Below are 59,394 nucleotides of genomic sequence, written 5' to 3'. Positions count from 1 at the left end.
TCTTGCATCTGGTGCTGGTTGGCTTGCTGCGAACTATCCCTTCCCACATCCCAACTCAGCGTCTGCCTGAGGCCCAGCTCTGCCTGCCAAATTTTAGGGTGATAATAGGACATTGGCCCTCGGCAGCCCTGATGGGAGCCCAACATCTGGAGACAGGAACCAGCCTCCAGACTTACCTAGTTTTATGAGACTTCACTCAAATTCCTTGCCCAGCCATTGGAGACCATGACTTGGGCTGGTTTTCTTCTCCCCCTCTGACTGGTACTCAGGTGACCCACGACTGCCGTCCATGCATTTCCTCTCTGTGCAAACCCTCTCATGGTGCTGCCAACCATCCCTTCACTACTGCTCTCTATCCTCCTGACATCTCCCCTCAGTAACTAAGTCATTTTCTTTTTCTTTATAGTCACTCCTGAGGGAAACTGAGACATAGAGCAATTCCACTGTGTGGTATCCAGAGAACTCAGATTGGACTGGGTCCTGAACCCACCGGGCTGATGCATGTCCCCTGTCTTTAGTCCTCTGATGTGTCCTCCCGAGCTGGGAGCTCAGAGCTGTGCTTTGGGAAGGTTGGAGATGGTGTGTGCACCCGAACCCCTCCTCTGTCGCTCAGCTAACCCCTTGGCTGGATAGCTCTCTCTGGTATCAGCCAGTGGCATAGGCTGAGCTCCAAAGTAGAAAAGGGTTCTTCTCTTTGACCTGAGGCCCACTTTTCCCACAATTAACATCACAAGACATGGGATCGAGGGAGTCTGGGTCCACTTTCCAGAGCTCAGAAGCTGAGTGGCTAACCACAAATCACCAGTGTTCAGAAGGTTAGGAAGTACGGGGACAGGTAGAGAGAATCCTGCATCCTTGCCTTGGGGATAATGTCCGGTGGCTCAGTTGGTGATGGGACGGACGGGGAAAGACACTTTTACAGCTGTAGGCACACTCGCTTCCCGGGACTGGAAGACGGGAACCTTGAAATCCATCTTCTCTTCTTCTTGCCTTCTCCCCTGCCACTGGCCTTTTTAAAGAGCTGGTAGTTTTAAAGTTCATCGAAGCCTAAGAAAAGATCACCTACTAGTGCGAGGCCCTGGGTCACCCAGCCAGGGAATGGCACCACCCAGGCCTCTGCTGGTAGCTCTCTTGCCCAAGCTCTTCCTAGTCAGATGGAGTCTGGAAGTCTCCAGAGAAGTGCAGGGTGCAGCAGGCCTTAAAGGCATGGTCCCCCTAGAGGCGCCAGCGCCAGGATTGTGCATTTGTATATGTTGGATTTGTTACTAGATGGGGCACTTCCTCTGGGGCAGGAAGCCTTGATTTCCTGTGCTGGGGGTGGCGGGTGTGCGGGTGTGCGGGTAGGGACTAGGAGTGGGGGCCCACTGGGCCATCCCTGATGTTGTTTGGAATCACAGACAGGCAGAGCTTTTCACTCCAGGCTGCTCCCTAACCCAGGGGAGGCAGGAAGGAGAGTGCTGGCTGGGAGGCCCAGGCTGAGGCTGGAGAAGGCTGTGAGTGCCAGAGATGGGGGTGAGGGGTGGGGGCAGTAACACAGCAGGAAGCTTGGGGAGCAGGTGACCCTGCCGGGTATTGTGTGCCTTATAATATTTTTCCCTTGTTTCTTGTGGTAACGTTCCGTGGGGGCCTTGGGCTGCAGGAAGGTGCTCCAGACAGCGCTTTCCTTAGTGGCCCACATACTGGGAGCCCCCCATATAGCTACTCTACCTTTTGGCTCTGTAGGACCAGGGCCGGGATCCAGACAAGTGGCTTGACTCAAGCACTGGTCTTGGGGGGAGAGCACTGAATAGAAGCCCCAAGTATCTCTTGGCGGGTAAGGGGCAAGGGACAAGGGGAGAGAAGTCGGCTGGATTTGGTGAAGGCTCCAAGCAGATTAAGACACACACCCTTGGCCTCTGCCCTCCTCCTCTCGCTCTTTCTCTCTGCTGCCCTCCTCCAGTCATTCAGGTGGGGGTGGACACCGAGGGGTTGGGGTGGCAGAGGCAGGAGGGATGTTTTTTCATCAGTAGAGCATAGCTCCTTTGGTTCTGGACTTGCTCCCAGAGGCAAACTAATCCCGGCTAGCATCTGTTTAGTGTGAGCCTCCAATGTGATATGTGTGTATGCACTGGGTGTGGTGCGGGTTGTCTGTGTTTGCCCAGGGCTGTGTATGTCGATGTGGTGGTTCTGTGGCAATCTGTGATCCATGTGCTGGCTCGGTTGGGTGTTTGGGGGTCTGTACACATGTGGCACAGATGTGTGTCTTTCTGTGTCATGTGCACCTCTGTAAGTTATGGCCTCTGTGTGAGGTGTACAAAGCCTACAGACAGGTTTTAGGGGATGGGTACCTATGTAGGAGTTGCTTTTTCTTTTCCATAGGTGTCCAGATATTGGCCTGTAGAGCACTGTCCGTGGTTTTTTTTTCCTTTTTTTTTTTTTTTTTTTTTTTTTTTTTTTTGTTTTTTTTTTTTTTTTTTTTTTGTTTGTTTTGTTTGTTTTGGTTTGGTTGGTTTTGGTTTTCGAGACAGGGTTTTCTTCTCTTGTAGTCCTGGCTGTCCTGGACTCACTCTGTAGACCAGGCTGGCCTTGAACTCACAGAGACCCACCTGCCTCTGCCTCCCAAGTGCTGGGATTAAAGGTGTGTGCCACCATGTCCAGCCCCTTTATTTATTTGCCTGTTTGTTTGTTTGTTTGCTTGCTTGTTTGTTCGTTTGAGACAGGGTTTCTCTGTGTAGTCCTGGCCGTCCAGGAGCTCACAATGTGTAGACCAGGCTGGCCTCCATTCAGAGATCCACCTGCCTCTGCCCCTAGTGCTGGAGTTAAAGGCATGCGCCACCATGTCTGGTATCCTGTCCTGGACTTTAAATACCAGTTACCAGACCAGTTGCTTCAGGATCCTGTGATGAACATGTTAAAAATATTACCAGGCCCTATTCTCATCATCTGTCAGAGTTTGCAGCCGTGGGGAGAGGAACCCTGAATTTTCACTTGCATGGTGGGTGATTTTGGTGCCCAAGCCTGGGCCAACCTTTTGTTTATTTCTGTGGAGGGAGACAGACTTGCAGAAGGTGTATGGTGTGTCTGAGGTCCCGGAGGGCTATTGAGAGAACTGATTCAAACACAATGCATTGCCTTGAAGACTGGTTCAGGATTCAGTGTGGGTACCTGTGTGTACATTCAGGCCTGGCATGGTGAAGGGGACCAGGTAGGGCCAGCTGGTGTAGATGCCGCCTCAGACTGGCATCGACTTTTCTTTTGATGCTCCAACCTTTCTGGCCTTGTTCTTGCTATCCATCCTCCTTGGAATCCTCGAGAACCACACTGCAGCCAGGGAGCCCCATTTACCAAGCTGCTCGCTGAGCAGTTCATCCCGTTGTTGCAGACTTGCAGAGCTCTGTGGCATGCCCTGGACGCAGAGGTGCGGTGAGCACAGAGGTACACGTCTGACCTCGGTGTGCTACCACTCTCCTGGAGAACAAGAAAGCATGGGCAGGGGATGAGACGAATACTTTTCATACACGGTGATTAGCTCTAACGAAGGAAATGAACTGGGTGCAGCAAGACACAGCAAGGTGGGACTTCCTTAGACAGGGTGGCCATGGGAGGGCTGCGTGACACTGACACCTTTTCTCACTGCCAGACTAGAAGTCCCGGAGCTTGCAAAGCAGCTAGGCTTGGAAGCTCCCTGGACCCAGGTGAGGGATCTGGACGGAGCTCTAGCTGAGGGCTGAAGCGGACCTGCCAGCCTGGTGAACTGCAGAATCTTGTGTCCTCATGCAGTCCCCCACTGCTGCTGTCACCGCAGGTTGAGAGGGACAGAGTTGCAGGGAACAGCCAAATAGGGCTGAGATTAAGGTTAAGAACATGGCAGACTGTTGGGGTTCTCCTAAGCACCGCCCATTCCTGACCCTCCTGTTCTACTTCCCTCTTACCTCAGTCCCCTCTCTACCTTCCCAACTTGGAGAACCACTGTGCCAGGTTCCTCCCCTCTGGGCGTAGCTGGCTGCCTCCGTGGCCACTGGGATCTATTTATTTAGCTCAGGGTCACCAGGGAAGGGGGAGGGGAGGGGGTGGGTCAAGGCTCAGAGAAGACCTGGGTCATGGGAGATAATAGAACCAGAAATAAGGGCAGGGCCCGAGGGGGCAGAACTCATAAGAAGCTGCCCAGCATGGCCCAGTGGAGAAGAGGTGTGTGGGGAAGGCCTGAGCTTAGAAGGCTCTCTCTCTCTGTGCCCTTATCGTCTGCTCCCCCAAGCTGGATGCCTCTCAGACCAGAGGGGCAGAGAGGGGTCTGGTTCAAGCCACCTGCTCTACTTCCGCCGAAAGGAAGTTCCCCCTTGGGTCCACCTGCAGGCCTGCCCCTACACTGGTCTTTCAGGAGGTTAATCTTAACAGCAGCAGTTTGGGCCTTCAGATCTCTTCTCCTCCCTCTCCTCAGTAGAGGTTTTTTGTTTTTTTTTTTTTTTTCTGGAAGACCCAGAGCTTTCCACTGGCACAAGACAGTGTGGCCCTGAGGGATTGGAGGAGCCTCTAAGGAAGAGAGGAGGTCTGCTTCCCTCCCCTTTGCCACTACATCTTTTTTTGTTTGTTTGTTTTTGTTCCTCCTCTTGTCAGGCCCTTCCAGTGCCTTCATCCCTTGGCCCTCCTCCCAGTCTTTTCCTGCCCCAGCTGCAGGTTCCTATTGGAAGTCAGAAAGTGGAGGGGGCAGTTCAGACTTAGTGTCCCCCACCCTATCTCCCCAGGCCACTTCCCTCTCTCCTCATATTGCCATGCTGGAATGGGGAAACTCTGGTGGTCCGGAAACCCTCAGCTTCATAAGCTGGGAATAACCAGGAAACTGCCATTGCCCTTGCCTTCAGTATAGCTCTCCTCCGAGCTGGATTCAAGGAGCCCACTCCTCTTTCCTACAAGTAGCCCAGAAGACTGGTTCCTCTTCTGCAGCCTTCGGGATGGCAGAGAGGAGCGGGGCTGGGAGGTACAGGTTCGGAAAGAGTCGGGGTGGGGGAATTCGGAGACTTTGGGCTGTAACCGACTTGTTTTGCTTGCCCCACAAACCTGCACGTCCGGGGCATCCGCTGCGCCCTCCGGGGCCTTCAGGTTGTAGAAGCGCTCTCAGAATGACAGACTGGTGCCACCGGGTTGGGGCAAGGTGGGGGTGGGGGTGAAGGGGGGAGCCCCAGGCAAGGGGGAGCTGGAGGGTTAAAAATAGCAGCAGTCGGGTTTCGGTTAGCAAATGTGGAGGCGGGGAGCTGGAGGAGCGGCAAGCGGGGCTGTGCTTCCCCTGGGTCCCGGAGTGAGTCACCGTGGAGCGTTGGTGAGGCAGCACCCTCACTCTGCCGCCGCTGCTGCCTGCTCTGCTAGGGCAGCACGCAGGGAACCCGAGGCTCAGAGAGACATGACTCTGGGCCAGAAGGGTTGTGGAAAATGGGGTGGACCTGGGTTTGACGCTAGTGGAGTAGCTGTGGGTGCTTGTGTGAGGATACTGAGGCTGGCTATTCTCATCTGGGAGTGTAAAGCATCCCCAAAATGTTAGTTAGTTCACTTCCAGTGCCAGTGGCAAAACTCAGCCAAGTAGGGAGGTCTGGGCTGACTCTTTCTCCAGCAGCAAACTAAATTTTGGGCACCTTCTTCCCTGGGACTGTTTCCTTATCACTAATGTGAAAATCATAATGTTTGCAATCTCACAGGGTTGCTATAGAGATTAAAGGAGATGGTGTAAGTGACTTATGCCATGTCTGGCAGGAAACCAGTGCAACGCTGAATACTCATCTTTATTATTGATATTATTGTTCATATTTTTGAAGGTCAGGAACAGAGAATGTTGGAGACATGACAGAACCGGGGCCCAGCCCCAGTTCACAGAAAAACCCAGGCCAAATTGCCTGCTCTCGATTCCTCCACCCCTGTGAGCCTGGAACAGCAGTCACAGGTGGGCCCCTTGTTCACACTCCTTTCCCAGAGAAGCAGGGTGGGGGTGGGGTACCCCCAGGCTTCACAGCCAGCTGGCTGGTCAAAGGGATTGCTATGCCATCCTGGGCAGACAGCCCCTGATGCCTTCCTATGTGGAACACCTTGCCAACATCTGCTGTTGGTGACCTTTCTCTTAGCTCCTCCCTGGCAGCCCTTAGAGGGGGGGTGGTGAAGCAGCACGAAGGTGCGCAGGTCAGTGACATCAGCAGTATTCCCAGCGTGGCTGGCCCTGGAAGAGCCATGAGACAATGGCTTTCAGGAAATATCATTATTCAGCTGACAGGCATTCCGTAAGTAAGGCCTGGCCTTGCCTAGCCTGGGCTAGGCTCTTAGCGTGAGTCAAGAGAGCCAGAAGCTCCCTGCCCCCCCACCCCCAGCATGCAGATAGCATGGGTTCCCTCTGGGTGTGTGGGTGGGGTCCAAGAATATGGGGGAGTCCTTGAAAGCCCTATACCCTAGTTCTCCTGAGACCCTTGGTCATGTGTGTTCACTTTGCTCTGGGATGCACACGTGCATGTTGCGTGTACGATGAGCTGTTTACTTGCAAAGCGCTTCTGCAGAAACAGACAAGGCAGGGCAGCAGTGTCAGTGGAAAACAAAATATCATACTGCAGAGCCCCTACCGTGAGAGGGACCCTGGGGCCTCGGCACATGCCTTCCCATGTGCTTTCCAACGTGCCCCTTTAAAGGGCTGGTCTTTTTGTTTGTTTTTGCTAAAAATGAGACTGCACTAACTCAGTCCCGCGATCTCTACCTTCCTGCACCCTCATCTCCTCTAGTTCTCATTTGGCTAGAAATTGTCCTTGATGTCGCTTGTTCAAACTAGTTGCTCGGGGACCATACATCCGGCTGTTGAATTCCCTGAAGGCTAAGTAAGCACCTTAGCTGGATTTCTGGTCTGGAGACCGTCTTTGGTAGGTGTCAAGGCCAGTCCTGGCTGCAGAAGGAAATGGGAGCACCCGGAGAATCTGTGCGATAGACTTCTGCTGTTTTCCAGAAATAACTGGCAAAAGGAGGAGGAGGAGGAGGAGGAGGCGGAGGCTGCGGCATGACTGGATTTGGGGATGTCTGGGGTATTTGCTGTCATTAATATTAATGTGGCATCTCAGTGAGTGCCAGCATTCATAGCGTGTTGCTATTCACAGACTCCAGATGCCTCCCATTTGCTTGGTTTGTACTAAGTGCCCACCCCTAGGCCAGTGGGCAGACGAGGTCTGTGGCCAATGCCCTCCACCTTCCCCAAACCTAGGGCTACTTTGCCTGCTCCGAATGTGGCGTTCTCCTCTCTGCACTCGTGGGTGCCTCCACTCTCCACCTGCCCGAAGTCGGCCATGTCCTTCCAGGGGAATTTATTCTGAGTACCAGTCTTAGGGTGACTTGCCTCTGGTTATGCAACTGGCATTCTCTACAAGACTTGACAATTTCCAGAGTGCTCTGATGGCACGTGACCCTCCAAGGCAGCCCTGGGAGGTCTGCTTGTTTAGTTATACCCTGCTGGAGGAGCTTACAGGAAGCCAATAAATGGTAAAATGCACATTCAAGAAACTGGGGAAATATAAGATGAATAAGGAAGTGGAGCCCAGCCTCCTGGAGACAAAGGCATGCGAGGGACTCAGGCAGAGACGGCCTGTTTTGTTATGTGGTATGTTTTGGATAGAGTATCTCATGCTTTGTGGAAACATGCCAACACTCAGGTTACTCTACTGTGCGTCGCTTGGTGGCCTTGCTTTGCCGTCTATTAGGAGGTGGTGTCCGTGCCAGTGGACATGAGCTTAGGTCCTGGAAACCCAAGGAAGTTTCTTTTCTCCCTCCCTCTCCAGGCTCCTCTCCTTTCTCTTTTGCACTCTCTCCTTTCTCCTTCTCTTCTCTGTCTTCTGTGGCACTGGGGCATAAGTCCGGGACCTGTCTCATGTTAGACAAACTGTCTATGGCTAAGCCACACTGCCCTTTGTTTCAACCACTTCAAGCCCCAGTTTCCTTTGTGGCAGCACCGACTCCGTAAGGCTGTGGTAGGAATCCATGCCAGCACTATCATATGCCTGTCGGTCATCATTGGTGTTATTAACTAATGGTTACAATAGTATGCTAAATAGCCGGGATTTTTTTTTCTCTTGCCATCTCAGGAACAGGCTGGGAGACCTTTGGGTGGATCAGATGGAAGGTGCAAAGGGAGGGGCTTCTCCAAGTGCGCACAAGCAAGCCGCAGGGAGAGGCAGAACTTAGGAGCAAGCAAGAGAGGGGTACGCAGGTATGCCCAACCCAATACCCCCTCAAAGGGGTGGTGACTGCACTTCCCTGTTTGGGCAAGCAGTGAGAAAGGCTGCCTGGGATTGGCTGCTGGGTGAAGCACCCACCAGGAGAAGAGAAACAAGCAGAGGCTGACAGCCCTAAGCGGGCAGCCTCCCACATTCCAGATAGGGCCTCAAATCTTGCCTGCTGAGGATGTTTTTCCTTGTGATAGAAAAAGATAGTGGCTAGACTTGTAGTGGACTTCCAATAAGATTGGAGCCACTGGAGCAGGGAGTTGTGGGTGATGATAGAACTTACGTGCCTTAGGGCTTCCATGTTTAGAAATACCAGGGCCGTTTGGAATGACTAGGAAGCCTGTCTTCTCAGGAATTCTTTAGGTGGACAGGGCAGTGCAGAGCAGGCCAGGCTGCAAGGCGAGTTCCTGGAGCTAGGAAGTGGTGGCAGGCCAGAGAGCCACCCCGAGGAGGTAACTGTGTCCTTGTTCCACAGAGAAGAGTTCAGGAGTGGTCCAGAGGCCCCAGGAGGTTATAGGGGCCACAGGGTCTCGCTGTTCTCTAGCAGGGAGCGGCAAGGCTCCTGAGAGTGCCATGTTTGTAGATGAATGGCCTGGGACCCCTGTCTCAAGATGAGAGAGGCCACCAGAGGTGGGAATAAAGAGCTGGGTAGGTCACAAGAGAGTCAGAGGGGGACACTTTGCCACTCCTGGGAAGCTAGAGCTGCTTTTGCCATGGTTATATCTACTTCCTGTTTGATTAATTTCAAATAGGGGGGGGGGCGGGGGTGAGGCAAGCTGGCTCAGGCTACCGCTGTGTGGGGCTGTTACAACAGCCGCATGTGGGATTCCCAGAAAGAGACTCCAAACCGGACATCCTGTGGCTGCAAAATACCCAGGTGTCAAGAGCTAAAAATAACTGCCCTAGCGCTCCAGCCACCCAGAGGTGGAGGGGAAAGGGCCTGTCCACTGTGCTGGGGTGGGCGGGAGGCAGCCTGAAGCCTGCACTAAACAGCCCTCAGAGGATCTCTGGGTGCCGTGCCAGCAATCTCCCTCTCCCATCCCCTCGCAGCTGACCCCAGACTGTGTAGGCGCACATCCAAGCTGCCCACCTGCCAGCTGAACCTGGGTCTACAAAAACCTGTGCAGCTTGTCGGGCCTCCCGCGCCAGAGAGGTTATAGAAGGGCTTGGTAGCGTCTAGAGCAGCGCTTCTCAACCTGTGGGTCTTGACCCCCCCCCCCCCCGCCAGAGGTCGCTTAAGAGCATCGCAAAACACAGATATCTACATTACGATTCATAGCAGTAGCAGGATTTACAGTTATAATTAGCAATGAAAATAATTTTATGCTTGGGGGTCACCACATGAGGGACTGTGTTAAAGGGCCACAGCGTTAGAAAGGTTGAGAACCTTTGTTCTAGAGAGAAGATGCAGGAGACTGCCACTGAGCAGAAAAATGGAGCAGATGCCCCTCTGAGCCCCTAAACCTGTGACCAGCAGTCCTGTTACTTCAGGTGACTCTTTGGGGCTGCCTTCATGGGTACCCACAGGTAAATGAGCAGCCTCTGGCCTCTGGCCTGTATAGGGCTGGGATAGCCTCTGGCCTGTATAGGGCTGGGATAGCCTCTGGCCTGTATAGGGCTGGGATAGCCTCTGGCCTGTATAGGGCTGGGATAGCCTCTGGCCTGTATAGGGCTGGGATAGCCTCTGGCCTGTATAGGCTGGGATAGCCTCTGGCCTGTATAGGGCTGGGATAGCCTCTGGCCTGTATAGGCTGGGATAGCCTCTGGCCTGTATAGGCTGGGATAGCCTCGGGCCTGTATAGGGCTGGGATAGCCTCTGGCCTGTATAGGGCTGGGATAGCCTCTGGCCTGTATAGGGCTGGGATAGCCTCTGGCCTGTATAGGGCTGGGATAGCCTCTGGCCTGTATAGGGCTGGGATAGCCTCTGGCCTGTATAGGGCTGGGATAGCCTCTGGCCTGTATAGGGCTGGGATAGCCTCTGGCCTGTATAGGCTGGGATAGCCTCTGGCCTGTATAGGGCTGGGATAGCCTCTGGTACACTCTGAAGAGCTTCCTTTGCCTTGTGTTTGCCAGCCTCGAGGTGTGTACTAGTTGAGAGCAGGAGTCAAGAGCCATCATGCTATGTGACCTCAGGTTGTGTTGTTGTTGTTGTTGTTGTTGTAAGCTTTATTTATTATATATACAGTGTTCTGCCTGTGTGTAATCCTGCACACCACAAGAGGGCACCAGATCTCATCATAGATGGTTGTGAGCCACCATGTGGTTGCTGGGAATTGAACTCAGGACCTCTGGAAGAGTAGTCAGTGCTCTTAACCTCTGAGCCATCTCTCCAGCCCTGTTTTTGTTGTTGTTTTTGTTTTTATTAATTTTATGCTACATGTGCCCAAGTGTGTGTATGTGCACAGTGAGTGTACAGGAACTCATGGATGTCAGAGGACACATGGGATCCCCTGGCACTGGTATTATAGACAGTGGTGAGCTGCCATGTGGGTGCTAGGAACCGAACCTGGGCCCTCTGCAAGAGCAAAATGTGCTTTTAACTGTTGAGCCATCTCTTCAGCCCCTAACCGCAGGTTATTAAGTACTACTGGGTCTTATTCTACATAGTAGAGATTAAAGACAGTAACCCCATGGGCTTGTTACAAGTATCGGGTACATTAGCAGATGAAAGGCACTTGGAGCAACTAACTAGTACTAGCGCACAGTAGTTTGGGTGGGAGGGAACAGGAAGTCACTGTTTTTGGGAAGCGTAGGGAGAACTGATGGAGCTGGGGTTATAGAGAAGACAAATGCCTGTGGTTGAGGAGGGACGGTGCACCAGGACCCGATGCTGAGTTTCTAGTGTCGGAACGAGGGCTCCTCCTCAGTCAGGGCTTACAGGAATAATGGGCAGCCATGACGGTGCATGGCCCGTGGCAGCTGGCCTCTCTTCAGTTGAAGCTCGGCTAGGTGTCATCATGTGTCTGTCTCTCCCCACCTGGCCTCCTAGCCAAAGTCTTTAATGCTACAGACCCTCACTCCCGGTATAGGCTTCCTTGAGAGCCACTGTCTGTCCCCTGGGCTCGAAGTAAATCTGAGCGTGAAACAGTTTGAAGCTAAAAACATGAAGGGTTTTTTGGGGGGTGGGGTGGGGAGGGGTGGGAGGATACAAGAAGCTGTTAAAAAGGTCTGATTTGAGGAAAATTTTAAGGAGTGCTTATGAGTATGTAGCATGCATGCATATGCATATCTCCTGAGGCTGGAGTTGCAGGCAGGTGGGAGCTGCCATGTGGATGGTGGGAATTGAACCCGGGTCTCTTAGAGGAGCAGCCAGGGCTCTTAACAACAGAGCCATCTCTCCAGCTCGCATTGAACTTTTTAAAGTAACTGTAAGTAGTATATGTTTATAAAAATTATTTATTTCTTAGATTATAATATAAAGGGTAGAAATACATTTTTTAAAATTACGTGTACATGCAGGTGTGTGTGTGCTTGTGTGTATATTCCTGTGTGTATACATATGCAGGTGTATGTATGTGTGTTGATATGTGTGTACACATGCAGGTGTGTGTGTGTACACATGTGGTATATGAGTGTGTTGTGTGTTCATGTGCGTGGGTGCACATGCATGTAGAGGCCAGGGGCCAACCTCAGGTGTCATTTCTCGAAAGACATCCATCTTGTTAGAGACATGGTCTGTCACTAGGGCTTGGAGCCACTTAGTGCAAAACTGTCTGCCCAGTGAATCCCAGGTGCCTCTCTCTACCTCCCTGGTGCTGAATTGTAAATTTATGCCACTATACCCAGTTGGCTTTTTTTTTTTTTTTTAATGTGTGTATGAATGTTTGGTTTGAATGTCTGTGTTACCATGTGTGATTTTTGTTTTTATTTTATGTGCATGTGTACCAAGCAGTAAAATGTCCTCCAGAGGTCAGAAGAGGGTGTCTGAGCCCCTTAAACAATTACAATTGCCAGTAGATTGAAAGCCCCTTCTGACTGGTGGGATTGAACCCAGGTCCTCTGGAAGTGCAGCCAGTGCTCTTATCCATGGAGCCATCCCATCAGCCCGTTCACCCAGCATGTATGTGGATGCTGGAGATTCAACTTGGAGCATCCTGCTTCAACAGCACAAACACTTTACCAACCAAGCTAGTGCCGAGCCACTGAAAGATGTTATAAAGCCAGGTACGTTCTTTTAGTTTGAGGCTAGCTAGGGGCCCAGTCAGACCTCCAAGGATTGATTCCCCTGCTTTAGCTTCAGTTTGCTTGAGGGCTGTTTGAAACAGGAAACTGGGCTCTGACTGGCTCTTCAGCCAGCAGCCTCTGGAGGGTCAGCACCTTTTGTTTGGAATCACTGCTCGCACTCGCATCGCTGCTTAGACCCTGCTGGTTATGAACTGCCGCCCTCCTCACACCTCCCTCTGCATGAGAGCACTGGCCTGAGCAACCTCTGATGCTCCAGAGGCTTCTAGGGTCCCTAGGTTCAGTCAGATGCCTGGAAGAAGAACCCTCTTTCCATAGCTCTCACAGGCCTCAGGGGCCTGACAACCATGACATTCCTTCTCCTTGTTTTACTCTGAGGGCGTCCCCCATCACCCCCCCTCCTCCCCCCCCCCCACCCGCTTGCCTCCTCTCCCAGTCCTCACAAGGAGTCAGCCTTTGTTTTCTTCTCCTGTCAGGCTACAGACTCTGAGGCTGCAACCTGGGGTGTGGGGACCCAGACCTTGGCCTCCTGCCTTTGTCTGCTTTCCCCTCACAGCTGAGGCCTGGGCCTTCCCACAGCTTCCTTCCTAGCTAATATCCAGGGACCAAGGAGCTGAAAGTAGCCTGGGCCTGGGCTTCTTGCCCCCTTGTGGGACAGATGAGGTCAAAGCTAGGGCCTGAGGCAGTGGATGTGAGGCCCAGAAACTCGGCTTCTCCAGGAGCCCCAGGGTGGAACCCCACAACGTTCGTGTCTAGTCTGGAGATTGCTGAGGGCTGCGATGTGCCCACTGGGATGTGCCTATCTGGCTGAGGAAGGGAACTTGGTACATCCAGGTTCCCCACACTGGGTGAAGTGCTTAAGCCTGATTGCAGATGCCTCCAAAAAGGGTAGAAATGGGGGGGAGGGTAAGCCAGGCTCCTAAAGAGAGCCCCCAGACCCAACCAAGAGCCATGTGAAGGACTCAGCCCTGGACACTGTTCTTATTGGTCCTTGGATCATTCTCTCCTTGTTTTCCTGAGGTCTGACCTTGAGCAAGTGATAGCCACCCTCTGAGAAAGGGAGTGAGCTTAAGAACTGGGGTGCAGGACATTTCCTTTTCTCTTTTCAGCTCAACCCTCATCAAGGCACCACGAGGTGCCTCCCCTCTTCACGCAGAGAGCTAGTCCCAGGTGTTTTGAACCCCAGAGCACTTAACAGGGAGCTAGGGAGTAAAGATTACTATTCTATAAAGTGCTTTTGGACTCAGCCTCTTTGCCAGTGTGCATGTGCACACATCCATGTGGCTCTCTGAACAGAGTTTATGTCATAGGTCACCGCCACAAACTCCCTTCCAGACGTCGCAACAAACCACAAGGCCCAAGGTTATTAGTTTTTCTCCCATCTACAGTGCATAGTGCCCAGAACCGTGATTAGCAGGGGTATGAGGCGTGGAAGGCCTTACCCTGAAGGCAAGGTCAGAGGGGGCATGCGAGTGGATTCCCAGGATGCTGGGCACTCTGGGCCTGACAAGAGTATTCAAGTTTGGTTTCTGTTGCTGTGATAAACACCATGACCAAAAGCAACTTGGGGAGAGGAAAGGATTTACGTGGCTAACCCTTCCACGTCATAGTGCATCCACGGTGAGGGAAGTCAGGGAAGTAAGTCAAGCAGGAACCACGGAGCAGTGCTGCTTACCGGCTTCTCTCTCCGGAACCCAAGAACCACCTGCCTGGGATAGCCCAGCTCTCCTCCATCAATTAGCAATAAAAGAAAAAGAGAGAAGAAAAGCCTCACAGACATGCCCATGGGCCAGTCTGATGGAGGTGATTCTTTAGCTGAGGTGCCATCTTTAAAAACAACAACCCAGAATGCAAGGTTGCTTCTGGAATAGGTGCTCCCTAGGGAATCACAAACTTTGAGAAATATTTATTTGCATTTTAGGCAGGAAGTCATGAGAGGATCATTGCGTGTGTGGTTCTTCAATTATCAATAGGGCCCACCATATATGCCTTAGAAGGTGTCGCTGCAGATGACACTGGCTGATAAACACTGCCGCCAATACCGTAACTAATGTTATGCTGAGGTGTGGGACGCTAAGTACACGAGAGGTGAGGAGAGCAGGGCAAGATGAGCCCCACACCGACATGGGCTTGGGCAGACTTCCAAAGGTGGTCGAATTAATGAGTAGGGCCACATGTCCATATGGAACTGTGTACCGAGGCACAGGTGCTAATCCATGACAGGCCATTAGTTTTGAGTGTCTTCCACCTATAGCTGCCTGCTATGTACAGGTCCAGAAAGCGGCCTTCTGCACTTGGTCCAAGGAGCATGCCCACTAAATGCCGCCTGTAGAAAATCCCCCGTGTCCTTGCCTTCTAGGGAGGCCCTGCAGTCCCTTGTCCCTAAGCTGGGATGGTGGGAAGGTGTGGACAAGTGGTGTACTTCCCCTCCCGGGCTGCTTTCATCTTTCTGTTGCCAACCAGCCTGAGGTCCCCTTGAGGTTTTGCGGGTTCTCTGTGGGCTTAGAAGCCTGGGAGAGGTGGCTCTTTCAATGGACACACTTTCTAGCTCAGGTGGTCTCGGAAAGAGGCGTAAGGCTTAGTGGGTCTCTTTTCTTGAGCAGTCAAGGTGTCAAGACACAGAATGAGGGGCAGTTGGAGGGGAGGCCCTACGCTGGGGTCCTTGGGATATGTTTCCCCACCATTTCACAGCTCCTTCCAGATCTCCCAGGAGCCACAGCCCAGGAGCCACTGTGAAGACTCATTCCTGCTCTGTGACATTTCCTGTAGGCTTCTCCAGGCCTGCTCTCCCCAGCTCTCTCCTGACCTCCCCGGCCACAGACTCCCACTTCTGGCCCCACTGCACTTCCTAACCTGATTTTCCCCCTTGGGTTGTTGGGAGCGTGCTTTGGCTGCCCAGGGAAGATGGTATCTGTCCCCATCAGGGAGGGCTGAGGGCACTGGTGGGTGAGCTGGGGCCTCCTTAAGTTCTTGTTACGCACCGTGCCCAAGTAGCTGAGTCACTTAGGAGCTGGCTGCAGATCCTACTCTACCGGCCTGGAGTGGCAGGGAGCTTGCCTCCCTCAGGACCGGTAGCCCTCCTCCCTCGGGCCCACAGACACACCCTTACCCCTCTGCTTCCTACAGATGGAACCCAGGTAAACCTGGTTGCCTGCTGCCCCCAGTCTTCCTGGCACAGGTAAAAGTCAGGCTTGGGAGAGACTGGCTGGTGGGGATGAGGGGTGGAAACACCTGGGAAAGGTGAGAGGCAAGAGACCTGAGGGTTTGACGAAGTGGGGTGGGGGGGGGGGGCGGGTTAGCTGGACCTGCGAGTTGGAAGCTGGGGGTTCCAGGGGACGGACAAAGTTGGGTCTCCAGAAGAATAAGAACAGGAGAGGCTTCTTTGGATCCCATCAGGAAAAGGGAAGCCGGATGCCATGCTTGGCCTGGGTGGGTACAGTACAGTGCAAAAGAAAAGGAGGGATTTAATGTTTATACCCAGGCCCCTGCCCGAGTCAGGCACCAGGTGAGATGTGTCCTCGTTTTCAAGTCATTCCGTCCTCATATGGGCCCCACAGGGGAGGAAGGATATTTCTCGTTGGTAAGGTGACCTTGTCTGCTGCCACTTACTCTTCCGGGGAGACTGGGTTGCAGTGCGCTCACTTCCTGTTGCTGCCCAGATTTAGAATGTGCCCATGGAGCTGGGTCTAGAATGGAGGTCAGAGGCGGCCAAGTATGTGGTGATTCCATGTAGCAGGGAGAACCGCAAGGCCAGGGAATCCTTGTCTTAGCTCAGCCGTCCCAAAGCTTGGGAAGACAGGACACCCACGAGGGGGGAAAACGGTACCAACATGTGACCTCTGCTAAACGAGAGAATCCTGACTCATGAGTTGACCATATCACCCCAAAATGCTAATGAACGTATCCCCATGAAGCCACTGAGGAGAAAGAGCAGCATTTCCCCTATGGTCCTGTGTTTATTGAGTGCCTATCTTACTCTTTTTGTTGTTGTTGTTTTGGTTTTTAACGAGACAGGGTTTCTCTGTGTAGCCTTGCCTGTCCTGGACTCACTTTGTAGACCAGGCTGGCCTCGAACTCACAGTGATCGATCTGCCTGCCTCTGCCTCCCGAGTGCTGGGATTAAAGGCGTGCAGGTAGTATCCTAAGTCCTGGGATGATGAGCAAAGCCCAAGCGGTGGCGCTCAACCCAGGCCTTGCTATCAGTGGACTGCTTACTATGCTGTGGGCAGCCGGCATGGAGTCCAGGAGGAAGGGGTGCTGCACGGGGGTCTGCATCCAGCTGGGCTTTGAGCAGTAGGTGGGGTTTGGAAATGTATGGATGAGGACAGCATTGGGCAGGGGACATTGTGAGCCAAAAACTAGATGGGCAAAGTGTGCCCAGTTTGTTGTGGGATAAAGGCACTGTCTGAGTGGATCTTTGTTTGGATGGAGGAGACCAAGTTGAGGTGGGTGGTGTTCATGGGGAAATGCCTGAAGGAGGCCACTCCAGGGGACTCTTCCCACCCCTGTACCCTGTCATGGGGCTACCCTGTAGAACCCCCCACCAAATGCTAAGTCACTCAGACAAGCATTCCCAAAGTTCTGAACAGAGTCCCTTCTCTGCTCCCGGCATCCTTTTGCGCTGACGGTGGTGATGCTGAGACTGAAGGATGGTGGGGCTGTTAGGCAGCCTCTCCCAGCTTGCTGTGACTGAGGCTGCACGCCCCGAGGTATGGGGCCTCCAGCTGGGTTTTCCTAAGCCCTGCAACGTCCAGGGAGAGACCTCAGGAAGCCGGTAGACCAGGGCTAGGGAAGACTGAGGCTTCCCATGGGTGAATTATATGTTGCCATTGGAAGCCCGTACTCAGAATGATTTCTTGGGTAGCCATGTGAACAGGGTTGAGAGCATGAAGTCTGGGCCCCGTTTACTGTGAATTGCATTCAGATGCACAGTCGCTCTCTCAGATTGCTTAGTAACTGGAGGGCCACAGCAGGCCGGGCTGGACTCCTCTCTCGTGTCCGTTTTAAAGCCAGTGTTGGAGTGACAACCTCCTGCAAGCTCTTTCCTTGCCCAGTGGGAACCCCTTCAGGGGAGGCGATTTCCTCAGTGTTGGTGGGGAAGTGGAGCCTTAGCCTCCACGGGACTGGACACTGTCCTCACCTTGCTGGGTGGCTCTAGGCAGTTCTGCCTTACACTGGGAGCTCACTCACCTCATCCGTGATAAAGGACAGAAATAATTAGCAGCCAGGGCAGGTGGGCTGGGAGTTGCATGGGTTTTGTTGCATGCGTGCACCACGGATGCTAAGGTTATGATTCTTATGGTGGCATCAGGCCACAGGCTGCTTTTCCAGATGTTCCCATTGGTGGTACTTTGCCTGGGATCTTCCCATTTCCCATCAGTGCCAGACCCCAAGGATAGGTGCGGCTGCTCTGTGAGGGGAAAGCCTGAAGAAGGCCTCTGTGGGGAGTTTTCACCTCTCTTGTATTTTTATCCCTTCCCTTTCCTAGGACCGCTCTCCTGACACACACACACACCCCACCACCATACACACACATACACACACATGTGCATACACACACACGCGCGCGCGCACACACACACACATACACACATGCAGACACACATACATGCATACACACGCACACACATACACACATAACACACATGCATACACACATGCACACACATAGCACATACACACAGATGCATACACACACGCAGACACACATACACACACAGCGCACACACACGCACACACATAACACGCACACACACACACACACACTCTGCAGCAACTCCACCTCCCAGCATCTCAGTCCCTTACTGCTTAGCCCATCCTGGCCAGCTGGCTCTGCTGGCACAGCCCCTGGTCTGCTGGTGTGCTATAAATAGCTCCTGCACCCACGGCCTTGGCAAGGTGCTCCTGGCGTGGGTACAGAGGACACTGGAGAAGAGGCAGCTGAGCCTGCTGTCCCTGCCAGACCAGGCCCACAGCTGGCTCGAATGGGAAGCAGGAGCCTGTATCACAAGTTCATGGGCCTTGGGAGCTGAGGAGCCTGCCCTGAGAACAGGATTCAATGGGCCCTAGGTGGCTAGCCATGGCTGACTGTGAGTTCTAGGCACCATTTCTGTATCTCAGAATGGCACAGAGCATGCGAACAAGAGAGTGGCAGCTGAGGGTCTGTGAGGCCCGTGAGATTAGGGGCTGAGCCAACTGAGCCTGTTTCCCTGCCTGATCTCTCCCACACTGAGACAGGCTGACCTCATTCCTAAGGCAAGCAAGGTATAGAGCCTAGAACTGCATCGCTGTCATTAAACCCGTCACCTTAGCCCCAAGCCAACGGAGAAGCATTCTAGCGGGAAGAGACCGTGCTTAACTGTCAGATGACTCGTTCTAGCCATCAGCAGTCTGTAGTCTGTAGACCTCCTTTCTCACAGGTAGAATGGAACCCAATATCCACCTGTAGCTCACCGATTGGTTTACATGAGGAAAAGACCCCCTGAGGATATTTTGACTGATCTTCAATCAGCCCCAGGGGGTTCAGTAGTCTGTGACCAAGTTCCTGCAGACTAGTCTGACTCCTCTGTGTGTCCCCAGGCTGCCCTGCCCTCCAGCCAGACACGCCAGGCTTTCAGCCCCAGCCCATGGACCTGCGAGTGGGACAGCGGCCCACAGCGGAGCCCCCACCAGAGCCTGCACTGCTGGCCCTGCAGCGCCCTCAGCGCCTGCACCGCCATCTCTTCCTAGCAAGCCTGCAACAGCAACAGCGCTCAGCTGAGCCCATGAGGGTAAAGACAGAGCTCCCTAGACTCCCTCCTTCCCCCTCCCCCCCCCCAGACCCTAGCTCTGCTCTTTACTCCTGCCCGTCCTGAGCTGCCAGCTCTGTCCACAGCTCTCAATGGACTCGCCAATGCCTGAGCTGCAGGGAGGACCGCAGGAACAAGAACTCCGACAACTTCTCAATAAAGACAAGAGCAAACGAAGTAAGGGTGGATCTGGGAGGGAGGAGTGGGAGGGTCACCATTTCCTGAGATGCCCTCTGTTTACCTGGTTCTGCCTGTGAGCAGAGGTGGATATGAGGGTGACTCACAGGAGGGCTGGGGCCTCAGGTGTAGCTAGCTCTCTCGCCTGAGGAGTCTCTGAGACACCATGTACTGAAAGTGTGGCCTAAGCAGTGGGCAGAGAACATACCCAGGAGGCTGCTTAGCCACCCATTGCCAGCCTTCCCATTTCCCTGCCTCTGCAGGTGCCGTAGCCAGCAGTGTGGTCAAGCAAAAGCTGGCTGAGGTGATCCTGAAGAAACAGCAGGCAGCCCTTGAGAGAACGGTCCATCCCAGCAGCCCCAGTATCCCCTACAGGTAACTTGCTGTCCTTCAGGTCCTCTCAGAGCCCCCTCTTCCCTACATACTCACCTGTGATATGGCCCCTCTGCTCCCCAACACCTATCACCTATTTCTTACTATATACCGAAACATAGTCTCCCAAGTCCCCTCAACCAGTACCTGCCCTCCTCTCCCCTTTAGTTTTCTCCCTGCACCTCACCCCTTCACACGCACAGAATCCCTGGTTCCTAGAAAAGGCTCCTGCACTGTCTCCCAGGGACCCTAAGCTCCAAGGCGTGGGCTTTATACTTGGGGCAGGACACCGTCATTAGCGTGGGTAACCCACTACTGCCACCTGGAGACGACTCCTGTCCTGCTGGTTCCCTACTGCCCAGCCCTCTTGGTGGATGCTTCCCTGGCAGGTGTCCTGGGGAAGGCACCTGTGCAAAGTGAGATTTCAGGGCCTTTGGGCATCCCAGGCCTCTGAAGTAGCCTTGGCACTCACCCCGCAGAACTCTTGAACCCTTGGACACCGAAGGTGCTGCCCGCTCTGTGCTTAGCAGCTTCCTGCCTCCTGTCCCCAGCCTGCCCACTGAACCCCCGGAACACTTTCCCCTGCGTAAAACGGGTGAGCTGGGCAAATCGAGACCCCTGAGGGGAGTAGAGATAGTTGGCACACTGGTTTTTAGGGGGTTTGTTTGTTTGTGTTTGCCTTTTCTCTCTTTAAGCTAGAAGTGGCTGGGAGGGAAGTTAACGCGCACAGAAGAGGCAGGGCAGGGTGGCGCAGGCAGGTGGAGCTCTGTGAGTTTGAGGCCACCTTGGTCTACGTAGTGAGACCCTGTCTCAAAAAAACGCAAAAAGTAGAGAAAAGAGAAGGTTAGCCGGCGTAGTGACATTAGTAGTAGTGACACTAGTAGCGGTGGAGTGACACTAGTTCCTCCTCAGTGTCTGAGCCCAACCTGAAGCTACGCTATAAGCCTAAGAAATCCCTGGAGAGGCGGAAGAATCCGCTGCTCAGAAAGGAGAGTGCCCCGCCCAGCCTTCGGAGGAGGCCCGCAGAGACGCTTGGAGGTAAGAGCCAGCGAGACCCGTGGAGTTGCTTTTCTAATCCGTGTGTTGTCCCTTCTTTGGGCCATGTTCCACCCAGAGGGAAGTTCCCTTGTGGGTCTGCTACGTGGTGCATCCCACACACCTGCCTGCGAAAGGGCCCATTGAGGCTAAAACATAACCCTGCGGGATGGGGGTGGGGGCTTCGTGAAAACGACTGCTCGGAGCCGCTGCCGGCCAGTGGTGGTCCAGTAGCTTTCTGTTCCTCTAGGGAGAAAGCAGAAATACATCCCAGAAAGGGAGGAGCTGTGGCTGGGAGTCCTGCGCAGGCTCAGTCACTCCTGACCCCTGACTGTGCCTTCTTGCTTCCCTCTCCCCTCAGATTCCTCCCCCAGTAGTAGCAGTACACCTGCCTCGGGGTGCAGCTCCCCCAATGACAGCGAGCACGGCCCCAACCCTGCCCTGGGCTCAGAGGTAAGTCCTTGTTGGGAAATGGCCTCTCCTGGGGCTGTTCTGAGTCTTGGCCTTTTTCCAGCACGTAGCCTGGCCTGAGGCTTTCAGGGCCTGGGCAGTCCTTAGCAGGGCTTGTCGGGTGTTCTGGGGGGACTGCGGGACTGCGTTACCAGGGGTAGAGTTCCAGGGCTGGTGACCCGTCACCCTGCTCCCATGGCAGGCGCTCTTGGGCCAGCGGCTGCGGCTGCAGGAGACTTCTCTGGCCCCGTTCGCTTTGCCGACAGTGTCCTTGCTGCCCGCAATCACACTGGGGCTGCCTGCCCCTGCCAGGGTGAGTGGCTGGGGCACCCTGCCCCCACTCCGTGCTTCTCCGGCCTCTGTGTCTGTGTCCTAATGCCTCACCTTTTCCTTCCTCTCCTGGGATCCTCTCAAACTCTGACTCGTTACCTTTCTTTCAGGCTGATGGTGACCGCAGGACCCATTCGACTTTGGGCCCTCGGGGTCCTGTCCTGGGGAACCCCCATGCTCCTCTCTTCCTGCACCATGGTCTGGAGCCAGAGGCTACAGGCACCTTACCCTCTCGCCTGCAGCCCATTCTCCTGCTCGACCCCTCCGTCTCTCATGCCCCACTGTGGAATGGTGAGTCTTGCTACTACCTCTCCCAGAATGCCCAGGATTTGTGTCCCTGCCAACGGGCCAAGCTCTGGGGAAGCCCCACCTTCCAGTACCTCACTGTCTCTATCTCCTTGCCAAGCCCTGCCTCCATGCTGCCTCCGAGTCCCTGTCTCTTTCTGTGCGTCTCTTCCTCCCCCGCCCCCCGCCAGGGTTGGTTCCTCACATTCATCCCATTCTTTCTAGTGCCTGGGCTTGGACCCCTGCCCTTCCACTTTGCCCAGCCCTTACTGACCACCGAGCGGCTCTCTGGGTCAGGCCTCCACCGGCCACTTAACCGGACCCGCTCAGAACCCCTGCCCCCCAGCGCCACTGCCTCCCCTCTCCTGGGCCCCCTGCAGCCCCGCCAGGATCGGCTCAAACCTCATGTCCAACTGATCAAGGTGAGGGGAGCCAGGGTAGGGGAGGTGCTAAGGGCCTCACTGAGCCCCCTGTGGACGGAAAGAAGGGCACTTAGGAGGAAGAAAAGGCCTGGAGGGCGAGAAGATATGGCTGTTGGAGACCCAGCAAGCTGAGTGGAGCCTGACCCAACCTGCTGCCTGCCACCCACCCTCCTCTCTGTCCTGCTCTTCAGCCAGCCATCTCCACTCCCCAGAGGCCTGCCAAGCCCAGTGAGAAGCCCCGACTGCGGCAGATACCCTCAGCTGAGGACCTAGAGACAGATGGTGGAGGAATGGGACCTGTGGTGAACGGCAGCCTGGAGCACAGGGAGTCAGGCCTCGGGCCTCCTGAGAGCAGAGGCCCCGGTTCTCTGCAGCAGCACCAACAGGTAGGTATAGGGCACTGAAGACAGTTCAGTCAGAAAGCTTGGGGCTTGGCACAGAATGGGGAAGGGAAGGAGATACGAAGACCCACACCAAGGTGCAGATGCACACATGCCCCTTTGCGTGTGTGTGTGTGTGTGTGTGTGTGTGTGTGTGTGTGCGCGCGCGCGCAAGCACTTGCTCCCTCTCCCTCAAGAAGAACCTGTTCCCGCTTCTTGGCCTATCACAGAGCCACCCATCACACTCCCACCTTTACACAAAAACTGGGACAGCCGCAGACCACTGGGCTTTAGATGAATAGCACGGGGGGGGGGGTCAAGGCAGTGGTCATTTGCCAGGACTACTACAGCAGGAACCACACACACAGGTGCCTTGAAAAGCAGGTATTGAACACCATGAAGCACTGAAGGCTGAAAGGGCCAAGTCAAGGTGTGTGTGTGTCGGGTGGGGACGAGAGGGGTGTGTTCTGAGAGCTGTGAAGGAAGGAGCATCTGTAGGCCTCCACTCGTGGGTCCTTTTTACAAGGACAGCAAACGTTTTCAATGAAGGCTTAACTGTAAAGACCCTTTCTCCAAAGGCAGGGGAGCTTAGGACGTTACGAATTGGGAAACAGGATTCCACCAGCACGCTGACAGTCCATACACATGTAGTGTCTCAGGGAGGTCCTCCTCTGGTTAGCACAGTCCTGAGAGATATGATCCCACTCAGGGTAGACTCAGAGCCCAAGGTTATTCCTGTGAAATTGGGCCATCAGTCTGGGTGCAGGTCCTCAGGGAGCTCAGAGGAGCCTATCGGGAGGGTAAGAGCAGGTAGCCAGATTGAGAGACTGGAGACTGTGGCCGTGTCTTCCCTCAGGTGCCACTCTGGGAGCAGCAGCACCTAGCTGGACAGCTCTCTCAGGGAAGGCCCAGGGAGTCCGCGCTGCTACCTCTGGCCCAGGTCGGACACCGGCCCCTGTCCAGAACCCAGTCTTCCCCAGCGGCACCTGTCTCCCTGCTGAGCCCAGAGCCTACCTGTCAGACCCAAGCCCTCAACAGCTCAGAGAGGCCCGCCACAGGTAAGACCACAGAGGGACTGTCTGTTGGGGATGCAGCAGGGAGTGGCTGGGGCATGAATCTGTGTCTGTGAGCTGCCTTTCAGGACACTTCCAGAGGCCACAGAGCATTACCTTAATTTTGTTTTGAGCTCCGTGGTACCCACGAAGCAGCTGAGGATGTCACGATTCAGGAAACCTAAATTAACAGTGACTAGCTTATGGTTAAATGACAAAACTGGCACTCGGACCAAGACAGGAATTTCAATCTCCTACCATGATCAACCCTTTTAAAACAAAAAATTTTAAAGCCAAAAACATTATGTAGGATTGCTGTGCTTGTTTAAAAACAAACAAACAAACAAACAAAAACCTCAAGAGCATTTCAAGCATTGTCAGAAATACAGAAAAAAAAAAAATAAAATCACCTAAAGGTCCTGAGTTCGATTCCCAGAAACCACATGGTGGCGTACAACCATCTATAATGGAATCTGGTGCCCTCTTCTGGCCTGCAGGTGTACATGCAGGCAGAACACTGTATACATAATAAATAAATCTTAAAAAAAAAAAAAAAAAGAATCATCAAGCCCGGCGTGATGGTACACACACACCTGTAACTCCAGCACTTGGGAGGCAGAGGCAGAATTGCTGGGATTTCGAGGCCAGTCTGATCTACGTACGAAGTGAGACCAGGACAGCCAAGGCTATAAGGAAAAACCCTGTCTCGAAACACCGAAAAACAAACAAACAAAAAGCCCACCAAGTATCTTATTGCCCTAAACTCTGCTGTGCTGCATTCTAGGTTTTAGTTACCCGTTGTCTAAAGTCACAAACACGTCAGCTGTACTTTGCACCCTGCTTGATTGAGTCCTTGTTAATTTTTTTGACAGTGCTAGTAATTGAACTTAGATTCCTGCTTATGCTGGGCAACTGTCTTGTCTCTAAGCTACTACTTCTAGCTCTGCGTTCTGCTTTGTTAGCCAGCATATGTATACACACACACACACATATATACATATACATATATATGTGTATATATATGTACATACACACATACACATACCTACATATGTGTATGTGAATCCTTGAAACCGAGACTCTCATATTTTATCATAGTTTTTTACTTGTAACTTTTTGAGACAGTCTGTCCCTCCCAGGCTACCTTTGGGCTTATAGCAGTTTTTCTCTTAGATTCCCAAGTGCTGAGACTACAGGTGAAAATCTCCATGCCCAGCTCAGGTCTCATTTTAATTCTTATTAGTCGGCCGTCTAATCAGTTTTAGTTGTAATTTTCATTTCTACCCGCCTCCCCGCCTTGTTCTGCTTTATTTTTAAGACAAGGTCTCTCTCTATAGCCCTGGCTTTCCTGGAACTCCCTCTGTAGACCAGGCTGGTCTTGAACTCACAGAGATCTGTCTGCCTCTGCCTCCCCAGTGCTGGGATCAGAGCCACCACCACCAGGCTCGTCTTTGTTAGTTTTTGAGATAGACTTTCACTATGAAGTCCTGGGTGGTCTGGGACTCAGAAAGATCCTCTGCCTTCCAAGTCCTGGAATTAAAGGTGTGCACACCACACCTGGTCTTTCATTTTCTTATGTGTAAGTCTTCCATTTGGGATGATCTCTCCAGGGTCCCTTGTAAGGAGTCGCATTCCTGGGTCAGACAGTGTGAGCATTTTGAAAGTCCCTGGTGAGCTGAGATGTGTAGACAGTGACCCTCCCACCAATGGTGTGTATGTATAAGGCCTGCTTCTGGTGACTTCTCTCGGGGCAGGCTGAAATACAGTTCTTTAGTACCCCAGGGGGTTGATTCTGGGACCCCAGCTTCACCTTATAAACATATCAAAACCACAGATGCTCAAGTTGTTCATGTAAAACAGCAATGTGTTTATGTTTAACCTATGCATATATTTCCACATATTTAAATCACCCCTATTTTGCTTTTAATACTAATACAATGTAGGTGTTATGTAAACAGTCTCCATATATTTGCATATTGTTTTCAAGGTAAAATAGTTTTCTGAGTGGCTTCCATGTGCAGTTGGGGGACTGACCACATGGCCAGTGACAGTGGGTGTCTGTCTATCCCTCATCGAGTCTTTAGGTTTCCCTGGAATTGTTTTTCCACTGTGTGCTGGGAGCTTGTGACACCCAGAGGCAGGTGTCCAGTGTTAGATCGCTTTGAATTTACAACATGAACTCTCAAGGGCATAGGAGATGTGTTGGACCTTGTGAGGAGCAAGGGCACCCAGGAGGCCATGCACAGCAATGTTGTGGGCACTGCCCTGGTGTGTACATCGGGCAATCTGAGGCATTTGGGCATGTCCATAGGGAAACAGGGCTAGCTTTCCACAGAGAGGCTGGAAAGGGAATTCAGTCATGCGTGGCGGCAGCAAGCGATGCGGGTGCATGCCCGGCTCTGTGGGTGTGGGCTGTTCTCCATCTGTAGACATGGTGGCAGTCTCCCTGGCGTTCGAGCCCTGCTGACCTTCGCTTCCTGCAGGCCTGGTCTATGACTCCGTGATGCTGAAGCACCAGTGTTCCTGTGGAGACAACAGTAAACACCCGGAGCACGCGGGTCGCATCCAGAGCATCTGGTCCCGGCTGCAGGAGCGGGGTCTCCGCAGCCAGTGTGAGGTGAGGAGGTTGGGGGGGGGGGCGGGATGTGCAACGGAAGGGGAGGGGCGAGAGGTCTTAGGGTCAGCAAGGCATGAGAGAGTGGGTGGTCTGGTGGTGGCCGGAGGGGCAGGGGTGAGGAGCAAGGTTTAGGAGCCATGTGGGTCCTTCCTCAGTGTCTCCGAGGCCGGAAGGCTTCTCTAGAGGAGCTGCAGTCGGTCCACTGTGAAAGGCACGTGCTCCTCTATGGCACCAACCCACTCAGCCGGCTCAAACTGGATAACGGGAAGCTGACAGGTAAAGGAGGGAGACACATGGTGGTGTCTGGCCCTGAATCACCCTCAGGTTGCCCATCTCACCTACTTCTGTGCTCTTAGCCCAGCTGAAGTTCCTCCAGCATCCTAGATCTCCCCATGCCAGTTTGCAACCCTGGTCCCCACTCCTACCCCAACAGCCCACACCCATCTTTCCCTTTCTTGCCTCTTCCTCCGTACTTAACTCCTCTTAGGGCTTCCGTGTTCCTCACTCACATGACCTGGGCCTCTCCCCCACAGGACTCCTGGCACAGCGGACGTTTGTGATGCTCCCCTGCGGTGGGGTTGGGGTAAGTATGCCCAGAGATCTCAAGTGGGCATTGCCAAGGGCTTTCAGCCTTCCGTCCGGGTTCTCTTGGCCCATTCCCACCCCTCTTGCCACTTGTACCATGTGGTTCAGCAACTCTGGGTTAGGGCAGGGCCTTTATGCTCTTATAGCTGGAAGCTCCTTGAGGTAGCCGGACCCGAGTCCTGCTAATGTGCCTCATGCTTAGAAGGTATTTAGTAGAGGTTGAATTGAGGCTCAAGGCAGGGTCACAGGAGGGCTTGAGACTGTGGCCCCTTTGTAAGACCCCCAGTGGTCAAGGCTTGGCCATTCCACACAGGCTCCGAGGAGTTACCCTCTCTTAGGCCACTCGAGATGTTCCCTCCTGACATCCAGACCTTGGGCTGCCTAGTGGAGGACTGTGGCGGTACCGCCCACGCACTTAGAGGTTTAGGACTTCCTACCTAGGACGCAGTCTTCCTTCAGCTTTACTGACTCCCTCACCTGTTCTCTCTGCTGCCTCTGGCATGGCCCTCCTTGCCTCAAAAGGTCCCTGTCATGGTGCCAGGCAAGGCGTGTGGAGATGAGATGGAGACTGAGTGCAGGAGGGCAAGCGGGAGCTGTCAAGGGGGCTGTTGGGGAGCCACTCACTGCCCTGTTCACAACTCCCCATTTCTTGCCACTTTCTGGTTTTTCCAACTGTTGTTGCTTCTGTTTTCTCCTCCCTCCTCTCCCTCTCTGTCCTTTCTCTCTCTCTCTCTCCAGCCTCTTGCGACTCTTTCTGCCTTGCTCGTCTCTCTCGGTCCGCCTCGCTCTTCCCATCTCCCCATCATGCCCCCCGGCCCCTCCCTAGCCTTGAGGCCCAGGGACTGGGTTTGGGGGGCCTCCCAGCCTGGGCTAGGGGCCCTGAGTGGAAGACAGTGGTGCAGACGGCCCCTCCAGCTCCGACCATCCCGCAGGGCCTGAGCAGAGTCAGCTGGGGCTTAAAACCCCCTCCCGGCCCAAACCCCAATCCCGCCCAGGTAACGCCATGCCCCCTCCCCTGACTGGGGAGGCAGAGTGCTGGCCACACACGAGCTGGTGTTGGGACTTACTGGGAAGAAGTGCTGCTGGGACTGGGGACACAGGAGGCCTTGCCTTTGGGCGGTGGGGCACTGGGGAGGCAGCTTTGTCTGCCCAGCTCCCTGCCCCTGGGGTCCTGGCCATGGGGTGGGTACTGCCTCACTGGGCCCTGACTCCCGTGGACAGCCTAGGATGATGCGGTCCCTGACCCTGGCCCCACAGGTGGATACTGACACCATCTGGAACGAGTTGCATTCCTCCAATGCAGCCCGCTGGGCCGCGGGCAGTGTCACTGACCTTGCCTTCAAAGTAGCATCCCGAGAGCTAAAGGTAGGAAGTTTAGATCAAAGGCTGGTAAGCTACAAAGTTGGTGCCAGGGTGGTGGAAGTGGGCCCAGATGCCAAACGTAAGACATCTCATTCCTTGTGACTATTACTGTCATACTTTGAAAGGGAAATCAGGGCTGGAACCAAGGTGACGTTTGACCCCCTAGGCTCATGTCTCTTAAGTAGTCAAGCCACTGGGCACAGGAGTGTTGGTGTTTTAGACAGTCCTGGCGGTCCCAGATCACTCAAGACCTGTTTTGTGGGTGCATTGTGGCCTCAACATCCTCAAATGCCGTTGTATTTTATTTATTTATTTATATTTAATTTTTTTCTTTTATCTATTTTTATTTTATGTGGTTTTGCCTGCATGTATATCTGAGTGAGGGTGTCAGATTTCCTAGAACTGGAGTTATAGAGAGTTGTGAGCTGCCATGTGGGTTCTGAGAATTGAACACAGGTTCTTAACTGCTGAGCCATTTCTCCAGCCCCATCATGGCCTTTTTTTTTTTTTTTTTTTTTTAAGACAGGGTTTTTCTGTGTAGCCTTGGCTGTCCTGGACTCCCTTTGACTGGCTTTGTACTCACAGAAATCCTCCTGCCTCTGCCTCCAGAGTGCTGGGATTACCGGCATGCCCCACCGTGCCTGGCAATCGTGGCCATTTTTTTTGATACCATAGGTCCACTGGCTCCTTTTAGGGATGGGATCCTGCCTGTTAAATTAGGGCTGTGTTCATCGCTCTAGGACAGAGGCCTTGTGGTGATATTCCTGAAACACACAGCCCCATTGTCTGAGAGCTTGTAGCCCAAGGCAGGAACTATGCCCTTGGTATCACAAGGGCTTGGCAGCTGTAACCACTCACCCCAATTTTAAAACCCAAGCTCTACCATTTGCAGCCACGTAACTGGGGTTGTTGATTCACCTAGGTTTGCTCTCTCATCTCTACACTGAGGTTGATGATAATGTTTGTGCTCTAGGGATGCTGTGAGGAGAAGATGCAACATGTATAAAGTAGCCAGCACAGGGCCAGGCACGTGGTCTCATCTAATAGTCAATAGTTTTCAGTGTGATTACAGCCAGGGCCTACCAGGGACGGGTACCCTGTTCAAGTGCAGCCTAAAAGCCATGGCAACAGCCTTGAGGACGAGGTCTGGGCATGCTGGCTTTCACGCCTTTCACTCCTTAGAGGAAGGAAGAAGGGGCTGGGATGAGAAGCAGGCTCAGGCAGATGTGGACTGAGGGATGGCTACTTGACTGACAGGTGCTTCCCCCCCACCCCCCACCCCCCGTTTCAGAACGGTTTTGCTGTGGTGCGGCCCCCAGGACACCATGCGGATCATTCTACAGCCATGTAAGGTGTTGGGGAGGTGGGCCTGTGTGGTACGAGGTGGGGCCAGGCTGCCAGAGCCCTCCTGTTGGCAGAGGAGTACGGGGATGGGCTGGCAGGACCCTCTCTTCTTCCTCTAGGGGCTTCTGCTTCTTCAACTCCGTGGCCATCGCCTGCCGACAGCTACAACAACAAGGCAAGGCGAGCAAGATCCTCATTGTTGACTGGGTAGGTCCTGGTACCTAGAGTCATCAGACCCAGGGCTGCAGGCAGAACCCTGAGCAGGTCCTGGCACCTAGAGTCATCAGACCCAGGGCTGCAGGCAGAACCCTGAGCAGGTCCTGGTACCTAGAGTCATCAGACCCAGGGCTGCAGGCAGAACCCTGAGCAGGTCCTGGCACCTAGAGTCATCAGACCCAGGGCTGCAGGCAGAACCCTGAGCAGGTCCTGGCACCTAGAGTCATCAGACCCAGGGCTGCAGGCAGAACCCTGAGCAGGTCCTGGCACCTAGAGTCATCAGACCCAGGGCTGCAGGCAGAACCCTGAGCCTGTCATCAGAGATGATGCTTCGTGTCTGAGTTTGGCATTAGCCTCTACCTTATGAATATTTGAGTGAAAGTGGTACCCACATAATAGAAGTGCCAGGAGGCCAAGAAAAGGTGGTGTGTGGGAAGCTGCAGGTGTGCGTAGTCAGGTGTGCAGGGAGTGGGGATTCTTTAACCTTTGTTGCTGCTTTTTGCGCAGAGCAAGCCAATTCCACCCTGTAGCCATAACAGTAATGTCTGCTAGCATCGGTGTCCTCAGTCACATCTTGGACAGTAGCGGCTTTCTCTCTGTCCTGAACGAAGCCCATTCCACAGATGAGGAAAGCACCTACGGAGATTACTATCTTGACTAGTCACTTACCTCATGAGACATGAGACCAAGACAGGAGCCCTGGGCCACTTAGCTCTGACGTGCACGAGTCTAACTACCAGGCCGTGTCTCGTCTGCAGGGACAGATGTAAAGGGGACATTTCTAAGCAGACATTGAGAACAGTGAGGGAGCTTTTTGCATTTGAACCCTACACGTGTGTGGTCTTGTGAGGGGAGGGCAGAGCCCAGCACTTCATAGAGGACTGGGTCTGGGTCAGGTTAAGCTTAATCACTAACCACATACTCATGACCTTGTGTAAGGTGCAGTGGGAAAAGTTTATTTATACACACACACACACACACGTACTTTTATATAGAGAGATTCTTTCCTAGGTATGGTGGCCCAAGCCTTTAATCTCAGTACTTGGGAGGCAGAGGCAGGTGGGTCTCTGTGAATGCAAGGGCAGCCTGGTCTACACAGTGAGTCCCAGGCTAGCCAAGCCTACATAATGAGACCCTGCCACAAGACAGGAAGAGTCTGTCCATTGTGGAACTGGGAGATCTCTGCCAAACAGTAGGTTCCTTGTGCTAACTCGTCATGCGATCCTAGAAACTGCAGTTTCCTGCCGTCTAGGATCCCGGTGCTCACAATGGTTCCTGACTTTGAGGTGGATCCTTTGCTCTATCTTTCTGCTTCCGGATTTTCCCTAATCCACTGCCCGTTACATTGTACAGGATGTTCACCATGGCAACGGCACGCAGCAAACTTTCTACCAGGACCCCAGTGTGCTGTACATCTCCCTGCATCGCCATGACGATGGCAACTTCTTCCCAGGCAGTGGGGCTGTGGATGAGGTAACTGCTCTCGCTGAGTCAGCGTCTCCCTGCCCACTCCTCTCCCCCGCCGCCCCGCCCCCACGCCCTCCCTCTCTCTGCCCACGTCTTGTGTGACTCTGAGCAAGTGCTTATCCTGCTGGTCCTTGGCTTCTGAAGACGGTGGATGAGCTCGGGACTCGGTTCTCCTCATGCCTTCCTTGCATCTTGTTTTCCAGGTGGGGACTGGCAGAGGCGAAGGCTTCAACATCAACGTGGCTTGGGCTGGGGGCTTGGATCCACCCATGGGGGACCCTGAGTACCTAGCCGCCTTCAGGTGAACTCCCTAGGCTCTAAAGGAGGCCAGTCCAGCGAGACTGCGTGCCCCTCCTCCCTGTCCCGCAGCCCTAGGTTGGAAGTGATCCATTGTCAGCCTGTTCCCACTTGCTTACTAGACGGTGTAGGCCAGCTCCAGTTTAAAAAAAAAAAAAAAAAGTTGGGACACAGCTGGATGTGGTGGCGCACACCTTTAATCCCAAGGAGGCAGAGGCAGGAGGATCTCTGTGAGCTTGAGGCCAGCCTGGTCTATAAGGCAGGTTCCAGGACAGCCAGGGTGATACAGAAAAATTCTGTCTCAGAAAAAAGAAAGAAAGAAAGAAAGAAAAGGGGGCAGGGGGAGGAGAGGTACAAGAATGAGAAAGTTGCACATCCTGAGGACATTTGGGTAGAGCAAACCTGACACATTTAGTCAAAGAAGGCTGCCTGGAGGAGGTGGGACTCCGGCAAGAGTAGAAACTTGGTGTTCTTAAATGCTGTCTACATGGAGGAATGAGGTTACATTAGAAACCACTATGGGGGGCTGGGGAGATGGCTCAGTGGTTAAGAGCACTGCCTGCTCTTCCAAAGGACCCGGGTTCAATTCCCAGCACCCACATGGCAGCTCACAACTGTCTGTAACTCCAAAATTTGACACCCACACACCAACGCACATACATTAAAATTAAATAAAATATTAAAAAAAAAAAAAAAAAAGAGCCGGGCGTGGTGGCGCACGCCTTTAATCCCAGCACTCGGGAGGCAGAGGCAGGCAGATCGCTGTGAGTTCGAGGCCAGCCTGGTCTACAAAGTGAGTCCAGGATGGTCAAGGCTACACAGAAAAACCCTGTCTCGAAAAAACAAAAAAACAAAAAAAACAAAAAAAAGAAAGAAACCACTATGGGAAGACCTTTGGCTCTTGTAAGGAGTCCCTGTCTCCTTCACTCCGGGTCCCTACGTCTGTTTAGGAAAATGGAACCCCAGAAAGTCCTCTTCTGGAGGTTTTCTCCATGAGATTTAATCCCACAGGAGTCCTGAGTGAGACTTCCTGGTGTCTGTGCCGCACTTAAATGCTAAAATGGCACTGGGTCAGGGGGAGGTCAGGGGCTGGGGGGGCCATGGAGAAGATGAACAATAGAGCTTGGCTTCCTGGGACCTCAGTGGGTCTAGTCTCCTGCTTCACTCTAAGGCGGCAAGTTGCCTAGGTCAGCTCTAAACGTAACAGTGCTCAACTTCAGCCCAAGGGCTGAGTGTTCTCGCTCCCTGAGGCTTAGTGATCAGAGCAAGCCCAGCGCAGCTGGCTGGGTTACTCACACGCCATACTTGCACGCATGCACGCTTGCACGCACGTACGCACCTCCTCAATGTCATCTTCGCCTCCATTCTGCCTCTAGTTAAAGTCTCTGTGTGACCAAGTCCTGAGGCTAGTGCACTAGAGCCACCCGGGGTGAGGAGAGCAGAGCAGCTCCTCATCCTCATGTGTCTTAAGAGCAGGTCCCCTCAGCGAGGTTGGCAGGAGGAGCTAGCGTGGGCTGGCCTGCGCCATGTCTCAGGCCCAGGCTGACAGCTCCTTTCCTTTACAACTTCAGGATAGTGGTGATGCCCATCGCCCGAGAGTTTGCTCCAGACCTGGTCCTGGTGTCTGCTGGGTTTGATGCTGCGGAGGGTCATCCAGCCCCGCTGGGTGGCTACCATGTTTCTGCCAAATGTAAGGGGGGCCCAGATGTGTGTGTGGGAGGGGAGATATGGGGGCTGAGAGCCAGGTTGTGTGGGGACAGGAATGTGCTGCCAAAATGGAAGGGGCAGGGAGCAGTGGCCATGGTCCAGGGCCACGTGTAAGGTCTGGAATAGGACTTGAGGGCCTGGAATCCCCTGGGTCCTCCCAGCCTAGCACAGCACAGGCCTCCTTCTCAGGACCAGGCCAGGTCTGCATAGGTCAGACCCCTGGAGGCCTAGGTCTGCCAGATGGAAGCCCAGTTATAAAAGCCAGCCTTCCAGACTGGGCTGCCTGCCACTTCAGAGGGAGGAAGTTAGAAGATTGACAGCCTCAGGACAGATGAGAGTCTGCGCACCCCACTATGCCAAGGGGCCTGGGGACAAAGAGAGAGTTGTAGCCCAGTGAGAGAGACTCGGGCTGGGGGTGATGCTGGCATCCGAGTCCCAGCAGCCCTCCCATGCCTACCTACTAGCTGTGGGACCTTGCATATAAGACCCTTGACTTCTCCGAGCCTAGAGAGAAGCTTGGGGTTCTCCTCTTTAAGAGAGATGCAAGCAGGGAAGTGACAGAAGTGGGAAATGGGTCTGCCTTTCCTCCAGCCCCCTACTCTTTCTCACACCTCACCCTTCTAGGTTTTGGGTACATGACACAGCAGCTAATGAACTTGGCAGGAGGAGCAGTGGTGTTGGCCTTAGAGGGTGGCCACGACCTCAAAGCCATCTGCGATGCCTCTGAGGCCTGTGTGGCAGCTCTTCTGGGCAACAAGGTAAGCTCCCCAACTCTCAGGTAGCTATACTTCAATGGGGCCGATAAGCCTGGCCTCTGACATTCTGGGTCAAAGAGCAGGTAGATCGGATTGGGGGGGGGGGCATAGTGGAAACCTCCTCAGGTCAGATCAAGGCCAATGTCTTCTGACCTCACAGAGCTGGCAGCTCGTGCCTCTTTGTTCAGGCTGTCTGGGGTCCCTGATGGAATGTTTCTCTAGGTGGATCCCCTCTCAGAAGAAGGCTGGAAACAGAAACCCAACCTCAATGCCATCCGCTCTCTGGAAGCTGTGATCAGGGTGCACAGTAAGTTCTCCCCTGTGACACTTGCTGGGACCAGACTTGGGAAGAGCCTCAGGGGACCACCATCCCAGGGGCAAGGGTCTCAGAGATTCCAGTGCCAGCCAGGTCAGGGTTCCCAGGAACCACGGCAGGAGTAAAAGTAGACATGCCCCCATGAATAGTGGATCTTCCTTATGGCAGGAACTAGCTTCCCATCTCTGGCTATAGTCTTGGGCCAAGGGCCAGGCTGACTGCAAAAAACAAAAAGGGCTTGGTTTATCCTCTTCAGTGCTTGTCACACTGACTGGAGAGCTGTAGGGAGAGCCAACATGGGTCTCAGAATATAACCATTTCAAAGAGCCCACGTACGGAAAACATGTTTAAGATCCGGCTTCAACTGGGTGTTTGCTGAGCACTTCCTGTGAAGGCCCAGGATCTCTGCTGGGATGCGATGATGAGTAGAATAGACCCCCATATGCAGGTATGGCTGGGGAAACAGCCAAAACCACAGCTACAGCTGACTGTGGAACCTCCCATGGGCCACGCTTTGCACTGAGCTAGTCCAAGTCTACCGTGGTCTCCGAATAGCAGGTTGAGTGTACCCACGAACCAGAGGTGGCTGTGTAGAGCAGCTATGGGGGGATGCTTGCCTCTTCTGTCTTCCATGTTTCCTTACCTCCTGTACCCCCTCCCTTTTTTCAGTACCAGTGACTGAACCCAGGGTCTTGTCAGGCATAAGCTCTACTGCTGAGCTATAGCCCCAGCTTGTCCCTTGTTCAGTCCCACTATTTAGCCCAGGCATGTGATCCTGCCTCAGTCTCAGCCTCAGCCTGCTGGAATTACAGGCACTCATTGCTATGCCTGGCCAAGCACTATGGAGGCCACATGAGGGGGACCCCGTCTCCTAGGAAGCTAAGTGAACAAATCTTGACATAAAAGCCAGATATAGGGACAAGTGGACCCTCCTGGTGGTTTGGGGACCCACATACCTGTGGAGTAGCTCTTTATTATTTATTTATTTATTCATTCATTCATTCATTTATTCTTAATTTTTGGTTTTTTGAGATAGGGTCTGTGTAGCCCTGGCTGTCCTGGAACTCATTATGTAGACCAGGATGGCCTCAAACTCAGTAATCCAACTGCCTCAGCCACCCGAGTGCTAGGAGTAAAGGTGTTTGCCGACATACCTGGTTTATTCCTTTTTTTTTTTTTTTTTTTTTTTATGTGTGTATGAGTATTTTGTCTTCAGTTATGCACCGTGTGTGTGTGATACCCTTATAGGCCAGAAGGGGGCATCAGATCTCTGAAACCAAAGTTTGAGATGGCTGTGAAGCTACCATACAGATGCTGAGAGTCAAACCCTCTGTCAGTGCATCCATCTCACCAGCCCTCCAGGGCAGAATTTTAGTCGAGGAGGATGGGGAAAGAGCTTGGTCATCTGTGGAGATGGCTTCATAGCCACGTTGATCCATTGCACAGGGGTGCAGGGAAGGGGTGAGTTGGGAGGGTGCTTTGCTGAGAGGTGAGGGCAGGAAGGGGAGCTGAACCCAAGCTGATGACGTGACCACTATTCTTGGGCTCTGGGCCACAGCCTTGATATCGGTCTAGGGAACAGCTCAAACAGCTTGTCTTCCCCAGCTGACCCAGGCTCTTGTTCTAGGGAAATACTGGGGTTGCATGCAGCACTTGGCCTCCTGTCCAGACTCTTGGCTGCCCGGAATGCCAGGAGCTGATGCAGAAGTGGAAGCTGTGACCGCATTGGCATCCCTCTCTGTGGGCATCCTGGCCGAAGATAGGTAATGCCAGACTTTCTCCCCCCACCACCACCAGCCACCTCCCGGGCCCAGCCCTAGGCCCATGGTCTTCTAGTCCCCTTGGATTCTCCCAACCTGAAGACCCAGACCTTCATGCAATCAATCTGTCTCAAGTCTTTAAAGCAGGGCTGTCAGGGTAACTCCACTAAGGCCCCGCCCGCAGCCCCCCTCCAACACCCTGCCCTTGTCCTGCCCCCAGTCAGGGTAATTCTATTAAGGCCCCACCCACAGCCCCTCTCCAACACCCTGCCCTTGTCCCCCTGCCAGGCACTCGGAGCAGCTGGTCGAAGAGGAAGAACCTATGAATCTCTAGGGTTTCAGAACAGATCGCCTGCCCTTCAGACGTGGCTCTCCTCACCTCTGTTGTCAGCCCTGGTCCCAGCTCTGCAGATCCTCTGGGCAGGTAGTCAGGACCACAACACAGCCGACCCTGACAGCTACCCCAAGGAACTTGAGAAGGCCACTGGGTCTGGGATGGGGACCAGGGAGGAAGGACTCTAGGAGGAGGCAGGCTGGGTACTAGGGACCCAACTGGGCTCTTCCAGAACAGACCCAGCCCTCTGGTGTCCAGGCCCCTAGCTGTGGCCTCCATCCCTCAGGACTGCCCAGATGACTGGCTCAAGTGAGCCCACCCATAACCACTATTCTTAACCTGGCCTCAGCCAGGGTGGCCCCTCCCTGGATTCTGAAGGGCTAAAGGGGTGCAAGAAGCCAAGGGTCCTCTATTCCAGAGTACAGGGGAGTTTCCTTGTGATAGCAATGGGCTCTGAGAGCCATTCTGAGCTGCACCCTCCCGGTGAGCAATCAGTCACCTGCAAGCCTCCCATCTGGTCACTGTCCTGCCAGAGGCCACCCTATGTGGACCATCTCAGTGCCCTGGTGCAGCAGACAGATGCTCTCTGAGTCCTGTGCTTCCTGTCCCAATGGTGCCAAACCTTCATCTCCCTTCAAAAGCACAACACAACCCCAGGGATGCCTGGTCACTACCCCCCAGTATGAGCCTTCTGTGTCTGGGGTTCCCCCATCCCTCAGCTCTGACTGCTGCCCCAAATAGGACTAGCCTGACTAAGAGGGAAGTAAGGTGTGAGAGTAGACAGACATAGAGAAGGGGAGGACACCCCAGAAGTCTTCAAGGCTTTTGAGGTATGAGCCTGGGTCCAAGAAAGAGTATTTGTGTGCGTGTGTGCGTGCAAGAGTGTGTGCGTGTGTGTCTCTCCCAAACCCTGCCATACCTTGTGTATGTATGCATGTTTTTGTAAAAAAGAAAAAATGGAAAAAAAAAAAACTTCTGAACAATATATGTCTTATTTGCTTTAAAGTCCTTGTGAGAGCACCTCCTGGGTATCGATGGGACATCATCAGTGGGGTGGGCATACACCCGGCACCCTAGTTTGGGCCTCACTCAGACCATCCAGTTCCTTGCCCCTCCACGGCTACTGCAAACAGGAAGAAACCACTCCAAATACACGCTTACCAACCCAGGTGAAAAAGGAGATGGCCCCAGGTCCTATGGGATATGGGGACAAGTTCTCAGACTCGGGATACCTCAAAAGGTCATGAAGCTTAAACACTAGCTGGGAGGTCAGTAAAGTCGTAGTCTCCTTCGTCAGTAGGGGCTTCTGTCGGTAAACAGCTCCAGCAGTAAGGCACAGTTTCTGGTCCCTTCCTGCTCGGAAGCACCTTGGTGTTTTAAGTATATATACTGTAAATGATGTGTGAGACGACTGGGAACGACTAGGTGTAAGCAGAGGGAGGGGCCGCCTCCTGCCTTTCTGGTCCTGAGTCTGCCCATCCTGGTCACCATATGTCTTGGAGCCCAAGCAGTCTGGCTGAGGGGGCTGGAGGGGGCAGGGGGCAGGAGAACTTCCCTTTCCCATCCACCTTGGCCTAAGGAGTAGAGGTGGAATCTATAGGGGATGCTGAGGCTGTGGGTATCCTAGCCTTGGCTGGGACAAGGCTGAGAGAGCAAAGGAGATCTGAGCTAGTGGTCTCCCCATGCCAAGAAGAATCAGAGATGAGGTGGGCTGCCCAGTAGCACCAAGCTTACTCTAGGGAAACAATCAGATAGCTAGAGCCCCCACCTTGCCCATTCTTGTCCCCTCTCAAGACGCCCTACCCCAAAAGAAACACCTTGAGGCTGATTTTAAAAAATGGCCGCTGTATTTCTGCTAAAGTGACAGTGACACTGGTAAGGCAGGACCCAGGTGGAAAAGTAGACGTGCAAACTGGCAACCTAACATAACAGGCTGTATGTAGCAACCTCTGCCCTCCCTCTCTACTTAGGTAAGGCCTTGGGCCCATGTCCACTCAAAAGAGTTCTCTCAGGAGAGAAAGGAGATGAAAAGTCAAAAGTCGGGGTCTGGTGCAGGGAGAAGGTCCTCGTGGTCAGGGTGGTCTTGTGCAGTGAGGGGCAGGCAAAGTGCAAGGCTGGAGACCGAGGAGCATAGATGTAGAGCTCCCTCTCGCCCCCACAAGGTTGCCTACTCTCCCAAAGCCCTTCTAGGTGCAGGGGTGTGTTCCCTGTGGTCCTCAGGTCTAGCCTCTGGTGTATGTGGTCATGTGTACATGCGTCACACACAGGAATGCTTGGCTAGCTCTAGCACCTTCATGGGAAACAATAGTCTGGATGGGAAGGAGGGAGGACACACTGAATTCTCCTCAGCTATGCTGCCTGGGCAAAGAGACAATTGTTGCTTTCCTCGGGACAGGTGAATTCAGCTACCTGACCCTTGAGGGCAACAGGATGGGGGAGCTGAGATTTGGGGATCCCTACTAGAAAAATCCTTATTTGACCAAACCTTCCAGATGTGTGCGTGCCCCCCCCAAGCTTCAATGAAGTCTGGGGCAGCAAGGAAGCCTGTCCTAGCCCCTGCCACTAGCCATAGGTGCAGACCTCAAAATCCTACCCACCGGCGCCCCGAGTTCATTGTCGTGACCCTACTTAACAAATATTCCCCCCAGAGTGCTAAGAAAATAGATCCATTTGGAAAGCTCTAAGCTGCCCTCTAGCCAGGCCAATGGGCAGATTGGCAGTACCTCGTTAACAGTTCTTCTCCCCCAAAAGGGGACCAGACAGCTTTCTAGGAAACTGAACTGGCCCTGCTGTATATATTCTGCCAAGATTCTGGAGTCCCCAGGGATTGGGACAGGCTCATGCCGCCGTGACAGATCCCGAGGGCCCTCCAGGCTGTAGTGACCTCATTCTCTAGGTCAGAAGTCACTGAGGATGCTGATGTCGGCAAAGTCGGCGCGGTAGCGGTGGGCATAGAGGCTTAGTAGGAAGGCCCACTTGAAGGAGATGAAGCTCCAGACGCAGGAGAGGTAGTAGCTAGTCGGGTCTTTGAAACCTGTGAGGAAGAGGAACCAGACAGTAACTCTAGAGATCTGCCCATGGCACCGCGGCCAGCCATAAGGCTAGGACCCTCTTCCCTCCCGTCCACGTCCCTACAGCCTCCTGGCCTCTGAAACAACGCTATTGAAATACTGTCTTGTGGCACAGGTTTAGAGTATCCCAGTGCGCAGCCACAAGGCTGGGGGCATGAAAGGAGGACATAGTTGGCTAGCAGGTCTGTACCCTCCACTCCGCATTTGTGGCACACAACCAGGCCACTTCCAATTGACATCAGAGGACAGCTCTGGCTATTTCTTACCACAACCACCAGGGGGTGCTGCCCTCCTGGAGCTAGACAGAGATGAAAGGAACCCCAACACTTCACATCAGTCTGGAATCCTACCCCTGAGGAGGTAGGGGCTCTCATTCTCCCATTTTAACAGGAACCCCTTACTGGGGAGGTCAAGTGACCCAATCAATCCCTAGAACAGCACTTGTAGGGCTGGAGAGATGGCTCAGAGGTTAAGAGCACTGGCTGTTCTTCCAGAGGTCCTGAGTTCAATTCCCAACAACCGCATGGTGGCTCACAGCCATCTATAATGAGATCTGGTGCCCTCTTCTGGCAGGGAGGCACACATGCAGCAGAGCATTGTATACATAATAAAAACATCTTTTTAAGAATAATAATAAAATAAAATAGCACGTGTAGAAACTGGACAGGAGCCCCAGAGGATGAGCTCCCAAGCTGCTCCCTATCCCAGGCCCTCCCCCTTCCTCCTTTCCCGGGATGGTCCTCACTCTGATGCTGCGTGATGGCCAGTGTCAGGAAGGTGCAGAAGGCGGAGATGGACACCACTGAGAAGAGAACACCCACGAAGAAGAAGCCACGCAGCCCTTTGAGCCAGGTCCTCCAGTAATCCTGCATGTACATCACGTGCGTCACCAAGACCCACAGCGCCAGGACACCTGCGGGGACAGACTCCAGTCAGCGGGACCCAGGCACCTGCCTGTCACGTCATGAGGCCAAGTGGCCTCATACGCGGGGGCCCTTGAAAGCCACGAGGCCACATCTACCTGCACAGTGACACTAAGACTGGCCCTCGTGACAGTGGTGTGATGTATGTGGGAGAGGATGTCACCAGTTGAACAAGGAAGCATGAAACTAGCTGCCTTCCAGAAAGCCAGGCGTTAAAGAGATCTGTGGAAAAGAAAACCATGCCGGTATTGTAATCTTTCTTTCTCTTCCTCCTTCTCCTCTTCTCCTCCTACTCCTCTACTTCTGAGAGAAACAAGGTTTTTTGTTTGTTTGTTTGGTTTGGTTTTTTTTTTCCTTTTGGTAGACCAAGCTGGCCTCCAACTCACAGAGATCCTCCTGCCTCCGCCTCCCGAGTGCTGGGACTAAAAGTGTGTGCCACCACCCCTTAGCTAACATGGTGTTTTCAACCTGGAAATGGTGGCACACGCCTGTAATCCCAGCACTCGGGAGGCGGAGGCAGGAGGATCGCTGTGAGTTCGAGGCCAGCCTGGTCTACAGAGCAAGTTCCAGGACAGCCAGAGCTACACAGAGAAACCCTTGTCTTGAAAACAAAACAACAAACAACAACAAAACCACAATGTGAAATATTTCTTTAAAATGCTTGAAAAGTTCTCATTTTTCGGTTTCTCATATGGCATGTCCATAGATAGAATCCACCTAAACAGAGTTGTTTGGAGTTTCACTCTGAGAACTTTACATACAGACTTCCTGGTGCCTATATCTAAAGCCACAGAGATGGAGAAGCATGCCCCTTCCCACACGCCTCCTCTGCCTGGTCCTCGGGACCACGTCCTCTGGGTCTGGGAGCCTGCAGCTAGCACACTTGGGCAGCCGAGCTCTTCTCAACTCTGCACTGGTCTTGCAGAAAAAGAAAACCCTGTCATAAGAGCCCCAGGGCCACCGGCACCCACAGGGCCTACTACTTGCTTTCGGCTACCATTTGCATTTATCCAGTATGTGGCAAAGGGCAGGCTAGAATCCCAGACCCTTCTAGGCATGCTCTCTGGGCCTGGTGGCACTTGTCCTAGGGTGCCAGCTGCTCTCAGCCAGTACAATAGAGTAACAATACAACCCTCAGTGCCAGGCACTGCCTGCTAGTACAATTCAAAGGATGGGACAAATACCAATCCCGCTGGCAGGACCTGTGGGGCCAGGCAAAAAACAAGGGAAGAAAGGCGGCCAGCTGTAAGCTCAGGACAGCCATGGGTTGCAGCCAGGCCTCTCAAGCTGCTGCAGCTAGGAGGTGGGAGCCCTTTCAAAGCATCAGTTGCAGTACAAGTGCTGTGACCTCTCAGAGGGACAGACACTTGTCTGTCTGTGAAGGCAGTTGTAGCAGGGGTACAAGGAAGCAAAGAGACCCTTTGACAGACACCAGACACCTTATTTCTTAGACTGGGAAACAGTACAGATCATTGAATTCTTTCTCCCCTTGACATGCCTAAAACATTTTACGCTTTTTGTTTTTGTTTTTCCTCCCAGCCAGGGTTTCTCTGTGCAGCCTTGGCTGTCCTGGCCTCTCTTTGTAGACCAGGCTCATCTCGAACTCAAGCGATTCCCCTGACTCGGCTTCCCAGAGTGCTGGAATTAACAGGTGTGTGCCACCGCACCTGGCTGTTTTAAACTTTTTTTTTTTAATTATAAGACATGGAGTCCGGGTGGCAAGCAGAGAAATCTAGTTATCATGGGGCTCTGGTGACCAACTTAATTATCACCATTAGGGCAAAAATAAAACAGATAACGCAAACCAGGAAAAGTTAAGACAAGGCACTGTTGTGTCCTGGAGTGCTGCTGCTGCCAAATGCAAAAAAAAAAAAAAAAAAAAAAAAAATAGAGTGAGCCCTGAGGTCCTGCCGGTCTGGATAAGCAGGGAATCCCCGGCTTCCTTCCATGTGAGCAAGAGCCCACCAACCCACCTACCTTTACCCTGCTCTCCCGACCCCCACCGATCCCCACTACCATGCTTTCAGTTCTGCCTGAGCTGGCCCTCAGTCTTCCTCCTGAGCTCTGAGTGGACAAAAACAAGCATGCCTCCCTCTCTGTTTTGGCAGGAAGCCGGCGCAGGCCAGAGGAAGCCCAAATACTATAATCCCTGCTTTACTCTTCCCCTCATGATCTGGATTCCATCCCAGCAGCCTCCAGCAAAGTCTCTCCCTCCTCGGGTGTTCACCTGCAAGGAGATTGGTTTCTCTTCTTGGGGGTGCCGAAGATTCAGCCCAGGGGCATGCACACATGGCGGGCTTTACTAGTGAGCTCCACCCCTAACGGCTGGCACGTGGTTTCTTAAGGGACTTTGGTCACCGAGTATTTTGGGGACAGTGCAGTTCCTTCTTGTGACTGGTCCTCTCTCCTCTTCTCATGCAGAGGGTGCAAGAACCGGAGTCCTAAGACCCTTCCCTACCATAAGATTCAGGACGCCAGCTCAGGAGGGAAAAAGAAGCTCAGAGCAGCTCGTTTGTGACTAAGCAATTTCTGGGTTAGGAAACACTGAATTAGGGAGTGTGTATAGACCAGCACAGCCTAGGGGTTCCCCAAACTCTCACACCCCCCCCCCACATATGCCCACAACTGCTGAGCAGGAAGAGGGCGGCTCAAGGTGCTCCAGGCTGTTGATAGAAATACTTCCCCTGGGCCAGGTGGTGGTGGTGGCGGCAGCGCATGCCTTTAATCCAGCACTTGGGAGGCAGAGGCAGAGAGCTCTGTGAGTTCGAGGCCAGCCTGGTCTACAAAGTGAGTCCGGGACAGCCAAGGCTACACAGAGAAAACCCTGTCTCGAAAAACCAAAAAGAAAAAAAGAAAGAAAGAAAGAAAAAGAAACATGTCCCCTGAACTCAGCTCCAGCCCTGTACTCAGGCCTCCTACCCCCGCCCTGGTCCTCCTTGGAGTGATGCTTCATCCACAAGTGGTCAGCGAGGGAGTGTCCCTCCCTGGTCCCCTCCTATACTCTTGTAGGAAGCACTTATATCCTGTTCCTAGGATACTCAAGGCATCCTGGATGCCTGGTCTATACAATATGGGCAGTATGGACAAGTCCCCGGCGCCACCTGGCTACAGGAGTGAGCTAGACTCCTGGCTCATCCTGGCTCCAGAGCGGTATAGGCCTGTTAGGAGAAGCACTTCCAGCTGCCAGGCTAGATGAGGGGCTAGGAGACACCCAAGGGAACCTATGGAGTAGATACAGGCATTTGGTATAACTCTTGAGGACACACCCCAGGCCAGTGGCTCTGGCCTGCAGACAAAGGAGACCCGGGGTGGGCGCCAGAGTTCCTCCTGATCGAAGCTCAGTTCTAAAGAAAATAGTTGTTTGGATCTGAGAGGGCAAGTGCTCTACTTTCCATGGTTTTCTAGACACAGGGCAGGCGTGTTAGCTAGGGCTCCCAGTGTAGAGCCAGAGTAGGGGGTCCTATGAGGCCTCTCTGGTGAGCCCATTTTTTTTTTTTTTAGGCCACTATGGTTTTTGCAAAGTCACTTCCTCCCAGATTCCTGCCAGGAGATAAGAGTGAGTCCCCACCCCAAACGCTCATACATACCCTGTTCCAAAAGCCAGCGTGCCCCCCATTGCCACAACTGACCAGCATGACAAAACCCACTGGGATGGACCTCTGTGACTCAGCAATTTCTGGGCTGCAAAATGCTGAGTCAGAAGTGGAGGGCTCACAAGTCAGAAACCTGCTGACATTCCACCCCAAAAGAGGAAGCCGGGTAACTGGCCATGGACCCCTTGTTGCAACCCATGCTGGCTGGGGAAAGAGTGTGTGTGTGACCTTGGTCTAATAACTCTTTGCCCACCAGCCACTACCACCAAGCAGTTTTGGCTCTTCCTCAACCACCTCTGGTAGTTAAACCCCAGGCTAGCAGGGAGGTTAGTGTCCCTGGCCTGGCACAGCTAACTGCTGCCAATTAAGTGTCTGTTTCTGAAGGCAGCTTCACAGCTAGCCTGCCTAAGGCCAGGCAAGGCTGGCAAGGAGAAAGAGAATGGGTCAGAAGGAATCTCGTGGTGGCCTGGAGTGGGGGCGGGAACCCTCCCTCTGTAGACAAGGCTGGCCTCAAACTCAGAGATCCGCCTGCCTCTGCCTAGGCCTCTGCCTGGGTTAACACAGCAAGCTGATCCCAGGAAAGTGCTTCCTCCTTCCTGCAACCAGAGAGCTTACCTCCAGCCTCAGAATCCAGCCTTGGGACCTGGCAGCGCTTTCCAAACCCAGTGTTGGCTGTCCCAGGAGGGTCAGGAGCCCACAGGTGGTCCACCCATGCAGGCATGAGAACTCCCAGCCAAGCCATCAAACTGAACCGTCTTAGCGGCCCCAGTGCCTTGCTTGGCATGGCTTACGTTTAGAAGCCATGCATGCCCTCTGATAAGGCAGAAACACCACCTAGGGCTCCTTCTACCAGTGAGTTCAGTGGCAATGAATGCATTAGTTTCGTTGCTATTGTTTTAGTTTTTTGAGACAGGGTGTCTCTGTGTAGCCTTGGCTGCCCTCGAACTTGATCTGTAGATCAGGCTGGCCTCGAACTCAGCGATCCACCTGTCTCTGCCTCCCAAAAGTGCTGGGAGTAAAGGCGTGCACCACTGCCACCCAGGAAAAATTAATTATTTTTAGTTAGTCCATTTATATATCTTTTGGCGATTTGGTCATGGAATAAGATCATTGTATATTAAAATGTTATCTTTACATGTACTTTTCCTATACATATTATTTCATGTAGCTATTGTACAACTGAGTTAATTTCCTTAGTAGGACTTTATTTTTCCCCCTTTTTTTGAGACAGTCTCTCTGTGTAGCCTTGGCTGTTCTGGACTCGCTTTGTAGACCAGGCTGGCCTCAAACTCACAGCGATCCACCTGCCTCTGCCTCTGCTGGGATTAAAGGAATGTGCCACCATGCCCCGCTCTTAGTAGGGCTCTTAATGCCTTTAGTATACTAACCTGAATCCTTCTGAGTTCTAGGGATGGAAATCAAGTCGGCCAGGCTTTCAAGGCTGAGCCATCTTAGGGGGGCCCATCATGTGGCTGTTGTAAGCCTGGACAAATTATTTACCCTAAACCTCGATTATTCTAACTGTAAAATGGGTACAATAATGGCTACTTCAGGGGACTACTATAAAGAGTAAATGAAATAAGGGGAGTGGATTGCTTAGCAGAGCATAGAGTATTAAATCATGCTAGTAAGTGCAAGTAATATATTTGGCGTTCACACGGAGAGGTTAAATGGCGTAACCAAAATTGCATAGCAAGTGCAGAGCATTGCTGAACACTGAGCCTTCGCCACCTCCTTTTCCCTCAGAGATTCGCAGATTCCCATTGGTTCCAAACAGAACAGATAGACCCAGGTGCAAAAGAAACGTCCAGTAATGGGTCCACAGCACTGTCCTGGTTTTCGCTATGGGGGCTGGCGACGGGTTTCCCCATGAACCCCCCACTTATAAGAGACGCGGGAATCCCTCAGAAGAAGAGAGAGAGAGAGAGAGAGAGGAGAGAGAGAGAGGAGAGAGAGAGAGGAGGAGAGAGAGCGAGACAGGAGGAGAGAGAGACAGAGAGAGTGTGTGTGTGTGTGTGTGTGTGTGTGTGTGTGTGTGTGTGTGTGTTTTGCAGGAGCGAGGGTGGCCAGGGGCTGGGGGCACGCAGTAGTGACCACTGGGTGGAGGGTATAGCGACAGGGTGGAGGGACGCGACAATCCCGGCGCGGCAGGACTGTGCGAACCACAGAGGCAAGCTGTCTGCACCCTACGTCGCGCCACGTTCTGAAGGCATCAGGTCCCAGAGGCCCGGGCAATGCCCAGGAACCCGGCCTTCGCTGCCACTGGCCTCTTTGGAGTAAACAACGCTCCCGCCCCGGGGCAGCGCCGCCCCAGCCGCCGCGAGCAGCGGCTGACAGTGCCCCCCCGCCGCTTCTCCCGCGCCCCGATCGCCCCTCTGGATACCTGCGAGACCCCCCATTGCCGCAGTCCCCGGCTGCTGGTAGACCACGGTCCAGACGAAGAAGATGAAGAAGCCGGACACCGAGCAGATGCCAGAGTAGGCGGCGCGGAGGCCGAGCTTTCGCCGAGACGGGGCCATGGGGCAGCGGAGGGGTAGCGGAGGGGCAGCGGAGAAGCAGCGCCACCGACTCGCAGGTGCAGGGCCCGAGCTGGAGCCCCAGCCCCAGCCGGAGCCAGAGCCGCTGGCTCCCGGCGCTCCGCCCCCAGCCCGCCCCCCCCCCCGCCCCCCTCCTCTCCTGGTGCCGCCGGCACAGCGCCCTCCCCGGTCGGAGGCCGCTCCCGACACAAACTTGACCTGGCCACGGCTGCTTTGCCAGGGCAGGCGACCCCTGGTGGAAGGGCAGGGTTCTGGACTCATCCCCATACACCAGACCCCTATATATGTGTCTAGGGAGTCCTTGGCAGCCCTGGAAATGTCTTTACCTTGAGCCAAATGCAAATGATTACTTATTGATTTTTAAGATATTTTTGAATTTGTAGAGACCGATTCTCTCAATGTAATCTTGGCTGTCTTGGAATTCCATATGCAGACCAGGCTGGCTTGGAACTCATAGAGGTCCTCCTGCCTCTGATTCCTGAATTCTGAGATTAAATTTTGAATGGGAAACTCAAACCCATATAAAGTGTAAGATTAAAATTTCTAGCTAAGACTTTAGAAACTAGCCAGGTGCAGTGGCTTAAGCCTTTAAACTGGCAGAGACAGGGGCAGAAGCAGGCTGATCTCTGGGAATTCAAGGCCAGCCAGAGCTAAACTATGAGACCCAGTCACAAAAACAAGGAAAAAAACATAAACTAGAAATGATGGCCCCCACCTGTAATCCTGGCACTTAGGAAGTGGCCAAGGTACAAAGCAGTGATGGCGCTCGCCTTTGATCCCAGCACTTAGGAGGCAGAGGCAGGTGGATCTCTGTGAGTTCGAGGCCAGCCTGATCTACAGAGTGAGTTCCAGGGCTACACAGAGAAACCCTGTCTTGAAAAACCAAAGGAAGAAGACAAGGAGGAGGAAGAAGAAGAAGGAAGAGGAGGAGGAAAAGGACGAGGAGGAGGGAGGAGAAGGAGAAGAGCAGAAAAGAAGAAGCCGCCACCGAGGGAAGATGGCATAGGGAGACTGTTTTGAGGAAAAAAAAAACATACACACACAAAAGCAAAACCTGGGGAACTGGTTTGGTTCCCTGACTCCCCCAGAATTAAATAAGTAAAATAAAAAATAATACAACATACAATTAATATATTAAAATTTTTCCTACCAGCCAGCCAGTGGTGGTACATGCCTTTGATCCCAGCAATCACTAGGCACAGACAGGTGAATCTCTGAGAGAGAGAGAGAGAGAGAGAGAGAGAGAGAGAGAGAGAGAGAGAGAGAGAGAGAGAGAGAGAGAGCGAGAGAGAGCGCGCACGCACACCAGGACAGAAAAACCCTGTCTCAAAAAACCAAATAAAGAAGAAGAGAAAAAAATCTTTCTCCCCATATTCCCAACCATGGGCTCCCTCCCCAAGAGTCATACACATTACACAAGTTTGCTCCACACACTAGTCACCTTCCAGCCTCCAACACCATCTCCTCACCTGTGGCTTTCCCTTTCGTCTTCACTATCCTCACCCCATAATCCCTTGCAAATGCGTCCCAGCCTCTCTGCAGTGCATCAATGGCAAAATTGCACTGTGTTCCCACTAGCTCAGCTTCATAAATCTGTACTAGTACACAGACGTAGTAAGGGAAGCAGGAACTGTCTCTCACGTGGACTTGGGGTTGCCTGGTTTTTGACCACTCCCCCTGGGGGGTGGGGGTGGCTGCCTCAACAGCCCTCTGGAGAAGAGGAGGACATGCTCAGTCCTGATGCGACTTGATGAGCTGGGGTGGGTGCGTGGGGGCTCCCCTTTTCCGAAGACTAAGGGAGGGGAAGAAAGAGGGAGAGTGAGACCAGGAGAAGAGGGAGGGGCTACAATTAGATTGTAAAGTGAATAAATAAATGCATAAACAGGTTTTTAAAAAATTAAACAGCCGGGCGTGGTGGCGCATGCCTTTAATCCCAGCACTCGGGAGGCAGAGGCAGGCGGATCGCTGTGAGTTCGAGGCCAGCCTGGTCTACAAAGTGAGTCCAGGACAGCCAAGGCTACACAGAGAAACCCTGTCTCGAAAAACCAAAAAAAAAAAAAAAAAAAAAAAAAAAAAAAAAAAAAATTAAAAAAAAATTTTTTAAAAATCTGCTCTGCTGACGGAAAGCCAAAGAAGAAGCCACTGCAGAATCCAGAGTTCTCTAAGGGGGGTTGGGGGGGGCAACCACACACCCCATATGCCACAGTGTAACTAACTAGTATGCTTATTCTTTGCATGCCTTTCAATTTACTAAGGCAACAGTTGCAATGGCCTAAAGCAACATCAATGTATTATAGTCCATAGGTCAAGGGTCCAAATAGAAGCATCTCTGAACTAAAAGTAAGGGGACCGACCCCACGGCTGCCTGCCTCCCCAGGGAGGCTGTAGGGAGCAGCTGTTTGCCGGCTACTCCAGCTTCCAGACAGGCTGAGACCCGTGGCTACTCCAGCTTCCAGACAGGCTGAGACCCGTGGCCCGCTCCTCCCTTTGTCTCTCCTACGGACAACAGCAATCCAGGACAACCTCCCTATCTCAAGGCCCTTAAATCCCTCGACTCAGCGAAACACATCAAGTGAGGTACTCCGAGCCTGTAGGCACTCAGAAGCAGACATCCTGAAGGCTGTTGCTCTGCCCGATTCACCCGTCTAGAACATCAATGCCTGAGCAGCAGTGCCACCAACACCTAGCAGCGTGTCAAGCATCCAAGCCCCCTTAATAAACATCTGTTGGACAGATGGCTGTGAATGGCTGCGGCCAGCTTTACATACCAATGAAGGGATGACGCACAGTCTAAGTGGGAGTGCTCAATCACCAACTAATGATGTAAATCACGATTTCCTTACTTCAAAATAACCTGGGGGTGGGGTGGGGGAGGGAAAGCGGGGAAGCGGGGGAGCATCTTTACAAATATCCGTATCAGCCAGGCATGGTGGCGCATGCTTGTAATCCCAGCACTCGGGAGGCAGCGGCAGGTGGATCTCTGTGAGTTTGAGGCCAGCCTGGTCTACAAAGTGAGTCCAGGACAGCCAGGGTTACACAGAGAAACTAAACAAACAAACAAAAACAAAATAAATATCCATATCAATCCTGGTGACGTTTTTTCTTTTTCTTGTTCTTGGTTTTTTTTTTTTTTTTTTTTTTTGAGACAGAGTTTCTCTGTGTAGCCTTGGCTGTCCTGAACTCACTTTGTAGACCAGGCTGGCCTCTGCCTCCTGAGTACTTTTGCTTTTTCAAATGTGAATGCTGAAGTGGTTTTTGATTGGTCAGTTTGGTTTGGTTTCCTTTTTAATTTTGAGACAAGGTCTCACTGAGGCTGAGTTTGACATTCCTTTGTAGCTGAGGTTGGCTTCAAAGTCAAGATCGCCGCCCCCACCCCGCCCCCAGCCTGGCCCTGAGAGTTCTAGAATCACAGTGTGCTCCACCACACCTGGCTCAGAGTGTATCTTGAAGAAGGGATGATTTTGATGCACAAGTTCATTCTAATCATCGTTTGGGTGGCATGTGGAGATTAAGTGCTGGTCATCCAAGGAAAAAACACCTTGAAGTCCAGAGCACTGCTGTAGACAGCCTCAGGGCTGGCCAGGATGAACAACACCAGAGGCATTAGAAGCAGTTTCTATGAAAACACACCTAAGAGAAGCATGCATAGTAGAATGTTCTGGAAAAGTAACAGATTTTTTTTTTTTTTTCATATAGCTGGACTGTTGGATTTGAGAGGGAGTGGTGGATTTTGAGCTTGGAAACACTGCTTATTGTGTAATTCATGGCAGGACCTTGCAGCCCCCCTCCCTCCTCACAGCCTGGGGTAACTGTTCTAGAAGGATCACCTGGTCATACTGTGATGAGGGACTGCCTAGGGAAGACAAGCAGCAGAGAGATCTGTGGGACATGCCCTTCCCACTTCAGGACAATGGTCCCTGTGGCTGTAAAATGGAGACAGACAGCCGCCGTGCCCACTTCAAAGAATTCCGAGGAGCAGTTGGAAGCTTGGCCGGGCTTCCTGGCACACCATGTGCTCTCTGTAAAAGCCAGAAAGTGTAATTAGTAGCAGCCAAACGCCACCCTGACAAGAGCTACTCCAGGCAGAGACAGAGGGGAAAGAGGTAGCTGATTCTAGAAATATTTAAGTCATTTTAAGCTAAAGAGTCAGGTGTTCATTCAGTCCCATGGGAAGAAGGAGGACAAAAGCACCATGTGCATAGGGGCGTATTGAGTAGCTCGTGTGGGGAGTGGGGCTGTGTGAGAAAACAGCAAGAGATGATTATGTGACTGTAACCTGGGGCCCAGGCTCTACAAAGGGGACAATGCTGGCCTGAAATGTGTATGTATATAGGAAAATAGGGAATTGTTAAAGGCCTGGAGACTCCTGTGGGAAGGATTGTGAGCTTTGTCACAGGTGAAAGCAATCTTGGTGGGCTTTGTCCTTGGACACACCATGGATACTCCCTGAGATTACCCTTGAGCTAGACTGGGTGGAGCCATCCTGGGCCTAGAATTTAGGGGAACTCCACCTGGATTATTGTGTCTCTAATTGACCCTCGATGGGAGGAGGAGACCAGTCCTGCATGTGAGAGACAGGCAGGCAGAGAGGATGAGAGGGGCAGCAGGTTCGGACTGAGTTCAAGCGCACATGGATCGGGAAAAGGATCAGCAAACAGGCCGGACCAGCGCGCAGGCCAGAGACACCTAGGGACCCGTCCCATGGAACGGATACCAGAAGGTTCACTCTTGTTTCCCTGTAACCTTTTTTCCCTCTTGCGTAAGCTCATTGGGATTTATAATAAAGTTCAATTGTTAAGAAACAGAGCCAACAGACTCCAGTAGAGTCAAGTCAAAATGGCAGACGTTCTACTCGTGGTAAACAAGGCCACTTGAAAAAGGACTGTAGGCCAGGCTTTCCTAGAAACAATGGCTTTTCTAGAGATAATCCAAAAAGAAGGCCCCAGCCTTCTGGCATATGCAGGAGGTGTGGCAAGGGCAGGCACTGGACTAAATGAGTGATCAACAGAGCTTGGCAAGGTAACACTGCCTGGTCTACATAGCAGGTTCCAAGATAGCGAGAGCTATTGTGGTAGTCTGAATACCAATGGCTCCCATAGACTCATATCTGTGCATGCTTGGCCCATAGAGAGTGGCACGATTAGGAGGTGTGGCCTTGTTGGAGGAAGTGTGTCACTGTGGAGGTGGGCTTTGGGGTCTTATATGCTCAATCCAGGCCCAGGGTAGCACTTAGTCTCCCGTTGTCTGTAGATCAAGTTGTACAACCCTCAGCGCCTCTGTTTGAGGTTGCAGTCCTCCCAGTCCAGATAGCTAATCTGAGCCCAGCAGGGCCTCTGGCTTTCTGCCTGATTCCATCTCAAGCATCTTTAGACATAGATGCCCTGAACCACACTTGATATATGGCCCATGACGCAGCTCCCTGCTAGCTCTCCCCGCCCCCACACCCTCTGGCCCCCGTGCCTATAGAATAATTAGGTACTGTGTTCCCATTCATATGATAGGAGAATGCTGCCAGGTGCAAAACAGGCATCTTTAAGGTGCCTGGTTTCAACCAATTATGAGCACCTATCCTGGAAGGCCCCGCCCCCTCCACTCCGCAAGGGCTATACAGCCTTTGTTCTCCCTGAGTAAGGTCGAGCCAACTCCTCAAGTGGTTCCCAGAATGTTTGATCTCCATTGTGCTTATGGCTTGCCAGGCCCTCCCTCTCACCTTCACTCGTCTTGCCTCAGTGTGCTGGTGGCTAACAGACCCCAGGGAAGAACCACACTCCTCCAGCCTGACGTCTGCCTGGGCATGCCTCCATGTTTCCCGCATGATGATAATGGGCCTCTGAAATTGTAAACCATGCCCAGTTAAACAGTGCACGCCTTTAATCTCAGCACTCAGGAGGCAGAGGCAGGCAGATCTCTTTGAGTTCAAGGACAGCCTGGTCTACAAATCGCGGTCCTGTTGTTTCAAAAGGAAATCCTAGTCTTTTTATTTTCCCAATAAAGACTCAGGAGCCAGAGGCTGGGGTGAAAACCTGCTAGGTCAGAGAGGCAGAGAAAGCATCCAGCTGACCTTCCTACTCAGCTCACGTCCCAGTGGAGAAGGCCCAAAATGTTTAGCTGACAGGCCAGGAAGAAAAGGCTGAAACACCCAAGGCCAAAGGTTTGCTAGCTCAAGGCCTAAAAAGCCAAAGGCCAAGGAGCTGAGGAGCTCAAGAGACCAAAAGCTAAAAGCTAAAAGGCCTCTTCTACTTCTACACACTGTCTTAGAGTCCAGGACAGCCAGGGCTGTTACACAGAGGAGCCCTATCTCAAAAAAACAAACAAACAAAAAGGGTTGCAGTGGTTGTTAGTATACATACAGGCAGTCCCACTGCCTGCCTTGCCACAGATGCCAGGTGGGCGCCAGGTGTGTGCTGGATAAGAAGGGCCCTGCTCGCCACTTTGAGCCTCTTACTGTCTTTTTCTTATTCCCTCTCTCCGTTTCTCTCTGTCATGGACACCTTCCTCCTCTCCCTCCCCTCCCCTCTCACCCCCCACTTCCCCTTTTCCCACAATAAACCTCCTTTATACCAATATGTTGCTGTGGCCTAACCATCATCATTTAACAGTGGTCATAGCATCTCTTCACAGCAATAAAACCCTAACTACATAGAGACCCTGTCTCTCATGCGTGTGTATATATTGTATATATGTGTGTGTGTATTATGTATGTATATATGTGTGTATATGTGTGTATGTATGTATGTATATATTATTGTAGCTGGCTCGGGAAAAGGCATATTCCAGGCCCACCAAGGCCCTTCTACCCTGCCCCTCTGGGTAGATGCACCTAAGGTGAATTAATGCCATGGATTCTTGAGCAATGACTTCAGGCAGAAACAGCACCTATCTCTTCGAGGTAAGACTCATAAAAAGCCTCCTCCTATCTGTCCTGAACTCCCTCCTTCTATTGCGATGACTCCGGGGCTGTGTGTTGAAAGACCCTGTAGGTCAGGAATGAACAACTGCAGCAGAGGCAGCCGGTCCCTCGGCCTCTCCAGCTCTCCACTGGACCCTAACAGTGAGTGTGGGGTGCACCTTTATTGGGTTACACTGATGAGACGGGGGGGGGGCATCTAAAGAGTGCTTGTCTTGACCTCTAGTCTCTAAAGCCACTTTTGAACTCTCCCACTAATATTGGTAACTCTGTTTTGCAGACATCCTGCCTCCTAAGAAATTCCTTCCTCCCTCTGCCCCCCAAAGCACATTCCAGACATTTTTCTTCCTCCTCACAGCTAGGGCTGCACCCGCTGAGCTATCTTCCAGACAACTGAGGTAACTGGTCTTGTGAGGGCCTCCTCTCTACTTCTTCATTCCTCACAGAGGAACCTCCGCTGTTCTTTGGGGTCACATCCTCACTTACCGAGGCTCCACAAATAGGCATTATTTATGAATCTCCCCTCTCCCTCTCTCACTCGAGCCTGTCCTCCGTCTGCTTTCCTGTGCCGCCGTCATCACCACCTGCCACAGCCTCCTGACTGACCCCACTTTGCTTTGAATCCTCTTTCTGCCCAGCACCACAATGTGGCAATCCCAGCTTCAGTCTTTGCATAGCCTCCCATAGCTCGTAAGCAAACTGATGAACACTTTGCCAGCTCCCACTGGCCCCACTTGTTCACTGGGGTTTCTTAAATTTCGTTCCTAGCCCTGAGCCTTTGCACTGAGTGTCCAGGAAGCTCTTTGAATGATCCTAAGATTAGTTTGTCATCATTCTGAAGAGCCAGCCTGCCCTTGTCTTAGGTTTAAAAGCCATCTTATAATAAAGGCAAACTAGGTTCGTTCTTGTTTACGATTAAACCTCTGTCTGTGTGCCACCTGTAGCCTTAACGACAAATGGTTCTGCACTGCCGGCTCCAAGAATGGCCATTGTGTCTTTGTTTCAAAAAGTTGTTTGGAACCATCTTGCAAACCTACCTTTGTTTCTAAAGGCTCTATGACCGCCCGTGGCTACCTGTTATTATGACTACCTTATTATGCCCACCTTGATACTGTACCTTTGTCTCAGGAGGGACTTAACTTGCTATGCGTATGATTCTGCTCTGGTAACCCCACTTATTTTGCTCCCCAAATCCCCCATTTGGAAACCCCCTTACCTCTAAGCTATAAAAGCTCTTGTCTTGTGCCTGACAGTGGTGGTGGCACATGCCTTGGATCCCAGCACGTGGGAGGCAGAGGTGGGTGGATCTCTGTGAGTTCGAGGCCAGCCTGGTCTAGAGAGTGAGTTCCAGGACAGTCAGGGCTACACAGAGAGACCCTGTGTGTTTGTTGGGGTGGGGGAGGCTTGTTTTCCTCATGTCCAATGCTGACCTCTTGAACACAAGTAAAAAAGCTTGCTTTAAGTTGGCACAGTGGCGCTCAACTATAGTCCCAGCACTCGGAGGCAGAAGCAGGCAGATCTCTGTGAGTTCAAGGCCAGCCTGGTCTACAAAATGAGCCCAGAACAACCAAGGCTGCACAGAAAAACCCTATCTTGAAAACATAAATAAATACATACATACATAAATAAATAAGCTGCCCTTGAACCCACAGGGATCTTCCTGCCTCTGCCTCCCTGAATGTCTTAATTAATATGGTCATGATGATTGGCTGTTGGTCTTTCTCCTCCCATCTTTGGGATTAACACATTCAAGTCTCAGCTCAAATGTTCCTTCTTCAAAAAGGCTGTTTATGATGGTGGCTGGGGATATGGCTTAGTGGTAAAGTGCTTGCCTAGCATGTGTGAGGCCCTGGGTTCAAGTCCCAGCACTAACAACATGACAAACAAAAACTGAATAATAAAAAGGGCTATTTATAGCTGGGCGTGGTGGCGCACGCCTTTAATCCCAGGACTCAGGAGGCAGAGGCAGGCGGATCTCTGTGAGTTTGAGGCCAGCTTGGTCTACAAAGAAAGTCCAGGACAGCCAAGGCTACACAGAGACCCTGTCTTGAAAAAACAAAAACAACAACAACAACAACAACAAAAAGCTATTTATGACCTTTATGTCTAAAATAGGACACCCACATTCTTTCTTTCTTTCTTTCTTTCTTTTTGGTTTTTGGTTTTTGGTTTTTTCAAGACAGCATTTCTCTGTGTAGCCTTGGCTGTGCTGGACTCTCACTGTAGACCAGGCTGGCCTCCAACTCACAGGGATCCACCTGCCTCTGCCCCCCGGTGCTGGAATTAAAGGTGTGTACCACCACCGCCCGGCTGTTCTTTCTTTTTTTTCAAAGACTTAATTTTTGTTTTATGTATAGGAGTACTCTATCTGCATGTATATCTACATACCGGAAAGAGGGCATCAGAACACGCTATAGACGGGTGCTGGGAATTGAACTCAGAACCTCTGGAAGAGCAGCCAGTGTTCTTAATCACTGAGCCATCTCTCCAGCCCCTTAAGCTCTTTCTATACAACCCAACCATCATATCCAAATGCAGTGGCTACTAGCCAAGGCATTAGTATGGAGATGAGAGAACAGAACTGGTGCTCACTTTCCACCATGTGGGGCCCAGGGATTGAACTTTGGTCATCAGGCATAGCAGCGAGCATCTTTAATTGTTAAGCTGACTTCTCCTGCTTTACAAATAAAAGCCATACATCCCAGGAGGCCCTTCAGTCTGGACCACTGGTTCTCAGCCTATGGGTCGTGACCCTTTTGTGGGGGTGTCAAACAATCCTTTCACAGGGGCTGCCTAAGACAATGGGAAAACACAGGTGCTTACATCACAAATCATGACAGTTGGAGAACCGCAGATCTAGAGCAAGCCAAATGGTTAGTCCTCCTGTGTCCCAGGGCCCATGTAGAAACCCAGCAGTAACTCGGGAGGAAAAAGGCTAGCTGTCCATACAAAGTATTCCATCCTGGCTCTAGGGGGCGACCTTCCCCAGCTTTGCACTTTCACACTCAGCTAGCAGGTCCACTAAAAACCGTCATAGACCTAAAATAGCTTGTAGGCTCTTAGATTCTTCAGCCCAGATCTTACCCCATCACCCTGCCCTCCCCTAGCCCTGAGGAGTTCAAAACAGAAGCCTTCAGTTATGGCATCCCAATGCTGTACCTGACTGAAGGGGGGAGGGAGGAACCTAGCATTCTCTCTCTACTTCCTCAGCCCCATCTTCCTCCTGAGGTCTCGCCTTCAGAAAGAACTGGCCTAGAAGAGCAGCCGCAGGAGTCTGGATACAAGGAGGGCCCCAGTCACTGAGCACCCCAGCTTTGAGGATCCAGGAAGAACCCAGATTCAGGGGTTATTATGACTCTAAGGTGATGCTCCGCAGACCCTCTGCCCCTAGGTCTTAGGGCTAACGTAGAAGTGTTTGAAGTCTACCATCACACCACGTCCCCCACGTCTCTGCATGCTCGAGAGCTTAAAACAATGGTTCTCAACTTCCCTAATGCTGTGACCCTTTAATATAGTTCCTCATATTGTGGGGGACCGAAGAGTTCTCATAATAAAATTGTTTTATGTTGCTACTTCATAACTGCAATTTGAACACTGAGATGAATCATAATGTAATTATCTGTGTTTTCCGATGTTCTTAGGAGGCCCCGTGAACGGATCCTCAGACACCCTCAGGAGGTCCTGACCCACAGGTTGAGAAACATTGCCCTAGAGGCTCTTTCAGGGACGGGATGATGGGAGCAAATATGCTAGGCAGACGTCACAGGCCTTTTGGCAAAGCTAAAGGACGCCCTAGGAAAGGAATGATGTCACTATCACTGTAGCAGCCCAGAAAGAGTAGAATGGGGCCTCGTTCATAGGACCAGTTCCAATATCTCTTCCCCCTCTCCTTGGGCGTGGGGAGCAGAGGGCAGGTAAATCCTGTGTTGACCTCAGCATGGACCGGACCGCAGCCTGGGGCCTAGGGGCCCTGATTCACCTGGGTGAGTCCGGGGAGGCTGATGCGGGTGGAAGAAGAGTCAGGCTATGAGGTGGAAGGGCAGCCAATAAAGCCTGGCACAAGAAGTCATGAGGACTCGCACTGAGACTGAATTTGGGATGGGTGCCTTATGTGAGTAATGCCCCTGGAGGCCCAAGCTCAAGGGCAGTGCTGAGGAAAGAGGCATCTGTCAGGCAGTCTCTTGCTTCTTCCAGAGCAGAGACCCCAGAATGCCACCCCAGGGGAGGTCTGAGTCGCCATACTTGATGACCCTGACCCATGTAGAGGAGGCAATCAAAATAGGGCTAGGTCATGAACTGGGTGAAAAGGCACAGAAAATTAGATCCACGGGTTGGGGAGCCACGAGGAAGGTGAAAACACCAGTAGAAGGAAAAGGGGGGACCTCACGGGCTTCTCTCACCTCAGGGCAAAACCCTCTCTCTGCAAGCTTCTTTGAGCAGAGGGAGGAACACAGCCTGTGTGAAGGAGAGCCGGGGTAGTGGGTAAGAAGGTTACAGGGGGCCTAGAGAAATGGCTCAGTGGTTAAGAGCATTGACTGCTCTTCCAGAGGTCCTGAGTTCAATTCCCAGCAACCACATGGTGGCTCACAAACGTCTATGATGTGATCTGATGCCCTCTTCTGGCCTGCAGGGGTACATAATAAATAAATAATAAATAAATAAATAAATAATAATAAATCTTAAAAAAAAAAAAAAGGTTACAGGAACTCCATAAGCTAGTTCCTGCTCAATGACCACGGCTACCCAGAGGACTCAGGACAGTGTGCAGTATGGTGATGCCAGCATGAGGCAAGGACTATGTGCTCTGGGGGAGCCTGAGACAGGTAGGAGGGCACTTGCAGGAAAAGCAATTGGGCAGCGGTGTATTTTATAATGGCTTCCAGACCCATTAGGGCGCTTCCTTGAAGGCTGGAAGAGTCTGGGCAGTCAAGGAGACTATGCTAGTGTTCTGGCCACTTCTGCAGTGTGTGTACATGGAGCAAGACCTTCCATATGCCTTCCCCTGAAGGCAAAGAACCCCGAGGAGGGAAGAGGGTGAGCACTCCCTGTAGTCACAAAGTGGGGAGTCTGAATAGCTGAGGCTGCCTTCCACGCCCAGGCAAAGTCTCCTGAGGAGTCTTTTGGTTGGGATTATAGACTTCCCTTTGGCTGTCTGCTTTCTTCTCTGGCTTCCATCTTTGCACCTCCTTTGGTCTCTGACCAGGACCCCTCTGAAGGGAGGAAACCGGCAGTAGATCTGGTGCCAGGAAGTCTTGGACTGTGCAACTTCCTCTCTGGCGTTCCCTGAGGAGGACTTGGGGGCAGGATTGGGACAGCTCTGAAGCTGGGAAGAGGTTCTATTCCTGGCCTAAATGCCAGGCTGTCCTCCTCCCCCTGCCCCAGCGAATGCTCTGGAGACAACTAGAGCAACCCAGCAAGCAGGCCTGGATACCTACCTACCTACCAGGGGCCTACCTACCAGGACTCCTACACCTACCCCCTTACCAGCTCCCAAAATTGGGGCAGGGAGGGCTGGACAGAGGCCAGGGGCTCAGCATAGGTGAGGGTAGGAACCCTTGAGTCACTGGTCAGGGAAGTCTGAGAACACTGGATGAAGGACCCTGAGAGGAAAGGGTGGTCTGCAGCTGGCCAGCTGTGGGCAGAGGTGGGAGAGTGTTAGCTAAGGCGGGTATAAAGTACTAGAGGGGGTGGGGGGGGAGTCTAAGGGAAGTGTCCACAACTGGAGTAGCCATTTCTGAGCACCGACCATTCAAGGTCAGATACAATGTCTCCAGGGCATCTCTGTCTGTGTCTGTGTGTCTGTGTCTGTGTCTGTTGTCTGGTCTCGGTCTCGGTCTCGGTCTGGTCTCTGTCTCTGTCTCTCTGTCTCTCTCTCTCTGTCTCTGTCTCTCTCTCTCTCTCTGTCTCTGTCTCTCTG

At 52.6% G+C, this 59,394-nt stretch overlaps 2 protein-coding genes across 2 annotated transcripts; one reads left to right on the top strand and one right to left on the bottom strand.

The window, feature by feature from the left end:
* Window positions 1-1,475: 1,475 nt before the first annotated feature.
* On the top strand, window positions 1,476-36,130 carry LOC127186535 (histone deacetylase 7-like). Its single transcript, XM_051142850.1, has 24 exons — window positions 1,476-1,493; window positions 18,975-19,165; window positions 19,270-19,360; window positions 19,624-19,735; window positions 20,212-20,327; window positions 20,645-20,770; window positions 21,129-21,220; window positions 21,420-21,530; window positions 21,658-21,838; window positions 22,058-22,254; window positions 22,446-22,640; window positions 23,491-23,692; window positions 26,170-26,303; window positions 26,459-26,579; window positions 26,837-26,886; window positions 28,146-28,253; window positions 29,542-29,597; window positions 29,714-29,801; window positions 31,164-31,283; window positions 31,481-31,578; window positions 33,146-33,264; window positions 33,906-34,039; window positions 34,259-34,343; window positions 35,980-36,130. Exons 2-24 carry the CDS (start codon window positions 19,022-19,024, stop codon window positions 36,117-36,119), a joined length of 2,820 nt encoding a protein of 939 aa, XP_050998807.1. The 5' UTR covers window positions 1,476-1,493; window positions 18,975-19,021; the 3' UTR covers window positions 36,120-36,130.
* Window positions 36,131-39,187: 3,057 nt separating this feature from the next.
* Window positions 39,188-46,669, bottom strand: LOC127186536 (heme transporter HRG1). Its single transcript, XM_051142851.1, has 3 exons — window positions 46,417-46,669; window positions 40,263-40,430; window positions 39,188-39,480 (listed from the first exon to the last, which is right to left on the bottom strand). The coding sequence occupies exons 1-3, from the start codon at window positions 46,550-46,552 to the stop codon at window positions 39,344-39,346; spliced, it is 441 nt and encodes a 146-aa protein (XP_050998808.1). The 5' UTR covers window positions 46,553-46,669; the 3' UTR covers window positions 39,188-39,343.
* Window positions 46,670-59,394: the final 12,725 nt, after the last annotated feature.

The sequence above is a fragment of the Acomys russatus genome, unplaced genomic scaffold (genome assembly GCF_903995435.1).
Source record: "Acomys russatus unplaced genomic scaffold, mAcoRus1.1, whole genome shotgun sequence".
Taxonomy (NCBI): Eukaryota; Metazoa; Chordata; class Mammalia; order Rodentia; family Muridae; genus Acomys; species Acomys russatus.
The sequence above is the reverse complement of the archived record's forward strand: the minus strand, read 5'-3'. Positions and strand labels throughout refer to the sequence as shown.

What these genes read in the sequence shown, in the direction of transcription:
- LOC127186535 (XM_051142850.1), top strand. Translation starts at nt 19,022, where the DNA reads ATGGACCTGCGAGTGGGACAGCGGCCCACAGCGGAGCCCCCACCAGAG. An exon ending in GCTCAGCTGAGCCCATGAGG is followed by an intron (nt 19,166 to 19,269) that starts GTAAAGACAGAG and finishes CTCTGTCCACAG; the next exon opens with CTCTCAATGGACTCGCCAAT. An exon ending in CTCTGCAGCAGCACCAACAG is followed by an intron (nt 22,641 to 23,490) that starts GTAGGTATAGGG and finishes GTCTTCCCTCAG; the next exon opens with GTGCCACTCTGGGAGCAGCA.
- LOC127186536 (XM_051142851.1), bottom strand. Translation starts at nt 46,552, where the DNA reads ATGGCCCCGTCTCGGCGAAAGCTCGGCCTCCGCGCCGCCTACTCTGGC. An exon ending in GGCAATGGGGGGTCTCGCAG is followed by an intron (nt 40,431 to 46,416) that starts GTATCCAGAGGG and finishes CTGTCCCCGCAG; the next exon opens with GTGTCCTGGCGCTGTGGGTC. An exon ending in GGCCATCACGCAGCATCAGA is followed by an intron (nt 39,481 to 40,262) that starts GTGAGGACCATC and finishes TCTTCCTCACAG; the next exon opens with GTTTCAAAGACCCGACTAGC.